We start from the raw sequence: 72,089 nt of genomic DNA, 5'->3' as shown, positions 1-72,089 counted from the left end.
GCGACAATTGGATGAGGATATTGAAGAAGCTGGAAAAACGCCATTTGCGAGGAAAATATAGATGGCAGGAGTACCAACTAAATGCAATTTACTAGTGCTCACTAATATTTTTGATGGAACCACTTATGCGATACAAGACATAAAAGATTGTGTGCGATCTTTATTACAATGGGAAGATAATGATGCGGTAGTATGCAAATATTTTCCGGCTAGCCTATCAGGAGAAACTTTGAAGTGGTTCGAGGGCTTATCTCCGAGAACAATCAGGTAATTTAATCATCTACAATCAATATTCCTAGGAGCATATATCAGTAATAATGTATTACGACCAGGCATAGAGGAGGTGTTTGGTCTGCTAAAAAGAACAAATGAAGGCCGTGAAGCTTAACCATGCGACGGAGAACCATGTGTAGTGACATGGTTGGTCGAGTAGATGAGAGGAAACTCATACTAGCATTCATTAACACACTCTTTGCAACAGACTTGATGGACATGCAGATATTCAGAATTAAAGGTACCATATCAATGACAGAGATACGCGAATATCAGGAGGAATACATCGCTCTTGAAGAGAAGCAGAAAGAAATGGAATCTTATCATGTTGCGAAAACAAGCACAAAAGCAGGAAATGAAAGTCTACTCCCAAAGATAATAAACACAGTCACAAGCACGTCTCAAGGAAGACAAGAAAAAGCGATGATCGAAGATCAGCATAAGCTAGTAGCAATGGGTAGTCGAGATCAAGAAGAATTTGAAAGAGAAAGACAGTTCAATAATCGTGGAGGAAATAATAAGATTCAAAGACTTGATAATCATCCAGAAGGATATGGATGGCAAAAGAAATATTATAACCAAGTCCAAGGAGGTAATAGGGTAGTCTGGGAGCAAATAAAGATGCCACATCTAAATACTGCAATAGACAAAATATGGGAAGCTATAATTTTGATGGAAGACATTCCTGAGCCACCAAATATGGGAAATGAACCACCACCAGGGAGAAGAAGTAGAGAATTTTGTAATTATCATCGTTTTCATGGTCATACAACAAACAATTGTAGGAATGTGAAGAAAATCATACTAAGAATGATTGATCAGGGGAAGTTAAACCATTTTCTGGTACAGCAACCGTAGAATCTACCACCTCCACCACCAGAAGGTCGTGCACAAGGTACGGAGACATGAAAGAATACATATTTGATCGAGGTAGGAGCGAAGGAAAAGAATCTATATTGTAATTCGATAATACATTCATTCAAGAGAATAGAAGATTTCCATGATAATATCTTAAGTCGAGTTTATGCAAGAGATAGTGATGGAAGAGAGATATTGAACCTTGCGAAGATATCTCCATTGAAGGATTGGAAAAAGCAACCTATTTCCTTTAATGCATAAGAAATACCATAAGGTGGAGAACCGCACGATAGCCCGATAGTGGTCAAGCTAGAAATCAATCCAAAAGCAAAAGCTGATGAAGATGAAGAGGAGAACGCAGACACGTAGGCCATCAATATGATACTAATAGATCTTGGTAGTTCAGTTGATATTCTGTTTTATCACACATACAAGACTATGGGTGGTAGAGATTAGGAACTAATCCCATCAACTTACAAGATTTATGGCTTCAACGGAACAACCAACAAACCAAAGGGATAGATAAAGATGCGAATTCCTCTAAAGAGCTTATCAACAGAAATAGTATTTTGCGTTATTGATGTAAAATCACCCTATAGTGCTCTGATAAGAAGACCATGGTTACATGGTATTCTAGGAGTGGCATCAAATTTCCACCAGTGCATCAAGTTTCCTCTACCCCAAGGTGTTGGAGTAATCAGAGGAGATCCAAATGAAGGTAAAACATGTCATGAGATAGATGTTGACAAAAGTGAGGAACACGCAAGCAAGCGAAGAAATTGTAAGAAACAAATACAAGAGAGCCAAAGAAGCAAAATATTAATGGTAGATGTTGTAAACAAGGAGAGTGAAATAAGAAAAACTTCTGCAGAGGCGATCACAACCGCACAAGAAAACAAACGCGACAAGTGTTTTAACAAGAGAGAATTCCAGGAAGGATATTTACTGTGGAGACAGAAACCGCGCTTTCGTAAAAATAGTTATAGAACCATGGAGATCCTATGGGAAAGACCATACCAAGTCAAAAAGGTAGTTAGAAATGGAATGTATGAACTGGTAGATGCAAATGAAAGAGAATCATCTAATGAACTATGGAATCAAGTGTAACCGAAGAAATACGGTCCATGCGGCAGTCATCGCACACCAAAAGCAATGGAACTCATGCGAATCAATGTATTAGATAGCATACATGAACTTAAGGAAGCACAAAAGGTGAAAGAAACAAGCAAATGGCCTCAGGCATAAAAATAGAAAGAAGGCGATTATCATGTGGGAGAATAAGAAAAGAAAGAAGTTATCAGTATTGTATTAATCAAGAATGTGAATGCAAATGAAAAAATTTCTTCTTTAATGATATATATCAAAGTAGAAAAAGGAAAAAATAAGACCTTAATAGAATGCATCAGAAGTAAAGACTCCAATTAGGGAGGCTAGGCATCCAATTCTGGCATGCACCCTAGTTCGCATACAACAAGAGGCAATAATAAGACCTAACGCGCGTCATAACTGGGAAAGCCTAGTTAGCATGACTTGGGGGAAAGCTGCATCGACCTAACCCAAGTCATAGAGATTTGGGGTGAAATGAAAGCCCATCCAGGAGAGGCTCCTAGGTCGAAAGATTAAGGTGACAAGGTCTCTCCTAAGGAGTGCAGAAACTAGATCAAGGCGCCGAGGTACATAGTTGAGTCAAGAGTGCCTGGGGCGTCTGGAGCGTACCTGGCCGCTCTTGACAAGTTTTGACTATGATGCACTCGGTGCGAAGAAACCCCACCTAGGGTGCGGTCTCTTAACCATATATAAGCCATATCGGTGGAGGGATAAGGGGTCGCTAAAACAACTAGTTTTTGCATCACTGGATAGGAAGAGCCCACCTTAAGCCGGTAGGGGTAAGGTTCCTTGAAGGGGCACTTATGGGGAATATAAGGACGACACCCTCCAATAGGGAGCTGAATTGTATCAAAAGACGCAAATATCATGAGGCTTTTTACTCACGAGAGTATTAAGGCTTGTCGTATTTGCGCGACAATAAAACCTGAAGAGGCAATAATACAAGAAGATGATAAGGCGAGATCAATGGGTCGCTACATGAAAATGTAAAGACCTCCTGCGATCTCGTCGCACAGAAACAAAGTCATATATTAGGCAAAATAAGACCTTTAATTAGGAAGTCTAAATAAGACCTCATGAGAAAAATAAAATAGAAACTAATAATTATTGTTTAGCAGGAAATAATGAGAGAGCAAATAGTTTATGAGTATAATCGCATAATGAAAAGAAAAAGGGTATTTCTCATAAGGAGAAATAAGCAGATGCATAGACGCGAAACAATAAAACAGAACATAGCTGTGGCAAAAAACAAAGACACATTCGTATGATAAGGTAAGACAAGGCAATGGGAACATGATATTATCATGATTATTTCGTATAATCGACGTATGTGAATAAATGCATAATAGATGACTGCACAAGACAGATACAAGCATACATGATAAACAAACACTACAAAGATAATGAGTTTTAGTCACGCTAACAAAGCGTGGCAATTAATCAAAATTCCGTGGCAATAGATAGCTTGCCACGAATGGCCTGCCGTAACAAATAATCTCGTGGCCATTACGATTTGCCACGATGCTGGCCACGGTTTTTTATCTTGGATATTGGCCCAATTTCATTTGCCACATGTTTTGTCGTGGGTAATTAATGCTAAGAATATGACATCATCTTAATTACTAGCCGCACTATTTGTTGTATGCCAAAGATTATCGAGAAATTTTTGCATCTTAAAATTCGAAGAAAGTTGACACAAATATCATCATTCAATAACATTTTATTTATAAAAAAATAATTTACATTATTTTCTTATTCATTATAGTTCTCCTCTCAAGTTTACACAAAGATACAAGGAAAGAATGTAAGTACCGCAATTCCCTTTTAAGGTATTTAGAGTTAGGAATAGTCATCGCGGAGCTGGGTAACATATTGCACAAGGATCACAATACCGTTGATTGGACACTGTAATCATCTTCCCAAATACGAGTACCAAAATTGCTTGATGAGATCTGTTGAGGTGACTTGTCTGAATCTGATGCTGCAACTGATGAAATATCATGAAGTTCTGTTGTGTCGGCAAAACTTCTAGGCAAGGTACTTGTGAAAGTCTCTGCATATGAGTGGTTCAGTTACACCGTCATGTTACCAGGAAGATGACCTAACGGGCTAGCACAGACTGAATCTCTTGCACAATATGCTAACATATCTTCTTCATTTTTCTTCTTGGACCTCGAAAATTATAACTGAAAATGCAATATGACATAGATTATGATAAGCGGTAAAGCTTAAGAGGCACTGCCAAGGACAGCTAACAGTTGAGAGAATAGTAAATAAAAAGGAAAATTGTGATAACATGCACCACTATCCGGACCTCCGGAAAATTCACCATTTATAAGTATTTGAATAAATGTTGGTCAATGGCTACATGTTAAAATATTTTAAGATCAGTCAAACATGTAATTGGTCGGAAACTCCTTTTCATGTAGATCATCATACGGTTTTCCTTGATATCTTATTGAACATGTTCATGATCTTTAACAATGAACGACGTAAACAAGGCCCCCCATAAATATCAAAGGACAATTAAAGTTAATGGTTCGTTCATCAAGGGTGAAAAGATGATGACAATCAAGTACTTATAGTCAGTAATCATTCAAAAAAATTCAGAATTCACAACCTTGATAGTGGGTCTGATACACTCATGTGTGTCAGGGTCACTTTTGCACAGTTGTGGATCTCGCATACCTTCACACTCAAAAAACAAAAATCATACCTACACCACAAATTTAAGAAAAAAAAAAATCATGAAATCAACATTGAAATTTGAAATGACAATAATCACGAAGGCGAAGGGAAAAAGGAAAACAAATACAAACTGACATGAACGCATTCCAAGACAGCATCAACATTAGAAAATGCAACTTTTCCTTCCATAAGCTGATGGAAGTTTATAGTCACAAATTCCTACTGTGACGGACCGGGAAATTACGTCTTTGGCGCGTTTTTCCGCAGGCCGTAACTCCCCCGGCGCGTCGTGATGAAGTTACGGTTCGGGCCATAAAGCTAGGAAATTGCACGTCCATCTGTCCCTGCAAGCATGCTCGTGGAGCATGATGCATCTAGTTTAGCTTCCACACCATTCCTAACTTTACCCTTGTCCGCTAAAGGGTATAGGGCCATAAGGCCAAGGCTGATGCATATTGCATGCATCTCTGGATCTGCCTCAACGTAGGGAATTCATCAATGAATTTCCTATCTAGCTGACCAACCGTCATACCGCCGAGAATTGTCTAGGCATGAGCCTTGGACTTTGGCACAGGCCACACCAAGCCCTTGCCATCCCCTACCTTATCTCGTTTACCAACTCTAAGTAGCTTGATATGAAGTATGGGGGGAAATCATATCTTGCATGGAGCTACCGAGCTTAGATGATATGAGGGGCCGACGTGCTGGACCGGCAATTCTGCACCTCATTGCGTCTGCCTTACGTACCCTTCCCTACTCTGAAGGGATCAAGCACAGACCGTATTTCATCCTTGAAGGGACGGAAACGTAAACCAACTCGTTTGCAAGGTTGTAGCCTAAAAAATAGGGTAATGGCCTAGTCCGTATAGGCCGTTTCGTCAAGATGCACAATGATTATGCATCATCAGGTCCGCGACATGGCATAATGATGCCTAAGAATCAAATGACCCGTTCGAAAGGCTACACAACTATAAATTCGTTTTAGGCATCATTTATACTCTTCCATCAAAGCGATAAAGCTTACTTGGTACATAGTCCGCATATGCACCTTCAACCAACTACCCCTCCCTATATATATCTTAATGGAATTTCTACAAATATGTTTAGGGGAGAAGATTGACATGTTTGATTCACTATTCATCGCAATGATTGTGTTCAAGGATTGCGTAACACTCGTTCGGCCATCCTTCTCTGGCCTGATGCACAATGATTGTGCGATATTGGCTCTAGGCTAATAACTTTCATAATGCGCAATGATTACGCTGCAAGCTCGAGGACACCTACCCAACTGGCCTAATGCATCCTGATGGTGCGAGATTTGGCTCTTGGACAAATGCCACACATAATGCACCATTTTGGCGCGGTATTGGCCTTAAGCCAATCTACCTCTTGCCAACCAATGGAAGCTTTGGATGAAACTTCATCTCAGGCCATGGCGCATCTTTTAGCATTTGTCATGCTAAAAACACGGGGTGTTACAATATTACACCCTTCAAAGAATTTCCTCCTTGAAATTCAAAACAAAAACTATTGTGGAAAATTTCTTCGGTTTGGATTTCCTAAGAAAAAATCCCATACCAGATGCTCAGAAATCACGGGTTTCTTCAACTTTGTCATGGAACATCAATTAGGACCTTCTGAGTAAACGCACCATATCGCCTGCACAGGAATACAAAAAGAGTCCACAACATTAACAAGAATCTCATTTGGCCAGGGCCAAAAGGATATCTCAACAAGGTATCCTAAATGTGCACCCGACACTACACACTCAGGAGTCCCTAAAGTTCACCAGGTTGAAAGATGTCACCGGAATGACAAGATTTTTACGCAGTACTGTGTGGAAAAGATTCCAGTTGCCCACCATCCCCGACGGTCATCCAGGTTGCCACTCGTAAGTGGGATGCTAGCCGGGCCTGACAACGCACACCCTTGGCCAGTTGCCAACGTGTGGGGATGATCAGTCCCATTGTATACCCACCATCCCAGACGGTCTTCTGGATATCCACTCGTACGTGGGATGCCACTTAGGCCAGGCAAACTCACAACACATGTACAAGCTCAACTCGATTCGCATAGTAACTGGCATAGCAGTTACAAACTCCCTTCCGCGAAAAAGTTGGCCTACTCTCCAACTATATTTCCTTGGAAACAGTGTTCGTTTGACTAGTTCACTCCGCAGAAGTCCCTAGAATTTTCTCGGAACTTGCTCTGATACCAACTGTGACAGACCGGAAAATTACGCCTTTGGCGCGTTGCCCCGCATGCCATAACTCACCTAGCGCATCGTGATGAAGCTACAGTCCTGGACATAATTCTAGGAAAATGCAACTCCATCTTCCCCTGCAAGCATGCTCGTGGAGCATGATGCAACTAATTTAGCTTCCACACCATTCCAAACTTTACCTTTATCCTCTAAAGGGTCTAGGGCCATAAGGCCAAGGCTGATGCATATTGCATGCATCTCTAGATCTTCCTAAACGTAGGGAATTCATCAATGAATTTCCTATCTAGCTAACCAACCGTCATACCACCAAGTTTTTTCTAGGCGTGAGCCTTGGAATTTGGCACAAGCCGCACCAATCCCTTTCCATTCCCTACCTTATCTCGTTTACCAACTCTACATAGCTTGATAGGAAGTATGAGCATCCACTTGCTGGCATGCAACTAAGCCTTATCAGGCATGGCGGCAATCATCTCTTGCATCAAGATACCGAGCTTAGATGATTTGAGGGGCCAACATGCTGGACCGGCAATGATGCAACTCATTGCGGCTGCCAACGTACTCTTTCCTACTCTAAAGGGATCAAGCACAGACCTTAGTTCATCCTTGAAGGGACAGAAACATAAACCAACTCGTTTGGAAGGCTGTAGCCTAGCAAATTTGGTAATGGCCTAGTCCGTATAGGCCGTTTCGTCAAGATGCACAATGATTATGCATCATCAAGTCCGCGGCATGGCATAATGATGCCTAAGAATCAAATACCCCACTATAAAGTCTACGAAACTATAAATGAGCCTTAGGCATCATTTATACTCTTCCGGCAAAGCTATGAAGCTTACTTGGTACATAGTCCGCATATGCACCTTCAACCAACTACCCCCCCCCCCCCTATATATGTCTTAATGGAATTTTTACAAATATGTTTAGAGGAGCAGATTGACATGCTTGCTTCACTGTTCATCGCAATGATTGCTTTAGTTCGCAATGATTGTGTTCAAGGATTGCGTAACACTCGTTCGGCCAACCCTCTCTGGTCTGATGCACAATGATTGTGCGATATTGTTTCTAGGACAATAATTTTCATAATGTGCAATGATTATGCTGCAAGCTCAAGGCCACCTACCCAACTGGCCTAATGCATCATGATTATGCGATATTTGGCTCTTGGACAAATGCCACACATAATGCGCCATTTTTGTGCGCTATTGGCCTTAAGACAATCTACCTCTTGCCAACCAATGGAAGCTTTGGATGAAGCTTCATCTCAGGCCATGGCGCATCTTTTAGCATGCTCCATGCTAAAAAAAATGGGGTGTTACACCTACAGTATTCATCATAATGAGTATCTGCATTTAGGCGTCATTAGTCATCATATTGAGAAAAAAAATCTGATTATTAATAAGAATTATAGCTTCGGAATGGAGGATAATTTATACATACAAGTATGTTTCAAAAACGCAATTGTCATATGAATTGGAAACTACATGAATTCTAAGTTAGATTTCACAAAACCGATCATTACTTAAAGAAACGCCCCAAATTATATTTACAAAATGGATAATTACACACAGTTTAGTTCTACTTCGATAATCATGTAATAAGATGAGAATAATAAAAAAAAAATCAACCCTAGCTGATTAAACAACATCAAATGTTAATGTATCAAGATAGATTTGAAGCCTACCTAATATCATACAAAACAAAATACCTAAGCCTGGCTTTACCTGATCCAATTTCTTAACCATGGATAAAAATAAAATCTCAAGCCTCATCTCTATCAATCAATTTTCCCGTGTCACATACGTATTCAATCTTCTTGGTCCAGTTGAAGAAAAAAACCTGATTAGAATCCATAAAGATCTTGTTGATTACAGAGTAACCCTATATTCAGAAAATCAAATCAGATGAAATGATTATTAAATAATCCTAGGTGAAGTAATCAAAAACCTTAACATTCTTTTCTTCTCTGTAAATCTAAACATTGAAGAAAGACGAGGAAAGAAGAGAGTTTAGGGGAACTGGGACTTACTTCTCCACGATTTAAGTTTGTCCTGAATTTTACGGATTATAATTTACACAACTCATCTTTCCTTTACGTCTCACCAGATATATTGAAGGACCACTCTTTCCCTCCCATGTTTGCTTTCTATGTAATAGCAAATGTACCTAATAGCAAATACACCAACAAAGATTTCAAAAATTACATATTATGTTAAATTTTAGAGATTAATAACTTGAAAATGAATACAAAGTTAGGGTTTTGATTTGACAGATGTTGAGTCGTGGCTTACTACCAGGAATATCCCAAATGCAGAACACAAGAAATCCACTCAAAACTCAAAACTAATTAAGATGAAGAGATGAGAAGCAGCAGCACCACCCTTTGGATTTATCGAATCTGCGAGATCACCGATTGCAATTCTGAAACCAATTGAAATAATGTTCTTAGTTTATCGTACCAGGAAATCAAATAGACAACCAATTTTTTTTTACCAGTTAAGGTAAAGTACAATCCAAATTGGAAATCAATGAACATCTATTGAAAGGAATGAGTAACTTGATTCCTTAATTCAAAAATGCTTCATATGGAATTTTTTTAATTCATATAGGATAACCTTATTATAAGTATAGAACAATGGTGAATTAAAAAAAAAATGAAAATACTTCGAAACCCTAACTTCAGTAACAAAATTTAGGAGAACCGATTCTAAACGAATCCCACATTAGAGATATATAAAATCAAAACCCTTACTTACCTGCATGTTCACGTCCTATATAAAAGCATTTGAAAGTAGTTTTTATGAAACTTGATATAGATTACAGATACATGTAGAGGAAAGAACCTGAAGGAGTACATGGGGGAGGTTACATTCTTATCTCATGTGAACGTAGGTTGTTTTTAATTTTTTAGAAGATAATGTGAAAACTACAGGGAGACCCATTCTTACACATTTTCCTACTGTGAAACCCACCCTCACAAAATCTCACGGGCGAACCCAACAGCAGCCAACAAATTATTTGCAGGCCCAGAGTTTTCAAAATTCGTTTATTTTCTTTTTTATTTCCTAGTTTAGCCTCACTTTCAATTTCAAAATCCTGTTTATTTTCGAGAGATTGATTATAGAGAGATTGATTCAATTTACTCAACAAGCTTTAGCCTCACTTGTCCTTGATTACCGAGAGAGATTCAATTTACTCAGCAAAGCTTCAGGTTCGTTCGTTTTTATTCCAATCTTGATTCTGATTTTTGTTTAATCTTGATTCGATTCTATGTTTTAGTTTCTGTAAGATTAGGATCTATTATTTTAGGTTTTCGAAGCTTAATTTAGTTTTTCGAATCGTTTTTTAGATCTTTTAAGCTTGTTTTTGTTTATTTTCTAGGTTTTGAATTTGTTAACATCAATGTAGATATTTTCAATTAAATTTTTTTGTTTCGATTTCATGTTCCGATGTTGACATACCAATTTACTAGGTTTTGCTTCTGTTCTGTTGGATTTTTTATTTGATTTGTTTTTCCATTCTTATATTTGATCTGTTATCTGTTATTGATTTTGATATCCTGTTGATTTCTCATCTGATTATGGTTAATGTAGATTTTTTGCTGTTGTTGATTTGATCTTTTAATTTTGAGTAAGAATTTTTGTGAAGGAATATGCAGGATAGATATGTTTGGTTTTTTGTCTTTTGTGTTTTGCAGGGTGAAAATGCATGTTGGTAGTGCACTAGATGTAATTCACTACTTCAGTGAATTCTTAGCACATCCTTTTGATGTCAACACAACTTTGGAGTCTTTGAAGACATCCGTTTGCCAGAACTGGACTCGTTTATTACCGCATCATGTCAGATTTTCCTTTAATGATGGAAGCAAGTTTGTGCGAGTTGATTCTGATATTCTGCTTCAATGTTTTGTATCTTGTTGCCACTGTAAAGGTCAGAAGAGCTTTGATTTACTTGTCGAAGTTGGCTGTAATTCTTCCAGAAGTCGTAGTAGAGTTTCAAGTAGTCGTGTAATAGAACCTGAACCCGAACAAGCTATGGTGAATTTCCTTAAAGATGGTTCTGTGCCTGTTAACAAGGTTCTTAGGGCTGAAGGTTTGGATAAATTACTTGGTTAAGTTGGTAAAGTGTTTTTTGGAGGTGTAGTAGAGGTACGTATCGTAGTGAAGAAATACGAGTTAAAAGCTGGGCGTGTTCTTGTATATAAGAAGAATGAACCTAGCAGGTTCTATGCAAAATGCTCAAAAGAAAATTGCCCTTGGGAGTATAAGGTTTGTGTTGTTGATGTTGAAAACAGGATGCTTAAGGTTAAGAAATATGAGAGCAGTCATACCTGTGGTGTTGGAACTGAAAGGCTTTTCCACAGGCTCAGCAGTAAATTTGTTTCTAGTCTTATCAAGGATGAAATCCGAAGTGATCCGAGTTTCAAAGCATCTGATTTGCCAAAGTTTTTCAAAACTAGCTACGGGATCAATGTGAAATACTACCAAGCTTACAACGGAAGAGAGAAAGTGTATGAGGATATATTTGGTGATGAAGCCATGTCGTATTCGCATCTTTCATGGTATGTAGATTCCATTCGCAGCACAAATCCTGGGAGTTGGATTGATTTTCAAGTTCAAACGGATGAACCTGAAGCGAACGAGGATAGTTCAGCTGAATTAGAAGATGATGCACCTTCAATTAAGTTTGTGCGTCTTTTTATTGCTTTCGAGGCATGCATCCATGGTTACCGTTACCTTCGCCCCATGGTTTATGTCGATGCTACCTTTCTTACAGGGACATATAGAGGATGCCTCATGGCTGCAACCGCTATCAATGCTGAAAATGGTAATTTTTCTGATAATGCATCCTTTTCGATGCACATGCATAATGTCTTATGCATTATTTAGTTTAGATGCATAATGTCTTATGCATTATTTGTTTTCACTTTTCTGGTTATGCATCATTTCTGTTTTAGATGCATAATGTCTTATGCATTATTTAGTTTAGATGCATAAGACATTATGCATTATTTGTTTTCACTTTTCTGGTTATGCATCATTTTATGTTTTAGATGCATAATGTCTTATGCATTATTTAGTTTAGATGCATGATCCATTATGCATTTTTTTAGCTGCACATACTTCATGTAGACGCTGGCTTGAAAGTCATGCTGGTGCATGTTAAATGTATGCAAAAGGTGGAAATTTAAATACTTCTTCCTCGACCGATATCCGGACTGCTAAATTTCCATTAGATAAAAAGCCGAAACATGGTTACAACATCAAAATTTCTTCAAAAGAAATAAAGCAACAAAATAAGTCCAGAAATACATCTTAACAAAAAAGAAGTAAGATAATTAACAACAATCAAGAAACTAAATTACAAAAAATTTGGTAGTTTTTTGAGAATTCAACATAATTAATAACCAACTGAGAATGGGAATGCAATACTATCCCATAACCATTACGAATAAAAACACCATTACAATAAAGAGTAAGAGCAAATCACATAAAAAAGAATGCTATTTAACAAATATCATTACTACTGATTCGTGGGGAGAGCTAGATTGGCCTGACATAAGAATTACAAGGGAAATTAATTCAGAATAGAATAACACCACCCGGACTCTAGAAAGACACCCTTCGGGCATCTTTCACTTGCTTTCTGTTCTTTCACAACATGTATTGAGACTTGACTACATCACACAATGAAACCTGTCAGGTAGATTGAGTTTGGGATAGACGAAACCTCCAGTGATGATCGCTTCTGCCATAAATTTGTTAGCCTCTTGCGTTAAATGATTCTCGTCCAAGTGAATGTATATTTTAGGATCAGAACAAACTGCACTAGCATCACCACCTTTACTTCTACCACAAGTTTTTCTTAGACTCTTGAGGAGGCCTATATACGCATTATACTAATCAGCAAATACTATCTGAACCCCAGGATGCTGGCTTCTTAGCTCCACCAGTGCCCGGTGTAGATGGCTATTTTGATTCCTGGAGAGCAAGTTGAATTTATTCAAACACCTGTACGAGTGATCCTTGCTGGTTGGATGTTTGCTACCGAACTGCTGCAAATAATTTGGTTGGCATCCAAAAGGTAAAGTTCCATGAACCATGATGTTCTTAGCACCAGTATGGGTCAATCTAATTACAGAATTTGTAATTGATTCAACTACTTTAGGCACGAGATTATCCAGCACCTCCGTGGTGTGTATACCCTCTAAGGGCGCAGGATAGTAGTCCCTGCTTCCAAATTCCTCCACCAAGAAAACTGCATGACGAAGCTTCTTCCTGCACTCGTCACCATTTGAGCAAATAGATGACAAATGCGTCATGAACTCGCCAACTTGTTTGCTGATAGAACTGTTTGTAAACGACCACTCAAGCGCAGTTGCACCTTCTACTGCTAAGTCTGCTCCATAAGGAAACTTCCAATCTTCCTTATTTACTGCATATGGCTTAGGTGAAGGAAGATGAAACGCTGATGATATGTAATCTATAACTTCAGAATTACCATGTGTGCCAGTATTCTTGGATAACGTACCAAAGTTATATATTGAGGTGAAAGGACACCCCTTCACGCTATCATCAGCATTAACATATAAAGATGAACCGAAAAGCAAAACCAAAAAAACAATCACAGAAAATCGAAAAATACCCGATGCCATTTTAAAGCTAGAAAATGGCGATTTTGGAGGAAAAAAAAATCTGTAATAAATTATGGGTATCGAGGGTTCATAGATCGGAAAGCAGAAATCAAAGAAGACAATGTTTAAAGTGGTTCGGTCACTGACCTACATCCACTGAGAAACCCCGTAGGGTGAATTGTATTCATGATCATCAGAATATTCTGAGATAGTTTACATGTAGCTTATTGGTTCCTATTTATAGGATTACAAGAGAAACAGTAAACCTAAGATAAATAACAAACTTTATCTTTGACTAGGAGAAGGTTATCTTCTAGAATTGAATTAGTCTTCTGATATCTTATATGCACGTACTCTCTGATTTCACGTGCCATATATTCCAACACCCCCCCTCAAGTTGGACACGGAAAAGAAGATTGTAGTGTGCAACTTGAAAAAAATCTTCTAAACTTCGTAGCTTGATCTTTGATTACCGAGCTGACTTGATATCTTAACTTCGGATCTTCGCACCTACTTCATGGTTAACTTTCAGAAATAATAAAAGGATAGCAATTTTTTTTTTTTTTTTTTTTTAGCTATCTTCTTCCGGAGGGGTTATGAGCAATTCACTTGACTTCACAAATGGAACCAAAAATGCTACAAAAGATTAAAAAATTCAAATCGGTGAAATAAAATAAATCCACCGTATTAAGCATCCCTAAATGCAGGGAGAAAGACCAGATGTCTTGATAAAAAGTTGAGTTTGCAACACAACAACTTAAGAAGTAATAGCCTAATTTTTGAGAATGCTCATCATGCATTGAAGGCATAAGTGAAGAGATATACGAAAACTTAATTTTGATTCAATATCTCATTCGATTTATTCAAAATCATGATAAAAATTAATCATATTTCGATTAAAATTTTGAAATAGGTGTAAGAAAGAAAACCACCATATTCGTCTCCAAGCTTTTGGAAAAAAAACAAAGTAAAGTGATTTGAGAAAATGTGGACTTTGTCAACATAACTGACAATAGCCTAAATTTCATTAGGTCTGATATTGACGGAATATCTGATTAACTGAAAATCAAAGACTGACTTTGTGAGAGAATAATAATAAGTATTTTCGGAAAGAAAATAACAATAGACCGAACATTGATGTTCGGAGAGATTTTCGCAAACAAATATAGATACTAGTTTCGGGAAGAAAATGACCATAGATATCGATTAGAAATTATTACTCCAAACTCATCTGATTAAGGAAAATCGAGACAAAATTAATGATCCATGCAGCGAACGGGATGTCAATGCAGTGATGCACACACTTCACGCTTGAAACAGATCACAGAAAGAGCACAAAAATATACCAATTAATAATTCCCACTAAAACGTGAGCATAATGCAGAAACTTTGGCCTCTAAGAGGAGATATACTTGAAGCAGTGATATTTTGCTTGATGATTACCATAATGGTAGAGCATTTGAAAATGTGAAGAACTTTCGGAATTCAAAATATTCTTGATAACAAGAACAAAAGATAGATGTAAGGTGAAATATCCTAATAAACAATAAGGATGCTATGAATGGAAATCCATCACTGTGAAGCATATATTTGCTCATAAAAAAGGAGCAGGATGAACAATTTAATTTTTGGATAAAGATCCCAAAAAGAGAGATATTTTCTGTCTATTGATACCGAAACAGGAATAGGAATAGGAACACTGATTGATCATCTCAATAGAACATGAATAATAAAATAAATTAAGTTGCGGAAGCGATTGGATCGTGACTTGAACTTCAGCGAACTACATAACCGAAGCAGTAAAATGATCTTCAAAGTCATCGGGTATGACCAAGAAAATAGAAATCCATCGAGTGGCTGAGATGTCGACAATCGATGGGTCAGCTAATATTTACACCCATTTGTAATATGGACGGAAATGTTCCGACTGGATTCGATACCACCGGAATCATGTGAGGATGACGGATATGAAGGTTATTGTACAGGAGAAGTTTTTTTTTTGTCGTTAGTTGAATAAAGATTCAATTGATTTGTAGGTGGACTCACTACATAATCTTTAGTAAAGAAATATTGCTCAGTGCTGCAAAGAATGTAAAACACCATTACTGCGTAACTGTTTAATCGGTGTGGAGAACACCATCCATATAATGACAGGAACCAATAAAATCTGCCATGTGAGAAAAGAAAAAAAAAAACACGATTTAATTTATTTGGGTGAATGATGAGTTGCACAAAGTGCAAAAACATGAAGGTTTGAATCAGAAACATTAATTAAGTTCCATTCGGTTCTGATAAGGAGATCTTGCTAAAATGCAAAATAACATCTTTTAAAGGTAATTGAGCACAAAAAATGAAGAATTCATTTGATGGATATCGTCAGTAAAATGACTGGGATCGTCTTTCCAAAAGATTGTTCCTTCCCAGAATCATAAAGGCTAATGCAAACACATGATCCATTGTGTTGACAGTGAATGATTCGACAATAGATATATTTAGTCGAAAAACCAACTAGATTAATTATAACTTGTTTAAACTAATTAGATAATTGATTGATCAAACGAAAATCATTGACAAGATTAGCTTTCCATAGTCAATGATATAGGAGAACAATGGGATTACGTTGAACAAAAAATGGTTAAGGAGCAAAAGATTGATTCAGTAGAGAAAGAAGAAAGTTCGATTTGATATGAACTCAATTGATCATTATTATGTCATCGGTTGTACCCGGAGGAAACTCAGGATGTTGATAGAGAACATTTTCGTGAAAATGCAATACATATTGAACATCAACAAGAACAAAGAGTACTGCGATATATATTTTGGAGAAAAATATATAGGATGTACCAAATATATTTTGAACGGAAAATACTTCGAAAATAAAATCATTTCACATAAAAATGGAAATATTTTCTGGTTTCCAGTGAAGATAATTAAGGGATTACCGGTATCATAACACATACGGTGTTAACAATTTTGATTGACGGAGAAATAATAAAAGTCTATTCCCGGAAAGGGAAGATGCGGATATTTTGGACATTTGATTGATTTGGCTTTGAAGGAGTCAACTAGGATTACCAAAAATTGAATGGATGGAAGAGTCTCAGGAAAAAGATTAAGATTGGAGACAATATTAATGATCGATGAACGAAAGTATCAAAGCACTTCACGCTTGAAAGTTCAAAGAGATCGACCACAAAGATTATGAAAAAAAAAAAAAAAAAAAAAACAGTAACTATGTTAAATTAATTACCGGAGATTGCGAACGTGAAAAACTTAAGCACAATTTGATTGACCTCTCTATGAGGAGATATATTTGGACTGAAACAAAAGAAGATGATATCCACTACTGATTTTAACTTTGATGAAAAAATAAGTTAAAAGTTTTAGATGGGGAGCGATGGATCGAGAGCATTTCTGCTCTGACCATGTTAGAACCGTTGATGGACGTAATAGGGACTACTGGGAGACAATGCAGTATCCTTGTCAGAACTGTTGATGTTGTGAGTTTCCATTATAGGATCTGACTGATCACCATCATGGCCATGAAGATTGAGTTGTAGGAAAAAAAAAAAATTTTTAACCTAGCTCTAGATTGGGAAGCACTGTTACGTGCTGAGCATGAGTTGCGATTAGGTGAAGGAACTGTAGAAGATACTACTGGATTATTAGTAGTATTTGGAGAAACATCAGGTGAGACTAAATCACTGATATTGGCAATAGATACGGGTGATCCTGAATTACCAGAGTTGAGAAAAGAAGGTGCAGCGGAATAGATTATACCCATAACTATAAGAAAATCAATATGATAACAAAAAAATATAGAAAGCGGAAGCAACTTGAGCGGATCTCCCCGCTCTGATACCATAATAAATTATGGGTATCGAGGGTTCATAGATCGGAAAGCAGAAATCAAAGAAGACAATGTTTAAAGTGGTTCGGTCACTGACCTACATCCACTGAGAAACCCCGTAGGGTGAATTGTATTCATGATCATCAAAATATTCTGAGATAGTTTACATGTAGCTTATTGGTTCCTATTTATAGGATTACAAGAGAAACAGTAAACCTAAGATAAATAACAAACTTTATCTTTGACTAGGAGAAGGTTATCTTCTAGAATTGAATTAGTCTTCTGATATCTTATATGCACGTACTCTCTGATTTCACGTGCCATATATTCCAACAATCTGAGAACTTTGAGAGAGAAAAAGATAGGAGACCGGGAACATTTGATATGAGAGTCAAGAGGGTGTGGTTGAATATTTATAGGCTTATAGAAGCTGGCTTCTTTTAGGAAGGATTTCCTAAATAGTGAACCGACTTAATTTGAAGATATAGATTCCTAGAATCCTAGTACAGTTTGGATTTGATTACTCGAGAAACTAGGGTTTAGTTTAAGACTAGGAAATTGATCTTACTTAATTGGAAAGAGTTGAAAACGACAGTAATCCATGTTTTTCATGTATATAATTTTATCTGAGCAAAGAGATGGCTTGGTGAACTTATAGAAAAGGTGAGCTCGGATTCAGCTGGTTTTCTGGATCGATATATCTCGGTCGGTCATCCACATGTTTCAAATTTCTTAGAAGTTTTTACTTCAACTATCCTAAAACTGTAACTGATCATCTTTCAAGTGTAATGAATAAAGTATTAGTGCTGGATAACCTCGTAGAGAAGAAAGAGCCGTCACTAGTTTGTCATTACCAATTGCAATTGAAAAGAGTTGTCGCCTAATGAACTTCAGTGTACGGTAAAGCTCACAATCAAGCTAAAAGTTTGGATTTTTTTTTTCTTCTTTAATAGCAGTAAGCAGCTTTACGAAATTTGGGTCACGCCACCTTAGAAATATTTGCTACTCCGACGAATGTACCTGAATTGGGTGAAACTAGACTTCCAACCACAGTTGTCGGAGAAAAATACTTTGGCAGGCAGGGGATATCCAGAGTCACAAGTCTTCCACTTTTTAAGTCATAAGAGACTAAAACATCCTTGTCAGAATCTTCATCTTCTACACATACATATGCATGTAATAGAATCTCGCAATTCTTGTTGAGATAATGCAGGGGCCATAAATAACCAAAGTTAATTTCATTTTTCAAAAGGCTGAAAATTTTGGTCCAAGAATCTACAACTCCATAATCTTTCATCACGCATAGATCAATGTTGTCTGCAGCATTAACTGATAGGTAAAGTTGCTCTCCCAAAACACCCACTTCCATATCATCAAACGGGTATGACTCATTTTCTAAATAGCAACTGGGTATTTGGATTTCTTTGGTTTGCATCTCAACTATATCGAACGAAAATATAACTTTACTCTCTTCTATCCAATGAATAATTCCATTTAAAGGCGTCACACATATATCAGAGTGACGTGATACATCATAACGCATCTCTGCAATACGATGCCATGTATTTGAACCTAATCTAGAGACCCAAACTTTACAAGACTCATCGTCATATCCTTCATAGCACTCTAATTTGAACAACTTGTAATCATCAATTTTACAATCATAATAAACCCCATTTCTGAACAAGTATGCATAGTTTCTGCAACGGATTGATGTTCGTATAAACATATTCTTGCGTTCTCTAGTTAATGAATTCCACAAGCACATCTTTTGGTATGCATTGCATCTATCAGAAGCTAATCCGATTAGGGCACCACATGAATCACTACTTAGGGAACGAGAAGGTAAATGCGAATCACAAGGATGACTTTCAACTACCATATGGTACGATGAGGATGTTACATCAAAATCTATCGTGTAATAAACATCCTTATCCGTGTAAGAAGAATCCTTATACGAAGAAACTAGAACACTAAACTTGTTGTTCTGAACAGCATGCTGATGGTGCATCTTAATAAACTTAGAGTTTTTAAGCAAATCATACCAGAGTTTGCGTACACACCTTAACCGAGGGATTGATGTTGGGACACCAACACCAATTAGTTATTTTAGGAATTAGTATATCTTTCCTTATTTGTTATTAGCTTATGACTCAGTCATGTTCTCTATATATTCATAATTTGTTCTAGGGTTTAGTAATCAATCAATCAATTAATACAAAACTCAGTTCTTTATTGGTTCTTTTTATTTGTAAATTCTATCTTAGGGTTCTTGTATAGTTGTTTTGGGTTACAACCCTAACATCTGTCATCAGAGCAGGTTCGATTTTCACTCAAAAATTCAACAATTGTTTTTTTTCTTCGCTTTCGCTATTCATCATGACAATCACTGAAGAGGAGAAATCTAAAGCAACTATTGTGGATGTTTTGTTTACTAAGCTACAGAATTCAAGTAACCAAAATATGATTACATTAATGGAAGCTCATCAGAAGGGCATGGCTGCGTTAATTGAAAATAATATGAAGGAGATGGTTTCTTTGATGCAATCTAATACTACGCTTGCTGGTACTATTGCTAGAAACATGTCATCCATTCTTCTGGAACGTCTTCCTCTCAATACTTCTCCTCCTGGTTTCAATGGTCACCTTAATGGCACTGGAAATTATTTCGACACCCAACAGGGTACCTGCAGTTTGATGAGAATACAGACTGCAGAGAAACAAGCTGAGCAGATTGCTAAGGCAGAAATTATTACGTCAACAACTCCTTCACACCCCATCCGTATAAATCACTCATGCAAGGACGCAATTAGTACACTCCGATTGCGCTTAGCTGCTATATTAGTTCAGATCAGAAGAAACCGAGAAATCCAAGCTACAGTTGGTGCGTTACCAGATCCACTAGAAGATGACCAAACAGAAGATAGCCAAAGTATTGCTGAGAAGTTAGAATCCGTTAATCCATTACTCTCAATGAAAGCACCATCCAGCTTACACTTGGTCGAAAGTTCGGAGGTATCAACAACTGCTCCAAGTCAATAAGGAGCTAGGGTTACAGAAGCAACTATTGAGGAGGCAAATACTATTATACCAACAACTCCTTGGGAACCAATGAACTCAGATCAGCCATGTGACGGTAAAAACTATAAACATCTTTCAATTCCTAAACCTAGAGTCAATTTTCCTCTTAAAGATGGTGAAATATCGTTCATAATTTCAAGTCACGAAGTTAAATCAATTACCATTGGGAATGATAAAGACACTGGTATGACAACTAAAGCAGTTACTGGAACAAATATGGACAACTTCAATAAAATTCGTCGACCCAAAATTGCTGGTATGGTTACAGACAACTCGCAAACTCCTGCAAGGTGTTACTTAAAAACAAACTTGGCGGTATGGTTTGTTTTACTCCTTCATTTGATTATACTCGACTATTATTTGACCGTGGGAAAGAGTTCAAACTTATTACATGGAATTTAGGTTTTGCTATGCATGGTTGGTTGTCTTGGTATGTTGTTTATGAGTGTTCAAAATTATTGAATAAACTTTATGAATAAAACATCCAGTGGTCAGATTCATGGTCTAGTGATCTTATTGATTATGTATTGTCTATTGGTGGGTTAATAATTACGTATCATCTTACTGGAAACGTGATACAATTAAATTCTAACAAAGAGGACAGTATATTACAAACTTCTATCTTGCAGTATGTTTCATCCAATGCTAGCCATGAAGGAAATGTTATTTCGGTTGCATCCAACACTCTTGGAAGACAAAGGACTAGTGAATCAGGTGATAAGTCTATGCTTATATGGCATCCTACTAGTCCAATGCCATCTTACAGTTATAAGAACCATAAAAACAATTTTCTTTGTATTGCATTGCCACCTGATGGTAAGTGTTTTGTAACTTCTGTCGAGGAAGACAAGGAATCTGCTACCGGTAAGAGATTTTTGTATTACGTAATTGTTTTGACAGCGATTGAGGCTAAAAATGTGCCCAACGGGTCTATGAAATGTTGGTGGGATGCAGTTTTGGAATTTTTGAAAATCTTGGAACCTGTTGTCGCAACAAGATTGGTTTATTTGGATTCCACTTCGAACAACACATACAGAAACCTGCAGAAAGTGAAAGCATTGCAAGAGGGTATTACCATTGATTGGAATGTGATAAGTCCTGGCATTCCAGAACATCTTCATGGTAGTTGTAGTGCGAACGGAAAGCCTGCTATATTGTCTCACTATGATTCCAGTAAACGAGAAAGTGTGAAGGAAAATATAATTGTCAAGACATTGGTTCATCCATATATAACAAGGGATCGTTGGATACTTTTGTTGCATTTGGTAGTGTTCGACTTCTTATGTCGGATTTTGAGAGGAAAGGAAGGGTTTCTCTAACTGAGCCAGATACAGATGGTGTGTGCTTGATTAAGAAACACACTAATGTTCAAGTAAATTTCCGTGTTCTCAATCTAGATGTGCTTATCTGGGATGTTGAGCTGGGTAAAAGAATGGGCAGGCACATTATTTTTAAAGGTATACAAAGTATACTAGGTCCTACTGAGTTTGAAGAAGCTGAAGAAGCTGAAATGTGCCCGGTTAAATTTGTTTATATTGAGTCAGAGAAGCGGAATTTGATAGCCTTATGTCCTGAGAATGCTACATATGTTCAAATCATGTCAGAACATACTATTACAAGTTGTCAATGTTTTATGATAGACGTCGGCAGTATAGATGGAAATCAGGGGTATTTTGGAGTTATTGTTCGTGACTATCATGGGAAATTCATTCTCGCATACTCTGGATATGATGCAAGTTTGTTTTCCAAATTTTACCATGAGAAGCATGGAATAATAAGAGCTCCTCAAGAGGTTGTCACAGGTGCCATATTCAACAAATGAGAAGTTTAAAGCTGTCGGTAATGCTCCAAAACTAGCATTTCCATCATGGAGAAATACCGGTATTACTTCAAGTGAATGGATAATGTTTAAACTGGAACAACTTATTTGTAGAGATATGGGTATTCGTGGGTTAAAGGGAGTTCATCATGTCCGTGGAGCGGAAAGTCTGCAAATGGGAGAGTTTGTTTCCAATGTGTCAAATGGAATCGATACTCACCAACAACCTCTTGGGGTTTCTTCCGGAATATCCCATTTCAGTTTTCTTGCGATGATTCCATTATGGATGTTTCCAGTGGTAGTCAAGTGCGAAATAATTTCGTCTTTAAGCCATCGATCGGAACCAGGATCTTCTATGGATGACACTGGCTATACCGGCTATGAAATGTGTTTGGCCTTGTAGTGTCGTAAACATCGTGCATGGCTCCAAGAGTACTGTTAATAATTGTGCTCATGGTGACGAGAAGGATATATCGTTTCTTGGTTCAAATATTACAGCTGGCATGCATATGGGAGCTAAAACTCATCTAATTGTCATGCCTGATGCAAGCATATATCCTAAAAGGAATTCCTTTCTTGATGTTGAATTTGGAGCTTGCGGTGCGAATATGGATGACCCGATACATGGCTTAATTGGATTAATTATTCGTTTTTATGGATCAAGACAACTAAGAGTATGGAAACCACTTGGTTAGCTGTTGAGTCCGATGATATTTCCGTGATGAGACAGAACGATCAACTTGGGGACAAGTTTCATTTCAAGGGGTTGGGAATATCAAGATGCTATTCTTTGGCTAGATATATTTAGTCTTATGATCCAACTTGAGGGCAAGTTATGTCTCAAGGGGTTGGGGATGTTGGGACACCAACACCAATTAATTATTTTAGGAATTAGTATATTTTTCCTTATTTGTTATTAGCTTATGACTCAAATCATGTTCTCTATATATTGATAGTTTGTTCTAGGGTTTAGTAATCAATCAATTAATACAAAACTCAGTTCTTTATTTGTTCTTTTTATTTGCAAATTCTATCTTAGGGTTCTTATATTGTTGTTTTGGGTTAGAACCCTAACAATTGATTTGACCGATAACTTCCGAAGTATGTCATCGATGATGATATCTTCAGGAAGGCTCACCATTTCGCTTTCCATTTTATTCTCTGCAGCTATTGCAATTTGCTAGGTGAAAGTAGGGTTTCCAGATTCCTAATAAAACGATAAACCCTAACTTCGATGAGTCTATCCCAACCATAGGATTTTCGACGGTGGATATGATTGGCATAGAAAACACAACTTTTGCACCAGGTTCATTTGATATGGGTTTCTTGAGTCTGAACTCAATTTTATCCGCATTGACATCCCTATTTTTGATAGTTCATTTGATAATTCGTGGTGCTATATCTGAACAAACCTATTTTTCAAAAATATAAGTAGGGAAAATTGATTTTTATGTTGGCAGAATATCATGGCCTTGTCACTAAAAAATTATATGAATATGAAGGAGTGTAATACCCAAACACGGAATATGATCTTCTCCCCTGGTTAAAAAACAAAAACTTAAATAAGATACACCACAAACAACAGCACACCCCGGCAGTGTACAAAAAATTAATGGAAACATTCAACCCATATAGCAGGAAAGAAAAATTCAGCAAAATGAGGATAAAACAATTCTACTTCATCCTAGTAAAATAGAAAAGTCACCATATACTCTATTGTTCAATCATTCCAAGCATAAGTTAGTGCCATCCCTGGTGTCCACCTTAGATCGATATATCTTTCAGCTTTTCTGCGAATTCACCAGAACTGAGTGAAACTAGACTTCCAACAAAAGTATCTGTGCAAAAAAATCTCGCTATGCAGGGTGTATCCAAAGTTACAAGTTCTTCAGTAATTGGGTCATACGAGAACAATGCATCATGCGAGACCAAAGCATGCTTGCCTGAATCTTCATCTTCATCTTTATCTTTTAATAAACGTACATATCCGTGTAATAAAATCTTGTGATTCTTATTGAGGTAATGCAGGGGCCACAAATTACGACAGTTAGTTTTATCTTTCGAGACGCTGAAGCTTTTGGTCCAAGAATCTGCAATTCCATAAACTTTCATCACCCACAGATCAATGTTGCTCTTCCTCTTAGCATTAACGGATATGTACAGGTCCTCTCCCAAGACACCCACTTCCATCTCTTCATATGACTATGATTCATCGTTTAGATAGCAACTGGGCATTTGGATCTGTTTGGTTTTCTCTTCAACTATGTCGAACGAATCTATAATTTTAGTGTTTCCTATCCAATGAATAATTCCATTTAGAGTATTTAAAGAAATTTGAGAAAAACATATACCATAAGGTACGTTTCCAATGTTTTTCCATATATTTGAGCCTAATCCACAGCCCAAACTTCAAAATAGTAATCGTTAACGACCACAATTTTGAACAACTTGTAATCATCGAATTTCCAATCGTAACAAAACCCATATGTGGATAATCTAATACGTGATCCGTTATGACTTGACTTAGGTATCTGTATATTCTTGTATTCTCGAGTTGACGGATTCCAGAAGCAGATCGTTCCAAGTTCATCTCCATTATTATCACGAAAACAGGTGGGTGAGCCGACTAGGCTATTGTATGAATCAGTAAGAAGAGAATTAAGTCTAAACGTACTGGGCATGTGATCGCTTTGAACAATCTTACTTCTACGCAAGGATGTTTCGTCAAAATCTAAGATATAATAATAACTGTCATCGGGATATTCAAGTATGACGCTAAATTTGTCGTTCCGAATAGCATGGTGATGATGCATGTTAATAAAGTTGGTGGTTTTGAACCATTCATACTAGAGTTTGCAAACACACCTGAATCGAGAAATTGATTTGACTGGTAATATCAAAAGTATATCCGTGATAATGTCTTGGGGAAGGCTTGCCATTGTTGTTTCTCTTTTTCTTACCTCGGAGTTTTAGGATTTGGGAAAGTTGGGGACAGAACCGTACATTTCAGTGTTTTGTTAAGCGGAAAGACAAATTTTTACTCCTCCCTTTATTGACCCAAAGTGAACACAAATATACCATAGTCAAAATAATTTAACTTTCTTCCTCAACAAATAAGCTTTCCCTATAACAAAAATCTTTTCTTTACCTTTGAAGACAAAGGTACGGTGTTGTGGGTATATGTATACACAAAATCCCCAAATACGTAACTTACCAAGAATCAGAATTGTTTCCTTAAATAGCACCGAACCCTGTAACATCATTATACAGCAAATCCCCTAATACGTACTCATATTTCTACACAAACCCTAGAAGACCAAAAAAAGAAGAACTGCCCATAAAGAAAAAGCACAATGGTGAGCATTCCCGAAGAGATTATAATGATTATACTTGCCATGTTATCAGTCAAATCGATCTCTCGGTTCAAGTGTGTATGCAAATCCTGGTATGAAATGTTCAAAGAGTTTTAGGTGGGTCCATGTCAGTTTGGTCCTTTGGGAAAACGCCTTTACTGTTTGGTCCGTAATTATTTAAAAATATTAAATGGACAAAAGTACCCTTCCGTGTTAATTTCTACTTTTTTTTGTAGCAGTTCATTCTTCAAAATGAACTCCTGTTAATTTCTACTTATTTTTTTCAGAAATCACCTAAAAACAGAGTTCATTCCATAAATGAACTCCATATAAAAACCTAACAAAACAGAGTTCATTCCAGAAATGAACTCCATATAAAAACCTATTAAAACAGAGTTCATTCCAGAAATAAACTCCATATAAAAACCTAAAAAATAAAGAGTTCATTCCAGAAATGAACTCCATATAAAACTTAAAAAAAACAGAGTTCATTCCAGAAATGAATTCCATATAAAACCTAAAAAAAAAAAGTTCATTCCAGAAATGAACTCCATATAAAAACCTAAAAAAAAAACAGAGTTCATTCCAGAAATGAACTCCATATAAAAACCTAAAAAAACGACGCAAAAACACACAAATCTTCATCTTCTTCATCATCTTCATCGTCTTAAACAACAAGCCAAAGATCTAAAAAACAAGATCTTCAACACGAGTTCATTCTTTTCAGATCTGATATTAGTTCATCCTTCACAGCAAACATCAATATCGTCGTTTTCATCTTCATCATCTTCGTCGTCTTCAACAGCAATAGCACCAAACAAACCCTAAAAACTCCGTCGTTCATCATCTTCTTTTATCGTCTTCACATCTTTAACAACAACAATCACGAGTTCATCTTCAAAACATCATCACGAGTATCATGTATCAACAACAACTATTTATTTCTTTCTTCATCTTCTTTACAGTTGCAGAAAAATAGTTGCAGAGAAAAGAAAAAAAGATGAGAGAGGAAGTAGATCTGAGAATATGGAGGTGAGAGAAAGTAAATCTGAAAATAATATCTTCTCTCTTGATAATTGACCATATACATCTTAGAATGACGTCATGGATGACGTAATGGTCCCAAAAGGATATTTGTGCCACTACATGATGAAAATTACATCATCCATGACGTCATACTAGGACCAAACTATAATTTATATTTCCGAAATGGACCAAAGGGACAATTGACTAGGTCAATTGGACTAGACTCTCTCGAATATATTATTTCTAGGACCATATGTTATTTCCTACATGTTGAAAAGCCCTAATTTTACTAAGATGCGCCATCAACATGCTATTCATAAGAACAAGTTTAGCGTCCTACTTGAAACTAATTACTGCGGCGCTGCGGATTCTTGTTATACAATAGATTTTGATGTTTTTAAATCCTCATCTGATCATATGCCTACTAATCGCCCAGATGAAACATATAATCTTGGCAGTTCTCTAAAAATTGTTTCTACTGATGGTAACTCGAGAATACAAGAACATATCGACAGTAAGCACGGAATACTGGAACAGATTCTGCTCCTATTCCATATATGGGGTTTGTTACGATTGGAAAATCGGAGACTACAAGGTGTTCAGAGTATTGGTCAAATCACCATCTGATATTACTTCTGAAGTTTGGGTCTGTAGATTAGGCTCAAATGTATGGAAAAGCATTGGAAACATACCTTATAATATAGCATATCGTCCTAAAGTCTCTGTGAAATCTTTAAATGGAATTATTCATTGGGTAGGAAAAACTAAAAGTTATAGTTTCGTTCGATACAGTTGAAGAGCGGATCAAAGAGATCCAAATACCCAGTTGCTATCTAGACAATAAAGTGTACTCAACATATGATATGGAAGTTTGCATTTTGGGAATGGACCTTTGCCTGTTAGTTAAGGATACATCAGGCAAGGTAAAAATCGATCTGTGGGTGATGAAGGATTATGGAGTTACAGATTCTTGGACCAAAACTTTCAGTATTTGGAAAAATGAAACAAAATTTGATTCCTTATGGCCCTTGCAGTATCTCAATAAGATGAACCGCCAGATACTATTGCATGTAATGTAGGCGGTAAAAACCTTGGTGGCAAAGATTATTTCGTCTCATATGACCCAAAAGATGGAAGCCTTAAGACTGTGGATATCCCTAGCGTATCAGAACAATTTTCTGTTACGACTTTTGTTGGAAATCTAATTTCACTAGATTCCGGAAAATTTCTAGACTAAAAGATCTAAGGTGGATATCAAGCGGTGTGTTACTCCGTGAAGCTGCGAATCTAAGTTGGACGCTGAGCACCGAGCTTAATTTTTCCACTGGCGCTTGGCGTAACAATCGCAACTCCAACAACTGCAAAGTTGGTAAGAATGTCTTTTAACCCATTTAGAGGTGTTTGTTGCACTTACATTTTACATCGAAATATGTTTTTTTGTTTTTTGGAAACGAATAATTTTTTGGATTGAAAAGTGTCTAAACTGTTACATGAGAAGCATCTACAGATATAATTGAGCTCTGACTTCAGGAGGTGAAGAGTTGCTGCAAATATTAGATACTCTATGAAATTATGGGGACAGCCTATATGACAAAATAGAGACATTATGTAATTAATGGGGACAGCCTATATGACAAAATCCGATCAATAGCATCATTTTCACTTCCTCCAGCAGTGTCTCTAAATTGCCCGATTACTGCAAAACTCACTGTATCAAATATTCTTTCAATCGCAGTACTTCGTTGCACAAAGTAGTGACACCATTTAGTATGTGATCAATTTCCTTACAAAATTTCAGTGAACAAGTTTCTTCCAGATGCATTTCGAAAATCTATTTCTTCTGAAGAATTTCAGAAGAGTAAATACATTCTGAACTAACTTAGACCCGGAACATCATACACTAGGTTGTACAGTCTATGAATCAATATAACATCACTGCCCTCACCACTAGCCTAAAAGACTGAAACATATTTTTGAGTCAAAGAATGGGTGCTTACGGCCAAATAGCACTCACCATACATACACATTCTCCCCATTCTTGATGACCGTGGAAATCAATCATCCAATCGCAGTACCATATGGTCTGACCTCACCCAGACTCAGGCTAGTTTCAGTTCTCAACTAGCTGAAGGGAAAAAAAATCAAATCAAAAGGAAGAAAGCCATTTTAAGCAGAAGGATTTCGCTTGATCAACTGTCAGGAACATACAAGCGTCATGCCTGGTATCCACCTAAGATATTTTTGTAGCTTCTTCCAGTGGAACTAGACTTTCAAATAAAGTAGTCGGAAGAAAATATTTTGGTTTGCAGGGGATATCCAAAGTCATAAGGTTTCCACTTTCTAGATCATAAGAGACTAAAACATCCTCGCCTGAATTTTTACCTCAAACTTTACATGCAATAGAATCTCCCGATTCTTATTGAGATAATGCAGGGGCCATAACAAAACCAGATTAGTTTCATGTTTGGAAAGGCTGAAAATTCTAGTCCAAGAATCTATAACTCCATAATCTTTCATCATCCATAGATCGATGTTTCTCTTATCTGGAGCATTAATTAATAGCTAAAGGTCCTTTCCCAAGACACCCACTTTCATATGTTTATACGAGTACGATCCATCTTTTAGATGGCAAGACGGTACTTGGATCTCTTTAGTTCGCTTTTGAACTACATCAAAAGAAACTATCATAACTTTTCTACTATGCTGAAAATTCTAAGGTATGTTTTGATCAGAAACACTAATACCAGTATGACATGTATTATAAGGTATGTTTCCAATATTTTCCCATGAACTTGAACCTAATCTACAAACCCAAACTTCAGAACAATCTCGTCTCCTGGATCATTTTCCCCTATTTTGAACAACTTGTAACCATTAATTTTCCAATCAAAAAAAACCCCATATCTCGAGTTTCTGAAAAAGGGTTCCCTACGATTTAATGTCGATATGTCCTCGTGTTGTCCAGTTGATGGGTTCCACAAGATTTTATCTGTGTAACGAAAAGAATTGGATAACCCGATTAGACCATCACACGAATCAGTTATTGCTTTCATACCATGTGGGAGATCAGTTTTCACAGCTATACCATAAGATGATGATGTTACGTCAAAATCTATGGTGTAATTACATCCATCCATATATGAATCGAGTAGGACAACTTGTTGTTTAGATTAGCGTGGTGAAGGGTTTTTGAACAGTCCACACCAAGATTTGCATACACACTTAAGCCGAGAGATCGATTTGACCGATAATTTCAGAAATATACCCAGGATAATATCTTCAGGAAGGCTTTCCCATATCGCCATTATTCTTTTCTTTTTCTGCTATGTATCTATTGCAAGTTGAAGCTTAGGTGTTATTATGTAGTCCATATAATCAAGGTACCGATTCCTTGTAAAACACAAAGGATTTCTTTTCCTAATTTATTTTAACAATTTAGGTGAAATAACAAATTTACCCATGCTTCACTTTATATATATTCGGCCCTTGCCACTAAGGGGTCGCTTAATTCATTTGGTGTTTATTCAAAACTGAAAACCCTACCTTCGTCATGCAATATATAGAGAGAAGAACCTGATTAAAAATGCGGATGAAGAAAACGAAAAACAAATGGCGAGCCTTCCCGAAGATATTATCATCTATATACTTTCGATGTTGCCTGTCAAATCCATCTGTCGGTTCAAGTGTGTGTGCAAACTCTAGTATGATTTTTTCAAAAACCCTAAATTTATTAAGACGCACCTTCGTCATGTTGTTCAAAACAACAAATGTAGTATTTAAAGATTTAAAGGCCTAGACAAATAAAGCTCTTACGTTGAATAGTAAGGAAACCCTCGCTTTCTATTGGCCGAAATAGGTGAGTTTTTTTAAACGGGCGTTTTGGTTAAGACACTTGGCAACGTATGATTGGTTCAAAAATAATAGGAAAATACAAAGAAAAAAGAAACAAAATTCAATTTGGAATTCGTGAGGACACTTGGTAACCTATGATTGTTTTAAAAAGAATAGGAAAAGTTAAAAAAAAAAAGTAAACCAAATTCAATTTGGAATTCGCAAGGACACTTGGAAACGTATGATTGGTTTAAAAAGAATATGAAAAGATAAAAAAAGGAAACCAAATTCAATTTGGAATTCGCAAGGACACTTGGAAACGTATGATTGGTTTAAAAATTACAAACTAAAAAGGAAAACCTAACCTGCCGTGTTTGGAATTTTATGGAAGTCCAAACTCAATTTGGAAATCGAGTATCTACCGTATAAAGACTCTTTTTTCCAAATTAATATATAAAGGGGGGAAATCCACATATTTTCTGCGAAGATAAAATGAAAAAAATAAATAAAATATACACATATTCTCCACATATTTAATGTGTTTGCCCGCCACACCAAATAAAAAAATACATCGTCACGGGGTGGGGAGAAGCCCCGCGCGCACCAAATTAAAAATGCATTGCCACAGGACGGGGCGAAGCCACGCGCACACCAAATAAAATATGCATCCCCACGGAGCGGGGCGAAACCGCGCACACCAAATAAAAAATGCATCTCCACAGTGGTGAAGTCCCGCGCATACCAAATCAAAAATGCATCTCCACGGGGCGGGACGAAGCCCCGCACGCACCAAATTAAAAATACATTCCCAGGAGACGAGGCGAAGCCCCGCAAACATCAAATCAAAAGAAATATAATGTCGGATGCGTATCACAGGAACAAATCTAGTACTACGTGAATCATATAGGGAACCCAGTTACTCGCTTAAATATGCTTATGGTTGCATAGATTTTGATGAAGCGTCTCCACCTTGCAATATTGTTGTTCAAACTGATCTCTCACATTAAACGTCTCTACATGATCTTCTATTTTTGGATTCATGTGATGGCCTAATCGGCTTCTCCACTAGAATTTTCAAAAGGAATGGACTCATCTGCTCGTGGAATCCATCAACTCGGGAATACAAGAACATATCAGTACCAACGTCAATTCCCAACAAAAACGATAGCGCTATGTGTCAAAATGGGATTTGTTACGATTGGAAAATAGATGATTACAAATTTTTCATAATCGAGGCCAGAGAATATGAGGATATTTGTTCTGAAGTTTGGGTTTATAGATTAGGTTTAAATTCATGGAATAATATAGGAAGCATACCTTATAATCTATGTCATATTGACACTCCTTTGAAGCCTTTGAATGGAATAATTCATTAGATAGGAACAACAAAAGTTATAGTGTCCTTGGATTTGGTTGAAGAGATAATTAAAGAGATCCAAACACCCAGTTGTTATCTAGATGATGAACTGTACTCATATTATGATATGGAAGTGCATGTTCTGGGAAAGGACCTTTACGTGTCAGTTAATGCCACTCATGAGAAGAAAAACATCGACGCGTGGGTGATGAAAGAGTATGGAGTTACGGATTCCTGGAACAAAACTTTCAGTCTTCCTATAGATGGAACAATTTATTATTCATTACGGCTCCTGAATTATGTCAATAAGAATCGCGAGATACTATTGTAGGGTTATGTGGTGTGTAAAGGTGATCCTAACGGGTATGTTTTAGGATCATATGACCCGAATAGCGGAAGCCTTATGCCTCTGGATATCCCCGGCATGCCAAAGCACTTTCACGAAACGCCTTTTATTAGAAGTCTAGTTTCACTGAATTCTGGCGAATTCGTAAAAACTACAAAAAGGTCTGTGGTGGATACTAGGTGTGGTTTGAATTCGTAAATCTATTAAAAGATATAGGTTGGACACCAGGAACGGTGCTTAATTCTTTCCACAGAAGGTTGGCATAATAACTGCATACCTAAGCTGGTATGCATGTCTTTTAACCCATTTAGATGTCAGGATTTTCTAATGGAATCACTGACAACCGCGTAATAACGTATCTTGAAATATTATGATGAATAATAAGTAAACCAAGCACAAGAAACTATAACAATACGAGAAAGATAAATCAACTCACAAGACACAAGATTTATAGTGGTTCGACCAATACATACAACTTGTATATATTGTCTAGGTCCGCTTAGAGCCGCACCAACTCAAATCCATTATAAGAAAAACGATTCAGTTCCCAATAAAAATGATAGCGCTATGTGTCAATATGGGATTTGTTACGATTGGAAAATAGATGATTACAAATTTTTCATAATAGAGGCCAGAGAATATGAGGATATTTGTTCTGAAGTTTGGGTTCATAGATTAGAATTAAATTCATGGAATAATATAGGAAGCATACCTTATAATCTATGTCACATTGACACTCCTTTGAAGCCTTTGAATGGAATAATTCAATGGATAGGAACAACAAAAGTTATAGTGTCCTTCGATTTGGTTGAAGAGATAATTAAAGAGATCCAAACACCCAGTTGTTATCTAGATGATGAACTGTACTCATATTATGATATGGAAGTGCATGTTCTGGGAAAGGACCTTTACCTGTCAGTTAATGCCATTCATGAGAAGAAAAACATCAACCCGTGGGTGATGAAAGAGTATGGAGTTACAGATTCCTGGAACAAAATTTTCAGTCTTCCTATAGATGGAACAATTTATTATTCATTACGGCTCCTGCATTATGTCAATAAGAATCGCGAGATACTATTGTAGGGTTATGTGGTATGTAAAGATGATCCTAACGAGTATGTTTTAGGCTCATATGACCCGAGTAGCGGAAGCCTTATGCCTCTGAATATTTCCGGCATGCCAAAGCACTTTCACGAAACGCCTTTTATTAGAAGTCTAGTTTCACTGAATTCTGGTGAATTCGTAAAAACTACAAAAAGGTCTTTGGTGGATACTAGGTGTGGTTTTAATTCATAAATCTACTAAAAGATATAAGTTGGATACCGGGAACGGTGCTTAATTCTTTCCACACAAGCTTTGCGTAATAACTGCATACCTAAGATGGTATGCATGTCTTTAACCCATTTAGATGTCAGGATTTTTTTATGGAATCACTGACAACTGCGGAATAACGGATCTTGATATATTATGATGAATAATAAGTAAACCAAGCACAACCAACTATAACAATACGAGAAAGATAAATCAACTCACAATACACAAGATTTATAGTGGTTCGACCAATACATACAACTTGTATATATTGTCTACGTACACTTTGAGCCGCACCAACTCAAATCCATTATTAAGAAAAACGATTACAAGTTTACAACATTGTGTTAATCCCAGGAAACCGTTGATTACACCGCAACAAGTATCCTAGACGATAACCTTGTCTCTTGTTCCTCACCAATATGCTCTCACAACGAAACCCGAGCTTTTTCCCCTAAAATCTACACAAGAAAGAACTCTCTTTTCTCTCTAAAACAATTTTCTTCACACAATTCTACAAGGACTAATTACCTGTTTATATAGGTTACAAACTTGGGCACCAAGAATTCTAGCCGTTTTAGGAAACCCCTTTCCCGAAACAGTCACGGCTAACTTAGGAAATAATTAGTTTTCAATTAACTAACATTAGAGGTGTTTACTGCACTTACATTTACAATTGAATGTATTTGCTTTTGTTGTACGTTTCCGTGTCAAACTAAATTATATTTGTTAACAGATATTACGCACTGCAATCCTGTGATTCTGTAAATTTGTTTACTACTGACAAGTAAACTGCATGCAACAATTCTCCTTTTCTTCAACTTTGGATTTGACGGTGCTAAAACATCTTCATGTCAGTGCGGCTCCCCTCCCAGATCCTCATTATGAGAGACCAACTAAAGCCTTGCAGAGCTTTAGCTTGTCTGATGTAACTTCCTTGGGAAACATATCCGCCGGATTCTTCGAACCAAGAATCTTCTCGAGCTTCAACTCTCCTTCTTCTAATAGATCTCGAATGAAATGATAACGAATATCTATATTATTCTTCCTAGCATGATATTATTCTTCTAATAGATCGCTAAACAGAACACTATCTCGTTGTTCCTTTCCCAACTCATCTAAAAAACCTCGTAACCAAATCATCTCCTTGATCGCTTATGTTACTGATACGTACTCCGTTTCTGTACAATGTTACCAAATTTTGTAACCGTGAGTTCCAACTCACTGCAGCTAACCCCATAATATAAACGTAATCGGTCGTACTTCGCCTTTTATCTACATCACCTGCGAAGTCTGCATCCACATAACCCCTGAAGATAGAACCACCTTTTCTATAACACAATGGTACGTTTGTGTTACCTCTCAAATACTTGAGAATCCACTTCACATCTTCCCAATGTTGTTTCCTTGGGTTGCTTGCATATCTACTCACTACTACCACTGCATGTGCAATATCTGGTCTCGTGCACACCATAGCATACATTAGACTCCCAATCGCCGAAGAATATGGTACGTTAGCCATGTACTCCTTTTTTACATTTGTCTTCGCATACTGCATACTTGAAAGACAAATTTGACTTCCAAGTGGAGAACTAACTGGTTTAGCGTTCTCCATATTGAACCTTTTCAACACCCGTTCTATATATTCAGCCTGACTAAGTATAAGTGCACCCTTAGCTCTGTCTCTTATGATCCTCATACCAAGTATCTGCTCTGCTTCACCAAGATCTTTCATAGCAAACTCACTTGCTAATTGTTTCTTCAATTCTCAACTTCTTGTAGAGATGTTACGGAAACCAACATATCATCCACATACAGTAATAATATGATGTAGTCAGAATCTCACCTTTTAAAGTAACAACAATGATCTGCATTATACCGTGAATAACCACCTCTATGCATGAAGTTATCAAACTTCTTGTACCACTGTCTCGGGGCTTGTTTTAAACCATACAAACTCTTCTTTAGCTTGCACACCATATCTTCCTTGCATTTTACTATGAATCCTTCTGGATGCTTCATGTAAATTTCTTCATCTAGGTCACCGTGAAGAAACGTTTTCTTTACATCCAACTGTTCAAGGTAGAGATCTTCAGAAGCCACTAGACTTAGCACTACTCGGATAGTAGTCATCTTCACAACAGGAGAAAATATCTCGTTGTAATCAACACCAGGTTTTTGCTGGAAACCTTTCACAACCAACCTCGCCTTGTAGCCAATATCTCCATTTGCTTCAGACTTCATCCGATAAACCCACTTGTTATGCAACGCCTTCTTACCTCTTGGTAATTTTATTAACACCCAAGTGTCATTCTCCTCAAGTGAATTCATCTCATCTTCCATAGAAAGTTGCCACTTGCCTGAATCATCTGATGCTAGTGCTTCTTTAATATCTTCAGGTTCACCTCCATCCGTAAGTAATAGATAATTCAGAGCATACCTTGGGTTTGGTTTTGGAGTTCTTGATGATCTTCGAACTTCTTGTGGAACTATAGGAGTAACTCCCACTGCAACATAAGTCTCTTCACCTTGTACTTCTCTGCCATCAGCAACACCGTGCCCTTCTTGTACCACACTTTTTCCAGAAACATCATCAACATCGATATACAACTCCTTATCGACGTTGCTTGCTCCGACATCTTAAACTTGTATTTTATTCCTTTCCTTGTACAGCTCATTATCATTAAAAGTGAATTCTCTACTTCTAATAACTTTGTGACCCTCGTAGTCCCAAAGTTTATACCCAAAAGCGTCATTTCCGTAACCAAGAAATATACACTTCTTTGCTTGAGCACCTATCTTAGACCTCTCACCAGGACTAAGATGAACATAACCAACACAACCAAAAACTTTCAAATATGAAAGATTTAACTTTTTGTCGGTCCAAACCTCCTCTGTCTTCATATCTAATGGACTACTAGGTGTCTTATTGATTAGATAAGCAACCGTCTCTGTTTCATGTGCTCAAAAGGTGTCGGGCAAACCAGACTGCAACCTCATGCACCTAGCACGTGCATTCAACGTCCAATTCATACGTTCAGCTAGTTCATTCTCCTGTGGTGTCCTTGGAACTGTCCTCTCCAAACGAATTCCATTTGTATCACAAAACTGTAAGAACTTTGTTTTATCATACTCACCACCATTGTCTAACCTTAGACACTTCAACTTCAGACCAGTTTCTGTTTCAACCAAAGCTTTCCACTTCTTAAACACTTCATACACCTCGAACTTATTCTTCATGAAGTAAAGCCACACCTTCCTTGAGTGATCATCAATAAAGGTGACATAATATTGGAACCTGCTGTGAGATGCAACATCAATTGGTCCCCATACATCAGTATGAACCAAATCAAGTTTCTCAGTTTTCAAGGCTCTGCCGCCTCTGCTTAAACTAACCCGTTTTGCTTTCCAAGAACACGGTATTCACAAAAAATCATGTCAACAGACTCCCGAACATAGAATCTTCATGTTCTTATCACTCATGTGCCCTAATCTTCTATGCCATAAGTTAGTGTCTTCACCACTACTAGCCACTGTTAAAGTAGTTCCATCTGAAGTCCAGTATAGAGTACCGACTCTAACTCCACAAGCTAATACCCTAGATCCTTTCTTCACTTTCCAATTGTGTTTTGTAAGCACAACTTTACAGTCATCATCACAAACTTGGACCACATACACCAATTTTTTCTTCAAATTTGGAACGTGTCGTACATCCTTCAATTTCCATGTCAAACCGTTGACTTTTAAGATCACATCACCCAAACCAATGATGTCGCATGCTTCACCGTCACCTAAGAATACTTGGCCATAGTATCCTTCTTTATAATAGATCATAATACTCCTATCACCCGTTGCATGGAAAGAAGCTCCCGAGTCTATAATCCAAGACTCATATTGCTTTTCCTCATATCGTAGTATAAAACCTTCTGTAATCACCTTTTTGTTATCAACAAGGACCTTCACCAGTTCTACAGCTGCAACTACGTTTACCTCTTCTTGATTACCTTTGTTTCCACCATTATTAACACCTTTGTGTTCCGGACAATCGCGCTTGAAGTGTCCTACTTTCTTGCACGCCCAACACTCAACAACACCTCTATTCCGGGATTGATATCCCCCCTAGACTTTCCTCTAGACTTCCATCTAGATTTGTTGTTGTTGTTCCGATTTGAACTCCTGCCTCTATCTTCTTCCTGCAAACTTAAGGCCGAGCTTGAAGTACTAGAACCATAACCTTGTTCTTTTCTTCTTTCCTCTTCAGCGATCAACCTTTGCTGCACATCATCAAGATTCAACTTCTCTCTCCCTGCAGAATTACTAATAGTTGTTCTTGCGGTTTCCCAACCCTTTGGTAATTATGACAACAACCTTAAAGGTTGAACTTCATCATCAAAAGTAATACTAACTTTTGAAAGCTAAGAAATAATTGATTTAAACATCCCAAGATGTGCTGAAATCGCTTCGCCTTCTTGCATCTGCAGATTAAATCATTGTTGACACAACATAATCTTCCCCGAGGCTGATGACTTTTGATACAACTTTTCAAGTTTATATATAAGATCCTTCGTACCAGTTTCCTCTTGTACGTTATTGTAGACTTCCTCCGTTAGGCATCTACGGATCACGGCTACACACTTACGATCAAGAGTTGTCCATTCATCGTCTTTGCGTGTTCCCTTTTTAGCAACTCCACCCAATGGATCAGCAAGGTCTTTCTCATATAGGTAGTCCTCCATCTGAGACTTCCAAAACGCAAAGTTCTTCCCATTAAGAACTTTAACCCTAGCTACCGTACTTTCGTTATTATCACCCATAACTCCCACTCCAATCGTACTATGAACCCTAAATCTCTAACCCGAGCTCTGATACCAGTTGTCAGGATTTTCTTATGGAATCACTGACAACCACGGAATAACGGATCTTGAGATATTGTGATAAATAATAAGGTGAACCAAGCACAAGCAACTATAATAATACGAGAAATATAAATCAACTCACAAGACACAAGATTTATAGTGGTTCGACCAATACATACAACTTGTATATATTGTCTACGTCCACTTTGAGCAGCATCAACTCAAATCCACTATGAAGAAAAACGATTACAACGTCGTGTGAATCCCATCAAACCCTTGGTTACACCGCAACAATTATCCGAGCCGATAACCTTGTCTCTTGTTCCTCACCAATATGCTCTCACAATGAAACCCGAGCTTTTTACCCTAAAAGCTACACAAGAAAAAACACACTTTTCTCTAAAACAATTTTCTTCACACAATTCTACAAGGCCTAATTACCTATTTATATAGGTTACAAACTTGGCCACCAAGAATTCTAGCCGTTTTAGGAAACCCCTTTCCCAAAACAGTCACGGCTAACTTAGAAAATAATTAGTCTTCAGTTAACTAACATTAGAGGTGTTTACTGCACTTACATTTACAATTGAATATGTTTGCTTTTGCAGTACGTTTTCGTGTCAAACTAAATTATATTTGTTAACAAATATTACGCACTGCAATCCTGTGATTCTGTGAATTTTGTTTTCTACTGACAAGTAAACTGAATGTAACAATTTTCATACAAGAGTCCTGAAATGAGGACTGCTCCCTTCTTTGGGACTACATAATACAGAATGTGAAAGTAAAATGCGATGACACTTATATGCCCATAATAATATTTCGAGGTTTTGAAATAATTTGATAAGCTAGGGGTTTTTCCTAAGAACAAGAAATATTTAGACAAAAAATTTATCTAAATTCAACCGAATATGAGTATTAACTAGGGGTTTTTCCTATAGTCCCAATCGAATTTGAGGATTGCTTTTGTTTTTTCTTACAATTTTTTAATCTCAAAATTAATTAAAAAAGAATTCAAAATTAACTAAAAGCATTCAAAACAAACCATTTAAATCTGGAATAACCAATACCGGGACCCTCTAAATAGGTTAGAAAATCCGGTCTGCCATGAAAATATAAAAACTCACCCTGCAGCTGAGTTGCTGTAAACTTGGACGCCGCAAAGTTAGTTTCTCTATAGTTAGTACTAATTCTGAGCCCAGCTTGCAAAAGCGCCCAAACAGCCATTTCGACTATCCCTTAAGACAAAGCCATTTCTACTATCCCTTAAGACACAACCTGCTCCGGACAACCCAAAACTCAAAAACGACGCTTCATCATAAGTTGAGCATAACTGTCCTCTTACGGAAGGATCCCAGGATTATTAGCTCTCACCTTACGATGCGTGACCTTAAACAAGTTGAGCAGCGGAAGATCATCATAACCATTTGAAAATTTTGTGAAAGTAATGGTTGTGTATTACGCATACGTGAGTACGTGGGTTTATTTGGATTAACATAGATGTCAGTTTTATCAAGCTTGATATTTCCACCTCTTTCAGCTCTATGAGAGCGAGCATATGACGCGAAAAAACTTGGGGTTCCCTTATAATATTCTTTTTTGCATAAAATAACTTGGGGTTCCCTTATAATGTGCAAGTTGTTCACTTAGAACAAAGCAAAAGTACATGAGAAGACCATAGTTCGTCAGAATCTGCAACCCTGTGAGTGCTTCCAAAACAACAATTTTATAACAAATTAATACCGTATATGCAATGCAATCAACACAACAATTTTTAATCTAAATGTTCAATTAAATTTATTGATCAGAACAAGATAATGTAACAAATTAATGATAAGTTGCCAAGAAACTTTGAAGACCCTACATAGATATCTGGTATTGAAGTGAGGTATTAAAACTGCTTGCAGATAAGACCACCCGTAAATATGTAACTTAAGAAGTGATATGAAGTAATTTTCATAAGTGACTTGCATCTCCTCTCATGGATGGGAATGGAGAATAATCCAAATTGTCAGACATACCTGTAATCTTTGACTCATCAAATTCTGGGAGGCACTGTATATCATCTGGTAATAACTTTAGGCTTCTACACACGGTGATAACTAAAGATGCGACCGAATTCAGTCCCTGCAAATCTGGCAGTGACGTTAAAGAAGGATATGGGTACTTCAAATTTCATAAAGAGAGTTCTTAATAAGATCTGATGAAGTTGCGAATCTTTCTCCTACTGGCATGGTCATCATCTGAACAGAAGCCTTACTTCGGTCAGCAAGAAAACTAAAACTGAAGATAGTTGTTAAAGTTAAACTTCACATGAAATCACTTATGAAACTGCTAGGAATTAAGGTATACAATGTGTGATGCGTAGCAGAGTCAAGTCAATTCGTCCTACCCAATGCCACCATACTCTCTTGTAACCTTGTTCAATCATTTCAATCGAATGGATGAAGAAAATTTCTAGATCCCCATAATTCTAAAAAAAATTCTAAAAACTAAAAACACAAAAGGACTAGAAAAATCCTTGCTCAGATCTAGCCCAAAAGGACTAGATCTGAGCAAGAAGAAGGAGTAAGCTCTAAAGATTTTTTTCTTTTTCTTTAGGAAAGAGGGAGGAGAGACTTTGTACTTTCCACATGGTCTTGACTTCTTAAGTTTATGCGGTTAATATGTCAAAGATAATTGGATTCTTGTCAGCCGCTTTGCAAGGTTAACTAGTTTATCTCATACGCTTATTTGCATTATTATGAGCTGATCTGCTCTTGTTTCATTTTTAGATAAGGAAAAATGGGTAAAAAAATCAATGAGGACCTTTTGATCGGAGATTACTCATTCCCTAGGACCCATGCAACACAATGACCGATGGCCAACGCAATAAATAGGAGTGAAAATGCTCGGTATGTATCTTCTGCAACCACACTAACTATGGGTTGTCCTCCTACTGCAATGAAACGGAAGAAGGGTAGTGGCATTTGCAGTCGGATGAACACTAAAAAACAATTGAGACAAAACCTCGAGCAAAAGAAACATGCAAGAAAAAAGAACCAACAAAAGTTTGGAAGAGTACTTATTGGGTTTAACTAGAACAAACATCTCACTGTTAGGTGCCAAAATTTTGGAAGAAGAATAATAACCCTTAAATGCCAAAATTTTGGATCTGGTCTTCTATGTTGTTTATGGGTCCGTGTGGTTCCCTAGGTAATAGAAATTGATGGATTGAGAAATCACGTAACGTACTACCAAACCAACATTATGGATTTTTGAAGCAGATTTACCAAATATATTTAGGGCCAATATATTTATCAATGTACTATCAATAAACCTTCACTATTCCAAGTAACAAATGGAACCGAAAAAAAAAAACATTATTACAATCGTTCATTCTGATTCTGAATAAAATTTGTTATTCTAACTGCAATAAAATCAATAGATCTCCAATATGGGAACCACCATTTTTCTTTCCTCAGAAGCAAAACAAAGAAAAGACCCCAAAATCCAACTACAAAACCCAAGACAACAATAGCATACAACAAGAATTTCTCCATTGCATCATCTCGATCGACACCATCAACTTCAATTACAGGACTAACATAACTGGTACCAGTATTGCGGTCACCCTTACAAATTTTTTCCGTTGGAAATCCACACAATAACTCATTCCCTGTAAAAGCGGAACCATCCAAACTAAGTGTATCGAAGTGAGGACCCCTAGGAATCATGCCGCTCAGCTTATTAAAAGATAAGTCTAGAACCGCAAGAGAATCGATATTTGTCAAAGATTGTGGGATATGCCCAGACAGTTTATTGGAATTCAAATCCAAAGACTCTAGCCCAGACAAGTCGGCAATACTTTCTGGAATATCACCGGAGAAATAATTATTGGACAAATTAAGTGAAGAGAGCAGTGTCAACAAGCCTATTTCTTTTGGAATGTTTCCGTCAAGATTATTGCACGATAGATCAATGGTTGAACTATAGTTGTTTAATTTCTTAATTTGTATCATGATCCCTTTGGTTGCCACATCCAATTGAACGTCACCATAATTCAAGTCTACCAAATACTTGGTCATAATTAATCCTCTCAAGTTCCCACATTTGTTAGGAAGATTGCCTGAAAATTTGTTTATCGCCAAGTCTATTAGTTGGAGGTCTTGCAAATGAATAATCTCTTTGGGTATGGATCCGTTGAAGTTGTTTGACCTTAAAGAAAGAAACCTAAGGTGCTTGAGTGAACCAAGAGTTTTTGGTATACTGCCTTCAAAGTTGTTATTTGCCAAGTTCAGAAATTCCAACTTACGAAATTCACTAGCGAGATTAGTAGGATTGCCATCGAGATGGTTGTTATTTAACTGGAGGAACCTAATGTTTTTCGCTAACTTAAGCTCATCTGGAACTTTTCCGGTGAGATTGTTGTTGCCAAGTTTTAGAGTACCCAGATTTCTACAATACCCTATATTAGAAGGTATCGTCCCAGATAGTTTGTTGCCAGATAGATCGATAAATTGGGTGGATGTGAAGCTTGGCACTGTTGGACATAGAGTAAACGGAATTGAACCTGAAAGTTCATTACCAGCTAGACTGATGGCGCTAGCATTGAATAGTCTTTTTCCAACTTCTATCGAGATCTCACCACTTAACTTGTTATTTGATAAATCAAAAACCTCTATACCAGGAGGTGGAAGAGGCACTGGACCGTGAAGTTTGTTCTCCGTCACATATATTCTACGAAGATATCTGAGTTGGCTGAGACAAGAAGGGATAGTTCCTGTTAACCTATTTTGAGACACATCTAACTCTACAAGATTAGTCAAATTACAAAAAGAAATGGGGAATAGTCCTTTGAAATTGCACGAGCCTAGCCATAGATATTTTAGATTAAGCTTAGGGTACAAGGAGGAGTATTGATCTAAATTAAACCTCATATCTAGGTTTAGCTGACTATTAAACCTCATGTCTAAGGTAGTTAGGTTTTCACTCAAGGAGAACAACGAAACATTTCCCTCAATAGAGTTTCTAGCCGCTGAAAAGACCTTAAGATTTTGGAGCTTTGTTATGCAACTTGGCACAGTTCCTGTTATATTATTGTAATCCAAACGAAGTATTTGAAAAGACAAATTCTCACACATTGATTTTGGTATGGACCCTTGGAAATTATTGGAAGACAAGTCGAGATAGTAAAGGGATTCTAGGTTGGAGAATGAAGGATGAATAAAACCTGTAATCGAATTACCAGATAAATCCAGATATTGAAGCTGAGAAAGATTATAGATCGAAGAAGGTAGAGATCCCTGAATTGAACATGAAGAGGCGGAAAGACTAACTAATAATGGCGCATTAGAAATTGAACTTGGAATTGGTCTGTTTAGGACGGTTGATGATATCCAAAGCTTTTGTAGTTTAGGCCATTGTTGTTTGAACATCCTAGGTAGATCGACATGAAGATCGTGATTATCACTCACATCAAGCTCTTCGAGTTGCGGAAGATAAGGGACTGAACCACGTATATTAGAGTGAGATAACTCAAAAATAGAAAGTGAAGTCAAATTAGCCATCTGACTTGGGAATGAAGAGTTGAGTTCAATACCAGCCATTCTTAATACCTGGAGATTTACCAAATGTGTCACCCATTTTGTAGATGATATTTGGAAGCAAGAGGTCGCATAATATTTTCTTCTGCAAGACAAGTCGAGGTACTTTATAGATGATAGGTTAGTGAATTGTGTCGAAATTGATGTTGAGAAGTTGGAGTAGGAGAGATCAAGATGAGTGAGTCTTGTTAGATCAGAAAACTGACGTGGGATTTGTGATTGCTGGAAATTATTGAAGGCAAGATCAAGATACTCTAAATGAGTAACTTTCAAAAGGGAAGCAGAAAATTTACCGATCAGCGAAGTACTTGGTGGATCTAAGACATCAGAAGAAGAAGAATCAAATTGGTTGAGGTAAATTTCAACGTCTTCGTTTCGAAGGTTGATTGAGACAACCCGAAATGAGTGATTGGAACATCTAATGCCATGCCAGTTACAACATGAATCTTCATGTTGGCTGCCTTCTTTCCATGATGATAGACGATTTGAAGAGTCATTCAAAGAAGATTTAAAGTTTAACAGAGCATTTCTATCCTCTTCATGGCAGCAGTGTGAGGCTATTGGGAATTTTGTGATGCTGATCAATAAAAAGACCATGAAATAAAGATGAACAAAAAGGAGATGAAATGACACTACTTGAGTTTTCTTATTGAATGAAGGCATGTCTAGCTAGCTGAAAATAACTTAGCTTTGTTGATTAATAAATATGTTTTGTTTGATGAATGAATATACAGAGTGGCTCAGATATGAAATACTTTTTATAAGCTTAACAATGGCAAGAATGAATACAAAGAATGGCTTAGATATGAACCACTATTTTAGACTTATTCAATTATTAAAATCGGTAGAAATTGCATCCATTTGACTAACCTAGATAATTAAGCTTGACTTGGAAATATATTCTCTGGGTTATTCATTAGAATTATTACAGCATATGTTTTACCCTGGTCTTTCAACAAATCAGTCTGTCTCTAGGCTAGTGGTCTAGATGGCCGAGATACCTCCAATAATATCGTTTTCGGTGTTTCACCGAGATGCCGGTATTGGCCGGTATGTCGCCGATTTTGACCGATATTTCAACGGTATTCACCGAAATATCGTGTCTCGATACTCTAGTGATATTCATCGAAATCCGATATTGACTACATTTCAACAACTTTCCGCCAACTTTGTGTTGAGTTCATACCTAAGAACTTGAAGTAGAAGAAGAAGCCTAGAGTTTTCAAGGAACACTACTCAAGTCATTTTAAATTCTGTGTTGTAGTAGTAGTATAGGAGAACAAATAGATAGGAACAAGAGAGGGACCTTGCTGTTTTTTGAAGCTAGCATCAACTTCATCATGATGAAGATTCCTCCGGCACCAATGACCAATACACATACGTTGTATGAACAGAGCTAGCATAAGATGAATCTTTGCGGAACGATATCATTTTGATGGTCACACTTAGTAATGATAATAAAGTTAAAAAATATATTAAAAATCCGTGTCAAATAACATGCATAGGTGTATTACTAAGACAAATAATTGCATCATACGTTTTTGATCAGTTGAAATTTGTGGTATGTAAGTACAATAATGTGTAGGCCCAGAAAAACGTGCTTCAGAGCTTTCTATGTGTCTTCCATTTGCTATTCAAATTGCAACTGGAAAACAACGTTGTTAACTGTGGGTACCGGATTCCACGGGAGGATACCAAATGCATATAAAACAGAGAATTTTTTTTGTCCTATATGTATTTTGGTACCCATCTGTGGAATCCGATATCCCCATTAACAGCATTGCTGAAAAAATCGATTTTGCTTGTTATCTCATAAATTCTTTCTCATTGGATGTCACCCAACTAAATCCTACATTTGGGAATTTATAATTATACCATTTTGGGAAGACATGAGTCCTACATTGGAAGCCGTGAGTTCTGCATTGGTTTCCATGGATTAACATGACAGTGGCATGTATTGGAAAAAGCTTCGGGGGAAGAAAGTTGATGTTAGATATTTGATTGATATAGTTTGGTAGTTTAGACACAATTTTGTTGAATGGAGGTGTGGGCATAAGCTTCTTTTCTACCCACTCTATTCAATTTCTACTAGATTTGTGCCCATTCTCTTCTACCTACTCTATTCAATTTCTGCTAGGTTACCAAAAGCTAGTAATTAGCTTATAATAAGTTTTGTGGAATAGAATGAACTTACCAAACAACCCTGTTATAGGGGCGGCAAGTGTGATAGCAATGTCCCTCTTATTGGTTAGGGGGTCCTATAGAAGTGTAAATTGACTAGATTACCCTCTCCAAATTTTTAACCTAATGGAATCAAAATAATCAAAAAAAAATTTGATTTTTTCATCTTCTCTTCTCCTCCTCCATTAAAATTGAAATTTCATCGTCCTCTACTAATCAGCGATTTGAAAAATTGGTAATCGTTGATTGAAAACTATATTTCGAAAAGACCCAGTTAGGGTTTAGTTTATTGTGTTTGATTTAAGTTAGTTTTGTATCAAAAATTAGGGTTTTGGATCAAAATTGAAATTGAAATTTATGTGTTGCATGTGAGTTACGTTTGGTAATAACTCCAATTGAAATCGTAACTATAAATTTGGTTCATGTTACGGTTCATTTAACTCAAATACCAACCGTAAGTTCTTGATTTTGAGATAAAATGTTCAATTACCAATTGTTTTTGCAACCGTAAATTACTTACGGTTGGTCTCATTACTTAAGTTACGAACCGTAAGTTGTCCTGGATGCTTCATTTTTTTTTACGTTTGTAATTGCATCATTGTTATCAACTGTATTTGAGTTACGACTCGTAACTCAAATTATCTTACCAACCTTAGGTTAGTTACGGTTGATCCCGATTCATTAGTTACCAACCGTAATTTTTACGGTTGCTATATGTTGCCATTCTACCAACCGTAACTGGTATTACGATTGGGTTTTCCCCAAATTGAACCAGTTATGGTTGGTATTCGATACTTTTTGAACCGTAACTGAGAGTTACGGTTGGTAACGAGCTAAATTCTAACCATAAGCTCCTCTGAAATTTTAAAAGTTTCTATTTTTTTACGTACTTTAAATAATTTTGAGCGACAAAAAGCTAATGGGAACTAATTTAGAGATTCAACCATCTCAAATTTGTTACTGGAATCACTCATTTTGGTTGAGGGGAATCAAAATATAGGGTTTCATAAATATCACAAAAGTTGTTCTTTTCTTCTCCTCTAAACTTTTTTTTTAAAACTCTAAAAATCTGATTTTCATTTGTTTTAGAGTTAATATAAGTGAAATTTGATTATCAACACTAAACTAATTTATCAACACTAAACTATGTAAGGATTAATTAGTCAATTCAGATTTTTTTATAAAGGGCACTTCGAATTACCATGTGATGATTCTTTTTGTCTTATTCACTGCCGCCCCTCGATAAAATCCGCCGCCCCTTTACCAGGATTGTTACCAAAAGCTAGGTTCTTATAATAAGTTTCCGGAACATTAAAATACGAAATTAGCTTTTCTTCTATGGACTATATGATGTCTGTGATCTGCATGATTATCATTTGCATTATTGAGTACATGAGAGCTGGCTTTGAGGTGTTAAACTTATTTTCACTGGGTAAGTTTATGACCTATTATAGGTGCTCCAAGCTTTTGGTTTTGAGGACTCCTATATATTCAAGTGCCCCAAATGTGGATAAGAGGTTATTTAACCTATAATAATAATAAAAAATATTCTTAAATAAGTAATCTACTGCCAAAAACTAAACCTAAACCTAATCCTCTTCTTTTTCTCCATCTCTCTTCTTCTTCTTTCTCCGTTGTTTTTTGGTTGTTCTTCAAAGACGATTCTCCGCAACTTCAATTAGGTAATTACTTCATCGATTCTCCTCAAATAATTACTTCAATTAGGTAAGCATCGAAAATCCACCATTTTTTGTTGATTTTCATCGCATAAATATGTAGGATTTGATCAAATTAGGGATTTTGAAATAGTTTCAGAATTACTTACGGTTGAGAAAATCAATATTTCTCAACCGTAATACATTTATACGGTTGGGAAATATTGATTTTTCCAACTGTATTTTAACCAGGGTTTTTTTTACGGTTGGGAGTTCCAACCGTATATGGTAGTTACGGTTTGGAAAATATAAACTCTCAACCGTATTTTATCCTGGGACCTGGGTATTTTTACGGTTAGAAGTTCAACCGTATATGGTAGTTACGGTTGGGAAAGTTGAAGATGCCCAACCGTATGTTAAAAGAAAAAGAAAAAAAAAATTGATTTTGAATTTCAAACCTTAACTATAAATTAATCTACTTTAATTACTAATCATACTTAATTTAGTTAATCTAATTATTAACAGTAATTAATGGAGGATATTACCGTTAACAAAATTAATAGACGAACGGATTTTGTTGATTACTATTTCATGACTCTATATTTTATCATCTTGTGATCCCTAAAAATCAAAATTTGGAGCCCCTGTAACAGATTTCGGCGCTCGTGAAATATGAGATAATCTCGTGTACTATACGCTGAGTGTTGAGTGAAATAATGAATTATAACATGATCTCTTATAAATGATATGTACAATGTACACCAATCAAGTCATTGTAGAATTGTAAACATTTTGAGTATTTATGTAACCATCATCCGTCCTTTATAAGATACTATATTGGTGCCGTGATACCCACTGTGAATTCTTCTTTTTTTAACCATTTTTTTGATTTTATGTTTTCATTTGGTGCGCGTGGGCGCGTCATAGCGATGCGCTTTTTTTTGTTTGTTTTGCGTAGGTCTTCGTCCCGTTCCGAAATAATGTATTTTTCTGATTTGTCAAGTGTCCTCACTAAAATTTTCGTTTCACAAAAATCACGGAAAAATTTATTTCAGCCAATACAAAGTGACAGTTTCGCCCAATATAACACGTGGATGCCCTTCCAAGCCACTTAACACAATTGAATTTGAAAGGAATCAAATGCAAGTAAGGTTACACGTCTTTATCTGTTTTTACATTTAGAGGAAAGACTGCACATGCCGCCATAATTAGCGGGCGTCTTTTGTTTTTACTTCACGTTAGTGCTATGAATAAATCCAACAGTTGACATGTATACGGTTTAATCATGAAAAGAACAAAAAGAGAAGTCCTTTTCCTTTGACATTTACGCGGGAGAACTTTCACACGGTTTCCTTATTATAGATTACACGATTTAGGAATCCGTGGTTTCCTTATTTCTGTATGGGAAAATCCTGGTTTGACGGAAAGTAAAGTCTGCCGGTCTACTTAATCTAGATGAGACAGGAAGATCTAAAAAATCACCAGCACCAACGTTCTGTATACTCCTTCCACTTGAGACAAAAGTCTCAGAATTTCTATTTGACCCACTTGTGACGTTTTCATCTCCACTTGAGACAAAAGTCTCAGAATTTCTACTTGACCCACCTGTCACATTTATAATTTGAGAAGTCCCTATTAGAATATATAAAAAATTAGGTACATGCAAAGAAGAAGACCAAGTCATTAACAAATCAAGCTAGTAAATCTCTGCATAAGTTTCGGCGTAGTCAACATAGTTAGTTGTTCTATGCTTACCCATTCTTGTTTATCCTATTTGTTGTATAGATAGAAATCACCTGTGTATATGCAAAATAGAACCCTGTTAGTGTTGGAAAAAATTGGGTTTCACAAAGGATGAATGAATCAGAGAAGAAAGTGTTGCACTCCAAAACTTTCAAGGCTTGTATAAATTTCTTTTAGACAAATATTTCTACCCTCCCAATAACAATTGGCGATTACAACAGGTATGCGAAATATTGCCTTCAGGATACAATGAAAGCCCTGCAACAAAAACTGAATTCAAGGTTTGTACCCCTTGATTCAATCAAGAACACACAAAGAGATTTCTGATTTCTGATGATGCTTTTTGAAACAGAGAAAACAGATTGATTTTTCTGATTGATTTCTGATTCGAAATTTTCGAACAGGCTTTTATCGGCCAAATAAAACCTTCAGGTCGACCACAGCCTGGGGGGCGATGCCCCCCAGGACCCCCCTTTGGTTAGCGGCGTTGAAAATATTCCAACATTCTCCCCCTATTTTCAAAAACCATAAAACAAAGTTAAAACTTTTAAATCAGAGTGACTGCATCACCGAAGTGACTGCCTACGTACCCGAGTGGGATCAAGCCAACGTAGTTCAAGCACAATTGAGACTAAGCATCATCGTTGAAATCAACACATAAATGATAGGTATCTTTTGGATTTGAACCTTCACTTAGTGTAAGAAACTCAAAGCCTTATCGAGGTTCTATGGTGAAACCAGTCTTGAACCAAGTACCCCTTATGATAAAACCGGAGTCTCCACACATATTGATTTCATAAAATCATGTGTTCTGTAGCCAAGCACGTTAATGGCCATGTGCTTATATCCTTGTTCATGAGTCTTCTTTAGAGAACGGTCTTCTTCTCTTAGGAAACGGCCTTATTTCCATACTCATATAGGTAAGTCTCGAAGGTGTTTCTGCGATACACCTTTTACTAATCATAGACTCATTAAGGATTTACATCCATCCTATTTTCTTGCAGAAACCAGCACTAATAAGAAATGGGAAGTTTTTATATTAGTGCTCCATAACCACATCCATAACTTGTTGGTACCACATTGAACCTTGTTTATCCTTTTCAAAACATAGGTTGGGTTTCTGCTATGGGAGATCAAACTTCCTTCACAGACCTTAGTCCCATTTCTTTCCTTTTTATTGAAACCACTGAACTTGGTAGACTTTTCGTAAATGGGTCTGCCAAATTTCTCTTTGATTCAATAAAGTTAACCGTAACTACTCCCCTCTTGAGTAGTTGCCTAACCATGTAGTGTCTAAGACTTGCATGTCTAGACTTTCCATTATAAGTCTTATTAGAGACATTATAGATTGTAGCTTGATTATCACAATTAATCAAGACCGCCGGAGTTGGCTTCTTCCAAAAAGGAATTTCCATAAGTAGGTTTCTAAGCCAATCTGCCTCCTTACATGCATCAGTTAAAGCTATCAATTCTGACAACATTGTTGAATCAGAGATACAAGTCTGCTTCTTGGAACTCCAAGACACAGCAGCACCCCCTAATGTAAAAATCCATCCAGAAGTTGACTTGGAATTTGATTCTACATTGTTCCAGTTAGCATCGCTGTACCCCTCTAGTGCAGCGGGATAGCCTTGGTAATGCAAACCAAAATTTATTGTTCCTTTCAAGTAAGCCATAACTCTTGAAACTGCTTTCCAGTGTTCATATCCTGGATTACTTGAGAAACGACATAATATTCCCACGGCTTGGGCTATGTCCGGTCTTGTACAATGCATAGCGTACATAAGACTCCCAATAACACTAGAATACTCAAGTTGAGCATGAGTACGGCCGGTGTTCTTCATTAACTTGATAGTATGGTCTAAAGGAGTAGGTGCGATGCCCCCCAGGACCCCCCTTTGGTTAGCGGCGTTGAAAATATTCCAACAGTTAGTTATTCAAGGTTTACTCATTCTTGTTTATCCTATTTATACCGATGATCAATAATAGCATTTCACCTAAGGTTTTGTGTGGATGTAGATGTTAGTGCCGAACCACGTCAATTATTTCATCTTCTTTATTTACATTGATTCGTTTGTCTAATCGATGATCCTTCTCGATACCCATAACTTATGGTATCAGAGCGGCGAGATCCGCTCAAATCGCTTCCGCAGTAAAATTAAAATTTTATTTTCAACACAAATCAGTTTTCCTTCGGGTTTTCATCATCTACTTCTCACGGCCATATCACAAATGGTTCCTATGCAGATTCTATAACTAATCTTAGGGTTTACTAGTCCAAATAAATTTCTGGGCTTTACTTTATTGTTGGTCGTTATCCTATTCAATAGGTAATCGATTTCCAATTGTGGTGGAAATAAATCTCTCTTGCAAACCTGTGTTCTTATTTGTCGGGGTTAATCTTATCCACCAAATCAATCGGTGTGTTTTATTTTTCCTTTCACTTCTGTGTTTGTTCAATCTGTCAAGAACATTCAATTCAGTTTTTTGTTTCTTCTCTTTGTGAAGAACACTATATCTAACACAGTTCCGAAATACTTTAAATTTTCGAAATCCATGGTCAATTATTCCATGTGATCATATCTTTTTCAATATCTTTGTTAGCAAGTAGCAACTTCAACTCTTGGCTTCTTTCCTTTTCTTGTCCAATCTGTTAGGAATTTATTCATCACAATGGGTTTTTCTCAAAATCTTTTTGAAACCAGTTTTGTTTCACGAAAACTCTCTTTGACGTCCATCTGTGTTCCTCAATATGGATGTATCTTATACTAGTTGTAACTAGTTGGTTGTGCCTTTCATTCAACATTATCATTTGAACAATCAAATTCAAGGTATCTATAAACCTTTGTACCTTTTACCAAGTTCAGCAGAGAGTTGTGAGCATGAAGACTATACTGCTCACTTATAAACATCTTGTTACGAAAACTCTCATGAAAAGTCTCTTTGATGATCCAACTATACCGTCATTCAGGTTTCTATCCAAGATGTGCACACTAAGATCTTGGATAATATCAGATCTTGCTCCAATATTATGAGCTAATATTCCTTAAGTATATTTTTAGTTCATCCTTTTTCTGTGAACTAAATATCCATTCTTTCCAAACTATGGTAATCAATTTTGTTTGGAAATGTTTTTCATATTTTCCATCTTTATCCTGAATAATCATATTTTAATTCTGAATATATACACAAAATATATTTCGTCTCCATATTGGGTAACATAATATTCTCTCCATCTTGACCATGATATTCTATCAATATTTTGCTATTGTTCATGGAAAGTGTTTCTCTTAATATTAGTACTCTTTACCTTATCATGGGTATTTATTCTGAATATCATGATTGATTTATTCTGAATATCTTGATCAATTTTTTTTATATCAAAATATCTTCATTTCCTGCTATGTCCCATATTTTGGGTGATTATTCATCAAAATCACTTTATTCTCAGGGAAGACCTTTACATACATAGGTTTCCTCTATCAACTGTTGCCCTATACGGCAAATCAAATTTCTCTTGGTTTTTTCTAAATTTCAAGAAAAAACCTCCTACCTCCCATCTTACCATATCTAATATATACATGGGAGCTTATATTCGTATTTGGATCATTTGATGGCCGCATATTTTTTGTGATCTGTGAACAAAACAAATAAATTTATGTTTCGGATACATAATATATTTTCGAATTCCTGCCAATGTATGCAATGAAGTCATTTTTTCAACCAATAAAGTTCAAGTGTTGTGGTACGTGCTTGGATATTCAGGTGATTGTGAAAGCAGAGTAAATGAAGAGAAGAAAATAACAAAGATTGTTTTGCACTCATTTTCTTCAAAGAGATCTTAAGTTGCACACTCTGATCGTCTCCATGTCCAACTTGAGCGGGTATTAGAATATATGACAAGTTAGGTAATGCACACAAGAAGACCAAGTCATTTACAAATCAAGCTAGTTGTTTGTACCATGATAAAATTACCACATATTGGGCCAGAGTATTGCCTGGGACACCATACAACTATCATCCAAGCCTTTCATCCAGCCAACCGACGCATCTCACCATCCATTCCAGTGTTACATGAAGTCAATTGATGGCCAATGGTCAAAGTCAACAGTCAGTCAATGGTCAAAGTCAACGTCAGTCAATAATCAAATTCAATCACCAGTCAACGTTCGAAGCTAAAGTTCTAAGTCGCGCTCCCAAATAGTTTCCAGCCAAGTTGCCAGTTATACTGTCAACCAGTTTGCCAGCGGTGCTGCCAACCAGTTTCCATCCATGTTGCCAGATGCGCTGTCAGCCAGCTTCCATCCATGTTGCCAGTTATCCAGTCTCCAGTCAAGGCGGTCCGTCAGTCAAAGATCGAATGTCGCAGTCAAAAGCGAAAGTCAACCTTGCCAGTCAAGGTCATTGGTCAAACCCCCAAGCCCATATCGATTTGGCCTGTTTCCACAGATCCAGTGCAAAAACCCTAGAAGAAGATTCTGGATGACTTGTTGACCAAGCTGCAGAGAAAGTTATGGAACATTCCAGATGTCTTCCTAGCCAAGTTACTTGCAGAGGAATTTTATCTCGAAATTAGGGTTTAACCCATATATTCAAACAATATGAAAAGAGGGGAAACTCAACCCTAAAGGGAGAGGCCCTGAGAGAGAAAAAATACCCCAGCAAACCCTAGAAGAGGTCAGAAATCATTGTAATCCATACATGAATAAAATATCTCTCCCTACGGGTATTCATCCGTGGATGTAGGCAAAACTTGCCGAACCACGTTAAATTCGTGTTTATCATCTTTATGCTTGTTTTGTGTAAAACCCTAGTTCTGATCATCATCACCAAAATCATCGTGTTTAGTTCCTGGAAATATTTCTGGGTACAAACATTGGCGCCGACTAAGGGGACTACGAGAAAAAGAATCGTATTTTCCCGTTGAGAAAAGTAGCACAAACAGCTTCAAAATCGTATTCGTGAGAAAGCAGTTTGGACGCCGTCAAAGCCACTGCTGCAGTCCAGATGATCATAACAGTTGCAGTCCAGTTTGATCACAATTATTGCAATCCAGTTTGATCATAGCTGCTGCAAACCAGATAATCGCAGTTACTGCAGTCCAGTTGGTCGCAACTGCTGCAGTCCAGATTCGTTGTTCGAGATATGTTGAAACTACTACCTTTAGAACGATAAAACTGCATCGCTATAAAGAACGATGAAACTTCTCCCATGGCGTTCGGCCCACGGTAAAAGATGTTTGATCCACAACAAAGACAATTCCAGAGTTCGAAGAAATTGCATCCCAGATAACATAGCGGCAGCATGTCCGAGTTCGTAGTTCGTCGCCATCAGCACCACCATGTTTACCGGTTGTCAGCCTACCTATCTCTAACTGCTTCCATCATATGCCTGCACCAGATCTACGTACAACAGAGACGGCAGGCGAAAACCGTAGGAAAAACCTCCAGAGAAGCATCACAAAAGCTTCCTGAAAAGGTCCACAAAGGCATCTCAAATAACTATTACAGAAAAGTTTATGAGAAACGGCAACAGTCCAAATAAAACTGTTGCAGTGAGTTCAAGGAGAAAAGACAACAGTTACGTAAACTGATGCAAAAGGTCAGGGAGAAAAGATAACAGTTCCAACCACCTTTGCAGAAATTTCAAGGCTAAAGACCACAGTTCGGAAAAACTGTCACAAAAGGTTTCAAAAGAGAGAAAAAAATCAGCAGAAAATCCGGTGGATAAGGCCGGCTGACAAAGCCGGCGGCTAAATCCGTTAACACGAAGAAGGATTCGTTCAGCCACGTTAAGGTGTTGTCACCCACGTCCAGATGTTGTTCACCCTCGTCAAGATAAGCTGCGTGATGTTTCACCCCAACTTCGCCATACTTCAGGATGTTTGCACCCAATCTGTGAAGATGAGCCTCTCCAACCAAGCTGAGTCGTCAAGCTTCTGGATTTTTCAGCCCTACTCAACAACACTTAATTAGATTTCCATCTAATATGAGCCATGAATTGAGCCACATAAGATGGGATGTTTTACCCCAACTGCATACACCTTCGGTTATTTCTTCCGCATATCTACATTAGCGTCAAATCAACGCCACATCAGCTGACGCATCATCATAGTTCAGCGCCACGTCAGCACAATGGTCGACACGTCAGCGGGGATGCTTGTCACGTCAGCAATTTCATATATATAGCACCGTATAGCTCTCATGACACGTCAGCATCCCTCTACTGCCACGTGAATCATTCGCCATGTCATCAGTTATTATGATGACATGACAGCCTGCCATGTCATCACTCACTTCCATGTCAGTGTCGGCGATCCAGTCACTGATCTCCATGTCATTATATCGATCTAGTCAGCAGTGGTACGTCAGCTACAGCTCGCGCTCTAAGTGAAAATCTTGTTTCGTCAATAACTCCTTCGTTTGAGTGATTTTGGCTCGTTGAAATCGTCTTTCAATTCCCTACAACATAGAGTTGAAAAATCATGAGTTTGAAATTTTTTATTTTTGAGGTTCCGAGTGGCGACATCGAACACGGTCATCGACCACTATGAAGTAATAACTCCATATCATTCTCGAAGTTCGAAAAACACCGTTGTGTTGATTTTCTATCCACAACATGCTCATTTTCAACATTCGTAACACAACAGGGTCGATTTTCTATCCACCCTTGTACGAGTTCAATGTTCGTCAAGGCTATTGTGTTGATTTGTATCCACGTCATGTTCGAGTTCAAAAGTTCGTGAATCCCGTTGTGAAGAACATGCCAGCAACATCGACAAGTTTGATAATTCGTTAAAACGATTGTGTGGACTTGTTATCCACAACGAGTTCAATATCGGAGTTCGTTTAAAGCTTTTCTAGCTATGTTCGAGAAATCGATTTGTGAATTTCTCAACAACTGCTACAGTCTAGTTGATCGAAATGTAGTCCGGTTTCTCAACAACAGCTGCAGTCCAGTTTCAATGTATCTGTAGCAGTCCAGTTTTGATTCACATGGTGCGGTCCAGTATGGCAGTAAATTCCAATGTCTAAGGCGAGCCAAACCGACATGTTGGGACAGGTGCACCAGAAAAAGCCACTGATACAGACCCGATTTGTTTGATCCATTCTCTTCAGCAGGACGTCATCATGAAGTCACCTTCCAAACACCAGGATCATATTTGCATCCCTACCATGACGTCATATCTCACACAACATCATAACATCATCATGAAGTTCAAGTCATCTTCGACGTCCACAGCCACCTCTTCTCTAGCAATATTCATCATCTTCGACAATCATCACCACTGGGAAATATCATTATAGCCAGTGGAAATCCAAATCACCATATAAATAAAGGTACGAAAACAATTATTTTCACACCATTTAATGAATTCATGCATACAATGTGGCGAGCGTTTTTGCATGCCAAGTCATGTGGGGATGCACACATCTCAATTCTGCGCACATCTGGGATAGTGGGACTGGCCCCCTACGCGTATTCCAGATAGCATACACCTTCAACTTTTCATGCGCGAGCAAGATGCGGCAAGGAAGTGCACCCTTGTGCGAGCATTGAGCGGCATGACAATCATTATCTTCTGGGGGCGAGTTTCACATCACTTCAACGTCGCTGACCATCACCTGTGGGAGAGATATGTAACACCTCACGATCTAAAGTAACTCTTTTGGGGAGAGCTGCATAACACTCCACACGCTTGGGGGAGAGTTACGTAGCACCTAAATACAATGTGAAATTCAGCTGCTGAAAATAAAAACAAAGGGAAACCGGAACTTCTTAATCCTACAACGAGTTACAATATAAAGAGGGGGCAAGTATACACCTAAACATTTTGATGCGATTATCGTAAAAAGCAATATCAATAACTGTTGCAGTCCAGCTGATCGCAGCTGCTGTAGTCCAGTTCCTGAGCAACTGCTTTACTCAGTTGGATGCAACCGATGTAGTACAGTTTTGTTCATAACTGTTGCACTTAGTTGGATGCAACCGATGCAGTCCTGTTTTTGTTCATAACTGCTGCACTCAGTTGGACGCAACCGATGCAGTCCAGTTTTTCTCATAATTGCTGCACTCAGTTGGACGTAATTGATGCAGTCCAGTTTCACTCATAACTATTGCACTCAGTTGGACGCATATTTACCGTACAATATATATTAGAAAAACTAGCGTTAACCCATATATAACATAGCTTATTAAGACCAAAATGGCGAACATTTATTTAAAAACTAAATAGGAAAATCACCAGCAAAAAAAGAAGAAATTATTACGGAATTTTTTTAAAAAAAATGTCGTACTTTGATTTTTCGGTTTAAGAAAATGCCACCTGTTTTTTCAAAATTTATTAAATGCCACTGTCATTAGCCTTTGCATCTGAACCCACGTATTAGGTCATTTTTGGTTGAATTGTTCAAGAAAATCTATCCATTTGACGTACTTACCCTTGCAAGTCTTATTATACTTATCACGGTAGTGGAACAAAAGAAAAGGCTATCACCCTCTCTTCTCTGTAGCTTTCGAAATTTTTGTACATCTGTTTGTTTTTCTCCTTCTGGTCCTGTTCATCTTTTGATGAAATTTTAGAAAAACAAATCGGGGATTCCGAGATCGAAAAGGGTAAGGAAAGATCAAAGAATAAGCAGTATTGGTGGTGTTGATTCGTGGGAGTGATTCAGGCTCAGCAGAAAAGGGGATCTCATCGAATAAAACTTAGTGTTTCTGTGAGTTGCTGATAAATTTGTTATCCAACTGTATAAATGAGATGTAGATCAAGTTGTTATTAGATATATGACTAAAGGGTTGATGTTAATTGGTCATGAGGAGTTTTTTTGATTAAATCAGTGAGCTAGGGATTCATAAGAGGTCCAAAGAAGAATTAGAGGATGCAATTGATGTTTTAGGAAAGTGGATTTAAGATGGGTATTGATCAATTGAGTGAATTAGGGTTTAGAATGAAGAGTAATTCGAGATTACTAAAGGGAGAGTTTTTGAAGATGAGATTGGTTGAAGCTTTCTAGTGAACCTTTATAGAAATTAGGAGAGTAAATTGATTAAGAAGAAATAGATGGAACAGAGATCGATCTAGTGTTGGCTGAATCTGAATCAGATAGAGGTTGAGCAGCTGTAAAGGATTATGGTTTGTGTCCAAGGTAATTCTTCTTCAGTAAATTGAATTTTGTTAAGATGTATTATCAAATTGAAGTAATTATTGTTTTAGTTCTGAATTGAAGAATGATACTGTTGATGTTGATAATTTAAGGTGTTTGAGTAGATAGATATTATAGTTGGTGTATTAATTGGAGATAGGAAAGGTGGATTTGAAAACGTTGGTGTTGAAATGTTTGTGGTAGTGGATACGAAAAATTTCAGGTAGTAATGGGAGTTTACTGAGATAAACAAGATGAGTTTGTTGGTGATTTTGGTTAAGTTCTGAAGTAAGCAAATTCCGGAAACGAATAAGTGGTTTTTACTGAGGTTGTGAGATTATGATGGACGTTGCTTTGAGTGAGTGTATGTTGAGTTACAAATTATGGTGTTATATTGAGTTTTAGTTTAATGTGTAGATTGAGTTTAATTATTCAGAGGCTTACTTGTTTTTTATTAGGGTAGAATAGCTGCCACATATACAATAACATCCGTTAGCCGTCTTTTCCTAAAAACAGGACAGAAAATTCAAACAGGTGGCATTTTATAAATTATGGAAAAAAATACTTTCTCAAATATGAAATTGAAAGTGTGGAACTTTATTCAAATCCCCAAATTTATATTATCTCCCAAAATTTACCGGAAGTCTATAACATAATCGATATTTTTTTCTTCATATTTGTTCACATAGGATTCCACAACGCATTTCGTGAACCGGCATTTTAGTTGGATAAATAGCATTATGAAAGAAAACACCAAACGCCTAGAAAAAGGAACTCTTGTACTGCTAGTCTACTAGAATTCTTTTTCTTTTAATAGGAAAGGATGAATAGTTCGTTGAGAATAAGGAGTATTACATAGAGTTTTGATCCTGCTAGATCAAAGATTTAATCCAGACAGACTCATTATTTAACCAACAAAAACAAAACAGAATGAGTTCTTGCATATTTTACTAGAGAATCCGCTAAGTGATTCGCATCTTTGTATGCATAAGTGAAGACCCAAAACTCAAAAGTACTAAGAATATTCAGAGTATCTTGGACTAAATTGTGTGTTGTCCATTTATTGTCGTTGTCTTTCCATTAATAGTTGATATCACATTTGAGCAGTCACCCTCCATATGTATCATCTTCCAGCCCTTCCTTTGCGCCCATAGTACCGCTTCCAGTAGTGATTGTGCTTCATCTTTCTCTGGATCAATAGCTAGAGACGCACCTCCTCGCAATTCATTGTTGATGCCAGCAAAATCTCTACAAATTAGACCCCAGCCTGATAATAAATTCTTATCTATATGAGAAGCATCAAAATTTATTTTATAGACATCATTTGTTTGAGAGTGCCATATTTTACTGATCCCATTGGATATGTACAGTAGTGTTATCAGATTAACTAATTCTGACTCTGTTCCAGTCATTGATCTACAAAATAATGTTGTTACTTGTTAGTCACTTCATTACTATTGAAAGACTTATTATCAAAAAAAAAGCACATCTAACTTTCCAAATTATCCAGATAATAAAACTAACTTCCTCGTACATCTTAAAATCTTGTTGCACAGTAGTAACTCCACATGAAAAGAAATTGCTAACCCATTGATGCAAGTCTTTATCCCGAAGAATAACACTTAATCTTGGTTTTACTGCATTCCACACAGGCCTAACTGCAGGGCAGTCATATAATAAGTGTTGAGTGGTCCCAGTACTACCGTTGCAGAGGGAACAAGTGCTATCATGGTGTTTAGTAAACCTAGAGAGCTTAGATTTAGTTGATATACATTTATGTAAAAAAATCCACATAAAATGTTGTACTCTAGGATGCAGTTTGTGTTTCCAGAAGGATTTCCAACTAATGGTTAAGTTGTTTTTTGTAGGCTTAGATGCTAGTTGTTCATTCAAAAACACACTGTAAGCAGAGTTGATGGTGAAATTTCCATTGTCGGAAGGTTTCCATCTTAGTTTATCACTTCCTGCAATTGGATTTTGAAGTTAGTAATTTCTTTAAAAGTATGTTCATCAAACAAAGCATTAAGGTAATCAGTATTCTAATTTTTTCTATCATACTTGAGTATAATTAGTTATTAGGTAGTCTGTGCATATTTGGAATCCAAGTATCTTTCCAAATATTTACAGACTTTCCATCACCAATTTCCCAAATACATTGTCTTTTAACAATATTCAAACCTGTGCAGATACCTTGCCAGATCCATCTATCTTTCTTGCAAATGCTATCAATCAAAGGATTAGCACCATAAAAATATTTTCCTCTCAAACTTTCAGACCAAGGTTCCTCAGTATTAGTAATCATCCTCCAAGCTAGCTTAGAAAGTAAAGCCAAGTTTATCAAATCAGTTTTCCTTATGTTAAGACCTCCTAGTTCCTTAGGGAGAGCAATGTCATTCCATCCCTTTGGATAATAACCTTTTTGGTTTTCCTTTTTCCCCCACCAAAATTTCATCAGAATTTTATCCATTTTATCAGTAAGTGGTGGCTAGAAAGACTTGCTAACACAAATTGATTCAAGACAGTTTTTCCTGGAGCAGCTAAGAAAATGGACTGCCATATATCAAGTCTACCTTTAAAACCGTCTAACAGATGAACAAAAGAATCACACTTTCTATTTTGGAGAAGTATAGGTACTTATAAGTATTTTTCATTAAGGGACATTCTCTTAATTCTGAGTATATTTGCTATGTCATTCTTAACTGAGGTTGGAACCTTACTGCTAAAAGTCAAGGTTAATTTATCAAAGTTTACTGCCTGCCCTAAGAATTTGCTAAATTGTTCTATCAAAGTAGACAGATTCCTAGCATCCTTGTTCCTAGATTTTATGAAAATGAGGCAATCATCTGCAATGAACAAGTGAGAGATAGAATGACAATATTTATTTGCTTTGAAGCCATGAATAAAATTGTTTTTTCCAGCAATTATCAAACTTATAAAAAAGCATTCCATATATAGAGTGAATAAGTAGGGTGATAGAGGACTGAGGCGGAAGTACAAGTTGACTAAATCTGGTTGTAGCCCCCCTTTTCCTACAAAACCTCACTAAGTTAGTTAATTTGCCTTTGTCCAATTTTTTTTATCTGTTTAGTCCACAGAGCTCGTTAGTTTAGTCCACCAAAATAAGAAATTTAGTCCACCACGTTTCATATCTGTTGCTTCTTATTAGCAAATTAAGAAGAAGAAGAATAGAGAAAAAAAAGGGGAAGAGTTGGTCCTTCCTGGGTGGTAATAGAGGCGCTTAGTATGTGTTTGGTTAAATGCTTCAAAGAATTTGACATTTAACCCGTAAACCTAGGGTAACATCCAGAGCGTTAGCTATGTTTTTGATTTTTGCTCTAATAATTTTGGTGATGCACAGGTGAATCTTTGCAGTAGTCATCATCTACTTCTTGGTATTTAATACAAAATAGGCGCGCAAGTTAGCTCTATCAATAATTAGTGAAGTAGTTTAATTAAAATTTGGCTAAAAGTCATCATAATCATAACATAAGGTACATCAAAAGTCTTGTTGTTTGACGGCTCTTACAGCGGTACAAGCTCGAGAATTAATGTTCCTAAAAATTTATGTAAGTTAGTGTTTGTTGGAGCTGGAGACTATATAGCAATTTTTTGTACTGTGCAGTGTTGTTTTGCTCGCGTAATATGGTCTTATTTCATTAGCGTTTTGAAGGTGAAGTGATACGTGTTTTCAGCATTGATCGAGGTGTGGAAAAAAAAAAATTAGCCCCCTCATTTTGAAAACTTGGTTCCGCCACTGATAGAGGATCACCCTTCCCTAAGTCTCTTTGAGGTAAATAAACATCACCTGGAGCTCCATTGAAAAGGATAGAAGTGGAGATAGTAGTTATGCATTGTTCTATCATGCTGCACCATTCACTTGAGAAACCAAGTTTCTTAAGATTATCAATGAGAAAACACCACTCTACTCTGTCAAATATTTTTGACATGTCTAATTTAATAGCAGCACACCCATCTAAAGCTTTTGTTTTTTCATGGAATGAATTAATTCATGGGAAATTATTATATTATCATGTATTGATCTACTATACAGGAAAGCAGTTTGGGCAGGAGAAATGATTTTATGAAGCACACACTTAAGCCTAGAAGCAAGCAGTTTAGAGATGATTTTATAAGACGCATTACACTGATTTATTGGTCTGAAATCAACTGCATTTTTAGGACAACTGTGTTTAGGAATACGAGTACTAAAGTTATGGTTTAATTGTTTTAGCAGGTCATGAGAGTGGAAGAAGGACTGGACCATTTTTATTACATCATTTCCAACAGTTTCCCACATTAGTTGATAAAATCCAGGTGGGAAACCATCAAGTCCTGGAGTTTTCCAAGGTTTCGTATCAAAAACAATTTTTTCTAACCTCATCAGCATTGGGGATAGCAATCAACATGGAATTATCAGTATCACTAATTTTAACATGCATATTGTTGTGACATTCATCTGATCTAGGAGGGTTAGAAGTTTTGCTCATGTTGCTAAAGTGTCTTGGAAGTTCATTCTCAATATCTTTCCTCTCATCTAGTCAAATTCCATGCTCAGATTTCAATCTGGGTTCTCTGTCTTCTAAAATTGGTCTTTTGGTGAGTATGCAGCGTTCCTATCATCCAATAGCAGCGCATCATTATTTCTTTTCTGTCTCCAGAAGTCAACTTCTATGTCATACCAATGTTTTAACTCTGTAGTTAACTCTTCTATCCTACCGGCATTATGATTATGATTGGTACCCCTAGAGTTAAGAAAAGATAATTGAGATTCAATATTAGTAATCTTGGTCGGGATATTACCAAAATGATGGTAGTTCCAGTGTTTAAGGCAAACTTTAGTATTTTGAGACAATGAATGAGTTGATACGCAGCAGAACCATTAGTGTTGCTTTTCCATTCAGACTTAATCAGGTCATGACATATAGTGTCTCTAAACCAGGTTTTTTTTACCTTAAAGGGTTTTTTTGTATTACCACCTATTTACTAGTCAATAACATGATGGGACAATGATCACTACCAACAACGGAAGTGATAAAGAATAACATTAGGATAAATGGCATTCCAATCAAAAGTAGTAAGGACACCATTCCTTCTATTGGTCCAGGTGAAAGGGTTCCCTATATAATGCATATTAGACAGATTGTTCATGTTTAGAATATTGTTATTAGCATCTAAATCAGTATGGCTAGGAGTGCTACCTCCTTCTTTCTCATTTCTATCTTGAATGAAATTTAGGTACCCTATGACTATCCAAGGGTTATTGTAATTTCCTCTTAGATTGCTAATGTGGTTCCATATTGCTTCTCAATCATATCTATTCAGGGCACCATAGAGACAAGTGAGCAGGAAGTTGTCATTTTGACTATCCAATTTAACAATGCAGTTTATCATGTTCAAATTCATATCATTCACTTTCAGATCAATGTTGTCTTTGCAGAGAAAAAACAGGCCACCGAATAAACCAACGGAGTTTAGAAAAGAGGCATTTGGGAATTTGTATCTAGCTAACAGGTATTGCATTCTTTTCTGTTGATCTTTGGTTTCTGTCAAGAAGATTATATCTGGGTTTTGTGATTTAATGAGAATATGAAGATGGTTTCTAGTGTCCTTATTATCAAACTCACACACATTCCATGATATGATTTTCATCTTTGTGCGCACAATTTCAGAATAGATGCAATTATAAGCAAAACTTTCAATAAAAAATAATTTGACTGAGATGAATAAAAGTAAAGTTTTTTTTGTTGCTTACCTTGTTCTCCCCTGTAGTTTTCTTTGGTTGTCTCTCCTTTTGTGTGACTCTGTCTGCATATGGTGTTTCCATTTGATTACCATCATGAGAAGGAGGATGAGAGATAAGCTGGGTATTGGGTGCCAGATTTTCTTCAGGGTCTTGAGTATCTGGGATCCCAAGTCTTTTGCGTACTCTTGATGAATTGATGTCTTCTTCGTCTTGTGTTGAAATATTTAGCACACATCCACTCATGATTCCATCTTTTGGAGGGACAAAAGGGGAGTGTTTCGTTATCTTTTGTTTCTGCATGATAGGGATAGTTGCAGCTGAGTTTTCTTCTCCAGACTTCTTCTTACCAGTAACATTTTTGGTACCAATTTTTGATACCAACGTATAGTATGGCTTGTTATGAGCTTTTGCAAGAAATTCCGCATCTGCATTACAAGCACCTTTTGTGTGCTTAATGATATAGCAATTAGGACATATATTGTGTGACTGCTTATATAAATATCTTTTTGTTCGTAACTTTACTTGTTGACAGACCGTATTTGGACCGTATTTTGTCCAAAACTTGACCACGACGGCTTCTTGTACTCAAAATTTACCTGAAATTACAAATTCACCCTTTTCTTTCCTAAGTTTCTACGTCTGCCATTAGGGAAACAATAGCCTAATCGGGTAATATGCACACTTACAACAAAAAAAAACTACCTTCGTCGTGCAACATCTAGAGAAAAAGAGAGAAGAAATCTTGAGAAAAAGAGAGAAGAACCTGGTTAAAACTGCGGATGAAGAAAAAGAAAAGCACAACAATGGTGAGCCTTCCCGGAGATATTATCACCTATATACTGTCGATGTTACCGGTCAAATCGATCTTTCGTTTCAGGTGTGTATGCAAAGTGTGGTATGATTTGTTTAAAAGCCCTAAGTTTATAAAGATGCACCTTCACCATGCTATTCAAAACAACAAATTTATTCTACTACTTGAATCATATAGGGAGAGCTCTTACTCGCATAAAGATTTTTATTGTTCCATAGATTATGATGCAACATCCTCATCTTACCATATGGATGTTCGAACTGATCTCCCACTCCCACATGATACGTTTATACTTGATCTTATAGATATGGATTTCTGCAATGGCCTGATCGGCTTATCCTCTGGTAATCCTAATGGGGATACACTCAGATGATCTATTTGTGGAATCCATCAACTCGGGAATACAAGAAAATATCGTTACCAGCATCAATTCCTAACACGGCCAATAATGTTTGTGCCAATATGGGGTTTTTTACGATTGGAAAGTTGATGATTACAAGTTATTCTTAGTAGTGGCCAGGGAATATGAGGACATTTGTTCTGAAGTTTGGGTTCGTAGGTTAGGTTCAAATTCATGGAATAGCATAGGAAAAATACCTTATGATCAATGTCATATGGATACTCCTTTGAAGCCTTTAAATGGAATTATTTATTGGATAGGAACAGCGAAAAATGTAGTTTCCTTTGATATGGTTGAGGAGAAAATTCAAGAGATCCAAACACCCAGTTGTTATCTGGATGATGAACTGTACTCGTTTTATGTTATGGAAGTGCATGTTCTGGGAAAGGACATTTTCTTATCAGCTAATGCTATAGATAGGAAGAGAAACATGGATATATGGGTAATGAAAGATTATGGATCAGCTAAAGATTCTAGGACCAAAAGTCTCAGTCTTTCGAAAGATGGAACTAATTTTGATTTTTTTATGGCCCTTGCATTATTTCAATAAGAATCGGGAGATACTATTGCAGGGTCACGTAGATGGTGAAGATAGTAGCGCTGACCATTTAATATCATATGACCCAGTAAATAAAATCCTTGTGACTTTGGATATCCCTTTCTTACCAAAGAATTTTAATGTGACGCGTTTCGTTGGAAGTCTAGTATCACTCAATTCCGGCTAATTTGTAAAAACTACAAAGTTATCTAAGGTAGATACTTGTAAAGCTACAAAGAGGTCTGAGGTGGTCGACACCAGGCACGGGGCTTAGTTCTTTCCACTATTTGCAACTCAAAATTACCTAAGTTGGTATGTATGCCATTTTGCAGGTGTTTATTGCAGTTACATATACATTTAACACTGGGATAGCCATCTTAATTGAGGTTATGCGGTTATGCCCAACTTTTTTGTGCTGCGTTCATATATGTGAAACGCTGAAAAAGAGAAATCTCTAATTCTCTCGCCCGTTACATATGTTTAACCGCATAATTGATCCAGTTCGCATTTTACTGAACCCACTATTGATTATTGCGTGCATTTTTTTTCACGGTCCCAACTTTTGCGGCTGACTTCTAACTCTTTTCTTTTCTTTTTTTTTTTTTGAAGCATGAGATTGTGTTGAAGTTAGGAAGAAATAACACGAGAGTACATTGTACTCATAGAGTCTGCCATTATAATAGGACCAATACACGGTGGTGTTTTGTGGTCCCAGATTGTTGTGGATAGATTTTTCATTGTGCTGTCATCTGCTGCTTTGTTTGCTAACCCGTCCGCCGCCTGATTTTTTTCTCTGTAATATGGTTTATGGTGCAATGCGGAATTTGGGCCAATCTAAACTTGATTTCTGCTATCATATTGTTTAAGTACCAAGGTGGTTCGGCTGTCGAGGTTAAAAACCTTAGATGATTTTCCGAGTCCGTTTCGAATTGCACCTTTGACCATTCTCGATCTGTAGCTGTTCTTGACGCTATGAGCATGGCCCATGTTTCCGCAGTGAGCGTTGTTGTTATGCTTAGTGGTTGTGCAATTGCTAATATTGTGATAGCATTTTCGTTTCGACAAATAATTCCCGCTCCTGTCAGTTCTGGATGTCCTCTCGTTATTCCATCTGTGTTGATTTTGATCCAGTCTGGGTGGAGTTTACTCCATCCTACTAAAATTGTGATTGACTTGTAAATCTGATGCATAATGTTTGTAGAAGATTGCATTCCGGCTTTGTATACGCTGAATTCTAACTGTGTCTTCATTAATGTAATTTCCTTTTCTGATCAGAAAAAATAAAAATTCTAACTGCGTCATACATAAGTATCCATTTCTTTTTCTTTCTTTTTCATTGAAATAACAGATATTCATTTTTTATGATATATCAATGATTTTAAAAAGAAAATAAGAAGTGAAGTGGAGTGAAGAAAAAGAGTTTCCCAATTGTGGAATAAATGGTATTTGCTTTTTTTTTATGTAGCTTAAAATATTCTCATATTCTCTCCATACAAAAAGAAAGAACATGGAAGTTATGATTTCATTTTCAGACATTGTCTGATTGTCTCTCATGCACATCTCATTGCCTTGGTTTGAGTTCCTTGGGGTTTCTTTTGTTTTCTTCTTACATTGAGAAGATAAGAAGGTAACAAAAAAATGATGGGTACACAGAATCACTGTCTCTTCTTGAGACTTGTTCTTTATAGTTATTGTTAATTAATTTTGTGTATAAATACTTAATGATATCTTGGTGTTTTTGTTTGTAGGAAAAAATTTGGGGTTCATCAAAGAAATGGAAGGGGAAACATATTCAGTCTATGGAAACGGTGTGAATCATAAAGTTAGACAAACTTTTCACAAGAATTTCATTCAAGTTCAGAGTTTATTAGATCAAAATAGATTACTTATCAATGAGATTAATCGAAACCATGAGTCTAATATACCTCATAATCTCAATAGGAATGTGGGTTTGATTAGAGAATTGAATAATAATATTAGAAGAGTTGTGCTTCTTTATGCAGATCTTTCAAGCTCATTGGTTTCTTATGAAGGTGGTGGTGGTGATTTTAGTGGTGGTGGTGGTCGTAGTGGTGGTTTGTTTGAGAGATTCCTCAATCATAATGGCAAGAAGAGAAAAACTCCATGATCCATCTTTTTCCATGAGAAGAAGAGTTAGTGATGAGTTCTTTCTGGTGGTGGAAATTATAACTTTGCAGCGTACATCTTCATGAGCTACTAGTTTGATGTTGTTTTACATATTGTAATTCTGTTTCATCATAGGAAATGAACTACCATGTTTTTTGTTCATCAAATCCTTTCTTTTTTCGTGTTTTTAGATTGTTTCTAGTGATATGCACAATGGGTTCTTCTTCTTTTTTCTGTTTGTAATGTAATGTACTTGAAGTCTCATTGAGAAATCCTTTCTAGTAACAGTTCTTGAGAGTCTTTTTCTTTCTTACTTCAATCTTTCTTAAAGTGACAACCTTTTTGTGTCATATTTTTGACAAATATGATGAAGTGATCAAAAACCTAACTCTTTATTCTTCTTCTTTAACCAGTGGAATCACTAACTTTGAACTTTGTTCCCCCAAAAAAAGTATACACAGAAATCTGTAAACAGTGACTTCCATTAACAAGATATAAGGGACCACCATCAAATTAGTTCAACAGAATAGAACCTTAATGTAGTCAGATCCATGCTTTTTTCTTTATTCTACTTATTAAGTTCTTTTTCTCTTCGTATTATTCTTTGTTTTAAGCAAAGCTTAACTTTGAAACTGAGATTATCATTATCAGGATTACATATGCATTTGGTTGATATTCCTTTGGGGCAGTATTTCGTATCGCCAAGAAAAAAACACCAAAATCATCATCCTATAAAAAAAGAATGGAACTTAGTGATAAATCTCTCACCTAAAAAAATTCCGACAAAAATCGATTTTCGAATTGTTTAGTCGTCGTATGATTGTTATATGTTACATGTTAGTACTTTTTTTCTCTTCTTGGTGAAAGTCACAACTTTTGATTTGGTGATTAAGACTTCATAATGGAACTTGAGTGAATCGGATTCTATTAAATAACAATAAAAAAACAGAATATTAGCCTTTAACCTTTTAAATTAATTAGCTTAAACATGCTTAGGCCTAGAGTAGAACCTAGCTAGTACCTTCGTACTAATAAAAAAACTAAAATTTGAAATTAAAGTTTTATCAGTGCGAGTTTGTGCCGTATGTTGTCCCACGCGAACTTAGCCCCTAGAAATCCAACATAGAGAGGGGGCACTTGCCCCCATCACTGATGGCCTACCAGTACCAAGTGCATCACCAAGAAATTTAGAGCAACAGCTGCAACGCCTAGTTGCACTAGGCTGCAGCATGCATTGTGGAACTATAAACAACTCCAAGACACAAAACAAATACAGAAAAATTGGTGTCAGCATGCGTGTCTTGTAGTTGCAAAACCTAAAGCATGAGAAAACTGAAAAGGAGACACAATCTGACTGACCCTCAACTTAGGGGTTTGGATAATTGTAAAAGTAGCAGCTCCTATGAAATCGCATGGTGATGTGCCAACATTAGGGATGCGCACTACCAGTGGTAGTTCTTCACTCCTCTCTATGACACAGTGATTGAGTTTTCTTTTCAGTTTGTTCATCATGTTTTGCCTTTTTAAGCATCAACTTTCATGGCCTAGCTTTCTTTTTTGAAATATATGAATGAACCCTAGACTCTACAGAGGACCATGAATGCTCTCATCAGTACTAGATATGCCCATACTCATTGCGTTTTTCAATCTAAGTGTAGTTCAAATGATTTTTTTGTTTTTGGTAAATAACAAAATTATGAACATATGATGCCCATGATTTTGTTGTTTGATTCAAGATTTCAAGTACCAAAAATGTTTCTCTTTCGCTTTTTAACGAAGGTGAGAAAATTTTGATTGGGGTTGGTTACCAAGCAGACTTCAACGAAGAGAACCAGATTATCATGCGGTAGGCAATAAGAAAATAAAATATTTTATTGCAAATACTGCTATCTCGTTCCTAATTTAGTTTTTATATTTGTATTTTGCACAAATATTAAATAAATTATGTTTTTATTTTCTCGAATGACCTACTAGTTTTTACATATAATTGGTCAACTAACTCAACGCAGATAATTTCTGAGTGAAAAAAACATGTAAATTTTGATATTGTTTAAATGGATGAGAATGTAAAAATAGCCAGGATGTAAACAGTTTCATCATACCCATTTTTAAATATTTTTCTTATTTTTAATTTACATCAGGATTCATCCATTTTTACCCTCGTTATTTTTTAAGTTTAAGCCAGGATAAATTCAGATTCATTTCTGATATTTTTATGGTGTCCATTTCACTCATACTAATTTTTACTCGTCCATTAGAACCATATTTTAAAAATATTGGACCAATTGATCCAATTTTTTAATAATTACTTTTAGATTCCTAATTTTTAATACTTCACTCCTGTTCGCAGTGGTAGAGAGAAAACTAAATTTGAATATAGAAATTTACAAAAAGTGTTTAAGAATGGTGTTCAGAGAATTGAACCTACTTCTCTAAGTTAGGGATATATTAGAAAAACAAAAAGGTGAAAATACAACAAGTGTGTGGTAGTGATGCTGCAACTTGTATGATTATTTGGTGGTGTTGATTCTCGAGTCTGTTTTGTTTTCGGTGAAGTTCCCCATTTTTTAAATCGGGTTTATCAATGTATCAGCAAAAAGTTAGTCCTTTTCTTTGGGTTTTCTTTGGACTTTTTTCTTTATAAGAAAACAGGATTTTTAATTTCCCATATTACGTGGGAATACCCTCAACGTGTAGTTCCGTTGGGTCTATATGTGGATAATAAATCAGGTGGTTGGTAGGCTTTTAAGAATGTAAAATAAGAGCAAGAAGAGAAGCCTACAGTTAACTGCAAGTGCACAATTGTTGTTGTAGCTTGTGCAAGAACAGGTCGATCCACAGAGACCGGTGTGTGTGATTGAAAGTTTCCTAAGCTAAGCAGTGACAGTAAGTGACAGTGGCAGTGACAGTGGCAGTGACAGTTACAATGGCAATGAGCCAAAGGCAGTGAAGTAAAGAGCCAAAGAAACAAAGTAAAACAGTTGTGGTAACACTACTAGGGTCTTGAATCCACCTTCTTAATCCTATGCTAAGGCAATATTTATTCAAATTATGTTCTTGTTCCTTTCCAAAGAAAACTCCAAAGAATGATTTATCAGTTAATCTTCCTAACTCACCCCTAGCATAGGCTGTCTTCTTACAGCACAACCTATCACAGGCTAATTTGGTTCAATTAGCTAACTCTCATTCTTTTCTCAATTAAGCACAGTTCTTATTCTATGGTGGGATCTCAAATGGATAACTTATCAACCAACTTCACTAATTCCCGCCTAGCATAAACTGTCTTCTTACAGTACAGCTTATCACAGGTTCATTTGATCAATGTAGCTAACTAACATCTCTAAAGCCATGAAGCATTATAAGAACAATAATATGAACTTGAATTATCTTAACATGTGATTAAGGGTTTCATCCAAACCCTAGCAGATTAATTTAGAACATGAACTAAAATTAAATTCTACAACTTGGTGCACCGGCTACTCCGGGCATAGTTAAAATTACACCCCAAGCACTCAATTTATACATGCAAGCATAATCCCCAAAATTCCC

General features: G+C 36.7%; 3 protein-coding genes and 1 long non-coding RNA gene across 4 annotated transcripts; 1 reads left to right on the top strand and 3 right to left on the bottom strand.

The window, feature by feature from the left end:
- Positions 1 to 13,046: 13,046 nt before the first annotated feature.
- On the bottom strand, positions 13,047 to 13,802 carry LOC113293885 (GDSL esterase/lipase At1g28570-like). Its single transcript, XM_026542332.1, has one exon. The coding sequence runs from the start codon at positions 13,800 to 13,802 to the stop codon at positions 13,047 to 13,049; it is 756 nt and encodes a 251-aa protein (XP_026398117.1).
- A 4,808-nt stretch (positions 13,803 to 18,610) lies between these two features.
- On the bottom strand, positions 18,611 to 19,642 carry LOC113293884 (F-box protein CPR1-like). The gene has a single exon (XM_026542331.1). The coding sequence runs from the start codon at positions 19,640 to 19,642 to the stop codon at positions 18,611 to 18,613; it is 1,032 nt and encodes a 343-aa protein (XP_026398116.1).
- A 22,334-nt stretch (positions 19,643 to 41,976) lies between these two features.
- LOC113293883 (LRR receptor-like serine/threonine-protein kinase GSO2) lies at positions 41,977 to 44,199 on the bottom strand. The gene has a single exon (XM_026542330.1). It carries the CDS (start codon positions 44,197 to 44,199, stop codon positions 41,977 to 41,979), a length of 2,223 nt encoding a protein of 740 aa, XP_026398115.1.
- A 23,709-nt stretch (positions 44,200 to 67,908) lies between these two features.
- On the top strand, positions 67,909 to 68,853 carry LOC113292708. Its single transcript, XR_003331831.1, has 2 exons — positions 67,909 to 68,040; positions 68,162 to 68,853. It is a non-coding gene; the product is annotated as an uncharacterized LOC113292708 (long non-coding RNA).
- The last annotated feature ends 3,236 nt before the right edge of the window (positions 68,854 to 72,089 follow it).

Source organism: Papaver somniferum, chromosome 7, assembly GCF_003573695.1.
Source record: "Papaver somniferum cultivar HN1 chromosome 7, ASM357369v1, whole genome shotgun sequence".
Classification (NCBI taxonomy): Eukaryota; Viridiplantae; Streptophyta; class Magnoliopsida; order Ranunculales; family Papaveraceae; genus Papaver; species Papaver somniferum.
Note: the sequence above shows the minus strand (reverse complement) of the source record. Positions and strands in the feature narration are given on the sequence as shown.

Coding starts and splice junctions, on each gene's coding strand:
- LOC113293885 (XM_026542332.1), bottom strand. CDS start 13,802: ATGGCATCGGGTATTTTTCGATTTTCTGTGATTGTTTTTTTGGTTTTG.
- LOC113293884 (XM_026542331.1), bottom strand. CDS start 19,642: ATGCACCATCAGCATGCTGTTCAGAACAACAAGTTTAGTGTTCTAGTT.
- LOC113293883 (XM_026542330.1), bottom strand. CDS start 44,199: ATGGCTGGTATTGAACTCAACTCTTCATTCCCAAGTCAGATGGCTAAT.